Here is a 72,089-nt window from a genome sequence, read left to right on the forward strand (position 1 = left end):
AGGTGGTCTTGATAAGATTAAACCCTTGAAGAGCTGAACTTCTTAAAAATACAGCTGACACCCAGGAATATGCACCAGCTGCACCACGGAGGACGAAGTGAAGCCAGAGATCGAGCCATAGAAAAAGATTAGAAGAACAACAGAAACACACTATACACAGACGTGACAGGACCGGTTGGCGGTATCACTACAATAGCAGTCACCGACTCGGATGGAACCTCTGAATTAGCGCATTGATCAGGTGGAGAGGCCCAACCCAAGCAGGAGGAGGCAGCCATTGTACTCGCAGTACCAACAGGAAAAAAAGACGAGTATAATCACGGATTCGCGAAAAGCGTGCGGGAACTACAAAAGGGGTAGGACAGCGCAGACAGCGATTGGGATCCTGAAGAACATAAAGGAAGCGAAAAAAAAAACACGCGAGCACATATATAATCTAGTGTTCGATCACAGTTACTGTCCAGCTTACTGTCCGTTGCCTACATGGTGTCTACAAAGGTAATCGCCAATAGTCAGGACATCCCGAGACTTCAATCCGCCAAATGACCAGGCAGGCTTTCGTAAAGACATTCGACAATGGACCATACTCACACTATCAATCAGCTGATAGAGAAATGCGCAGAATATAATCGACCCATGGTATAGCCTTCATTGATTAGGAGAAAGCATTTGACTCAGTGCAAACCTCAGCAGCCATGCAGGCAGTGTGGGTACGCGGGTACAAGACTCTTATATGAAAACACTCGAACATATCTGTAACGACTGCACAGCTACTACCGTCCTCCATAAAGTCGGAAATAAAATTCCATTAAGGAAGGGTGTCAGCAAGGAAGACACGACGTTCACAAAATTTGGTGCATATTGGAAAAAAGGCCCAGCACGGAAGCAATCACGCCTGCGCGCACCGTAAACAAAACCAAAACAGCGGAGAAGAAACCCCGAAGTGCGCGTAACCTTGTGTGCGTTGCTGCCCTTTCCACTCTGCTCCCAGGCGCAGCGTCAAAGGGAACTTGGCCGCGTGCGCCGTCGATTGTTGGAGAATGTCCGAGTACTTTCTACTCATTGTCGACGGAGAGGGCATAGCCTTCACCGTGCTGTGTGATGCCCTCTCTCTATCGCTCTCGCGACGGCGGCGATGCAACGCTAGAAGGATCTGGGTGCTTCTGGAAACCTGTTTCCTCGCTGACCAATGCGGTCGCGCGCCAGTCACCAGAAAGAGAAGGAAATTGCGCAGTTGATGCTGCGTGTATGTTCGCGCCGGCCATGGCGCGAAGAAAGGGAGAGACGCGGACCGCGCCTATAAAATGAAGGGCGTTGACCGCTGTCTGTCAGCCCGAGCTGCCGTTTAAGCTACTTAGAAGCGCGCCCACTCGCCTCCCGGGAGAACACCACTCGCCCAGCCACGGACCAGCGAAGCAACGTGCGCCAGTCGGCCGGTCGGCTCCGTCGTACTCCTCATGTCGTCGGCTGTCGCAGTGCGCGGTGAATAAATTGTTTTGTTTCTTTCTCCCTGTCTGTGTTAGTGCACTTTAGGTGCAAAAAGTTTGTTGTATTGCAACCTTTATTTAGTGTTACTTTGCACTTGTTGCATTGTATTGCAAATTACTTTGTATGTGCTCGTAAGAGTGATTGCGAAACCCTCTGTATCGTCTTTTTGCTGTATAAACTTTGATTGTTATGTGAACCTTTGGATCCGACCCGTTCTCTGCCTTGCGACCGGCGAAAGCTGGTCACCAAACGACCAGCGCCTTGTCACTTGGTAGCTGGTCTCCGGCTGAGCTTGCCACCCTGAGTGGAGGGCATCTTTGTGACCGAGACCGTTACCCCCCCCCCCGCCCCCCCCCCATTATAATGGTCTCTGGGAGTGAACGCAAAAGTGAGCGAAGAGGTGGCAACGGTCTGGCCAAAAATATTCATCTCCTGCTTACAGGAGGTGTTTCCAAGGCCTGGTTTGGGAACGGTTGGGGATAAGAGTTAATGAAGAATAACTTAGTAATTTGCTCTTCGCTGATGACATTGCCTTGCTAAATCACTCAGAACACCAATTGCAAACCATGATCAAAGACTTAGACAGGCAAAGCAGAATGTGTAGGTTTTAAAAATTAACATGCACAAATTCAAAGTAATGTTCAACTGTCTCGCAAGGATACCGGAGTTCACAATTGGTAGCGAGGTGCTACAAATGGTAACAATATACGTGTGCTTAGGGCAGGTAGTGACCGCTGATTCGGATCATGAGGAGGAATTAACTAGAAGAATAAGACTGGAGTGGAGGGCATATGGCAGGCTTTCTGAGGTCATGAATAGCAGTTTACCAATGTCCCTCTCAAGAGAAAATCATGCAGCACCTGTATCTTACCGGTACTCACCTATGAGGCAGAAACGTGGAGGCTAACGAAAAGGGCTTTGCTTAAGATAAGGACAACGCAGTCAGCTATGCAAAGAAAAATGATCAGTTTAACGTTAAGATACCGCAAACCGGCAGAGTTAGTGAGGGAACAAAACGGGGGTTCGTGTCATCCTAGGCGAAATCGAGAGGAAGTAATGGTCTTGGGCAGGGTATGTAATGCGAAGGCCAAACAGATAGATAAATTTAATGAAACAAAGATAGAGAGGTTGGTCATAAAGATTGAGATCTGGCCTGCTTCTCTCCACTGGGGACGGGCAGGAGAGGAAAGAGGGTGTCGCAATGGGCGACGTCTGGTGGGAAGGGAGATGAGAGTATGTGTACGCACATTTAATGGCATCACAACCGCAAGCCTAGGCCTACGTGCCTTAAAGAACACGAAAACGCCCGCATTGCCTCAGCTGTTTGCCAACGCTGCAGCGAAGCGCCTAGCAGTGAGCCCTTAAAGAGTGGCCTGCTGTCCAAACGCTTCAAGGAAACAGCCCACGTTAGTCATTGGCGCGCATATACCGGCCAAACCACTAACACATGCCCCACTGTCACGCGAAGGCAAGATAACCGTTAAGGGTAACGGAATGGATTCCAATAGAAAGCAAACGTAGCAGGGTGTGGCAGAAAGTTAGGTGAGAGGATGGGATGAAGATGTTTACTGGGATACATTGCCCGCAGCTGGCAAAAAATAGGGTTAATTTAGGAGACATGGGAGAGCCCTTTGCCCTGCATTGGGCGTAGTCAGGCTCAGAACGATGACGATGATGACTTGAAAAATCCCGAGCAGGCTTGTTCACTCTAGGCCAATGAGACGCCGTCACCGACGTCGGTTTTTCAGCCACACGTGCACTTAATTCTGTGGAGTTAAACCTGCGCAATGCTGGACTCCCCAGCCTTTCTGGACGTTGTCGCTGCATGTTTTTTTTTTGTGAAGGTAATATAGGTAATGCACTCTATGCTTTCATGAATACAAACGCTTTTTAAGTTGCGCACCATGCGCGCGGATTTTTATTTTGTTGTCAGATAATGAAGACTACGAATAATGCAAAACAAAGGCAGCGTAGACAGTGCTAAACGCATTTGTGGCTGCCCACGCTCCGAACAGCTGTGTGTTGTATGCATAAAACTGGCATAGTCACGTGTGAACGTAAAGTCACAGAGGCACATGCACGACACCGCACGATATTTCGCCGGTGCAGTCACAGAGCGTAAAACAGCTAGAGACTTCTGGATAGCCAAAGACGGTCGAAAGAACAGCACGTTCATGGATCTTGAATGCGGAAACGAACAGCGCTTCCTTTTTATAAGGCAATGAGAGGTGTCCTTAGGAGAACGAGTGCTACGTTACTTTCTTTGTTGTCGTTTTGAAAAAAGAAAGCAAAACACAAGGGTTTCACATAGAAAAGGCGCTCAAATTATCAACGTACGTCATAAATTATTTTATTTAATTATATAAATAATTGGTAGATTGCTTTATGAAATCTTGACCGCATTTACATATGACATCAACAAAATGCAATAAACAGTGCAAATAGCGCTCAGTACCAGAAGATAATGGTTATTTATTCAGTTTTCACTAAGCGCCTACTGGCGTTCATTCATATCATATTTCGTTTCTGTATGTTTCTCAACCAACAGTGTACGCAGCAGATTTTTACCAGATAATGGAAGCTTTGTAAGTACTGATGTCGCGGAAAACAATATAGCGGCCATATACTCCTTGGAAGGTGTACGTCAAGTTCTTCCCCTTTCTCAGCAGTCCTTTAGATGTATCGTTGAGTTTTCCAACGTCGAGAGTTTGGTACTGCGTCTCATTTCTTGCACTTGACTTTGTTTCGTACGCGATGGAACCAGAGAACGTAACGTTCACTGTGAACTTGGTGTGCTAGAAGAAAAGCCACAAAATCGATTGGGTTAGAAAAATAGACATATACGTGTAACGGGTATTACAACTGAACAGATTTAAATATTTATAGAATTACTTTGGCTTGTTCTACCTTTCATAATACATCAGGCATTATAATTGCTATGCGACATCGGATCACCGTTTAGCTTTACCACTTACATACTAAGCCCCAGCTAATGTCCAACTGCTGGTGCCCGAGAATGAGTGAATGAATGAATGAATGAATGAATGAATGAAGCATTTCTTGCAAAGGAGACATGATACTCGGTCTCTGTGGAAAGAGGGGTGTAGGTGCATACTTCACTAGTGGTCTCTTGCCAGACACGACGCACCTATGCAAAACAGATGAACCCACTGCCAAGAACACTGTAGAGTAGATCTACAGCGTCGTCTTATATGAACTTGCCGATCTTTCTCGAGAGGAAAATACAAAGTTAAGCACATAACACGTTGTTTCCGAGCAAAGAACCATATTAACATCTTGTTAAGCCACTCAATGCACCGCGCCATAAAACAAGATACAAAACATTCTCACTGCTCGTACGAATACCTCGCACCGGCGTCAATGCTAAGCCAATAAGGCGTAAGCCAGAGGTACCGCTCGCAGTTTAAGTCGTCATGTGTGTTTGCAGAATGGCGGCAGCGTCCTACAAAAGGTTTGCATTCACTTTCCCATCAGGTGCTGCATTTCCCCTTAAACTTACTTGTAAGGAACAAAGAGCCTCTTATGGCCGAGGTGCACGTAAAAATGCCCTTTTTCAAATAAACGCCCGTAGGTGGCGAATGACAGTGGTCTTCGGCTGAGCAGCTTTAATTCAGGGCCTCAATCCCGGCGTCTTCCGCCTGAATTTTATTGATGAGCGATGAAATAGAGTTTCCAGTACACACTCAAAAGGATATGCGTAACTGCTGCCGGACCTATTCGCTATAATTGCCTTACGAAGATCTTTAATTCTAACGAGATTGCCTTCATCCACTGGCTTCTTTAACAGTCTTCTTCATTGGTCACTGCAATAGCATGGACATATTTACATTACCATTTACTTTGCACCACCTGGGCGTCCACATATGTAGTATACAGTATATGTGGCCATCCGTACTTGCAAACAAATATGTGGTTTGTATTGATATCCAAGTGAGCTTAGACTTCGGTTGCTATGCACGTGAGCTGTGCACTGCGGTGCGAATTGGAACTCGAGCAAAATAGCAGAAAGCAAATTCCGAGACAGCCACCAAGGCTCTAAGTAACGTGAAACTTTTTGCAAACTTCAGCCCGAAGAAGCCCCGTCGGTTGATATGCGATACCTCCGCCGTCAGATACCTCAGCACCAGAAGCTTGTTGAACCATCGGGTTAGATAAGCTGTAAATCCTTTAGGATTCAGGTCGCGGGCGCCTACGAAAGCAGCACACCGCTCCGTGCTTGAGCAGACGTATCTTAAAAGCCTGCAATCATCTCCCGGTGACTCACACTGACAACGAGAAAGACGAAGTGGCTGAGTATGTACTGCCCACTGACGCCAGGGGTAGACACAAGAGCCTCTTCGATTTACCGCGCTTGGGCAGAGCCACAAATTTCGGCCCTGACAGAAGAGCGAATCATGGCCACATGGGATGGCAGCCACTGGAACCTTCTCACCGGCAATCACGGCAGCAAGGTAGCCATGAATTACGGAGGGCAGATGTTCTCGTTAACTTTGCGTTCTGCTGCCTCTCGTTGCTGCGCGCGCGTACGGGAGAAATATGCTGCTTAAGATCGAAAACAACGACCCGAAGTTAACAAGGGCTGAGAGCTGCCGGAGGCTACAGAACAAAGAGCTGATCAGGTTCGCACCCGCATCCATCGGCGACGGCTACAGGAGCGTGTACCTTCTTCGGTGCAATCTATGCTGTGTAACCTTCGAGAAATGCTCAAAAGGATGCGACGAGCAATCGCTATCTCACGTCTTCCAGTCTACACGACATCGGACGTAAAAACTGCCCCGTGCTTTGCTCATGAAACGACACGCCGTACTCTCAGATTATCGCCTGTTTGTTTACTCCGCACTAAGTATGACCGGTATGACCGCAGACGATCAACCCTGCGTCGTGATTGACGCTGGTCTGGTCGTTGGGATTTGGGTTCGTCAACTGCTACCTGTGGGCTGTAATCAGAAAAGAATCGGGATACTTTCCGTTCAATTGTAGTCTGTCGGCCGCCGGCTTTTGCTGCCCGCAACGACTGCAGGTATAATATCAACAAAAGCGCATATAGGCTGGTTGAACGTTCATCTAGAGCAATCGGCTGTACTGCACAAATTTAGCTGCGAATCGTATCTGTAATGCTGCAGGTTTACCGTAGGGGGCTAGCACTCGAATGAAAGCCGTTACAAGACGGCCTTGCGTGTGGGCGGTACGTGTGCTTGCAGGATGATCCGCGCTTGTAAATACTTTTTTTTTATCCTTTCAATGAACCAAACGCGATGAGACAAATGCGTACGGTACTTCTCAGATATTTTAAGCATTTGTGCCAGAAGCCCTGATCATTAAACGACAGTTGGCGCCAGTACGCCAGTTGGCGATGACCAAATCAGCATTCCACTCGGCCGGCTGCCGTAAGCGACAACTGTGTGGCCGCATATATGCCCGCAAAGATCCTTCAAGCAATGTGCTCGTGAGGGCTTTTAATAAATGACATGTTTCAATCAACCACGCATTTCTCAATCGCAGTACTTACCATACACTTTCGTATCGTGCTCAACTAGCCCCTCGCCAAACCTTTAGCCGAACGCCATGTATGGGCGCGGCTGAGCGCATGTTCGCATGTTGAATCTGCGGCGAATCTCGGGAAAGGCCTCGAACACCATCACAATATCAGCCGGGTGCACGAAATTAACAGCCGAAATACTCTGTGATTCAGAACTACGCGACCGAAATATCAAGCGAGCATTTGTGCTGGGGGTTCGTTAAGCCATCGTACTGTGATCGCACACACGTACGCAAAAGAAAAGAACAAGGAGAACTAACGCAAAATGCGTCATTGGAGGCAACACAGACGATATGCACCGTGGCCTATAGTCGAACAAAGCGCCTCCATCGCTCGAAGAACCACTCGAAGAACCGCTGTTCTTCTAGTCCATAAAAATTTGCCGCATGCTTTCACCGCTCCCACGCCACCTCTCCGTCGTCTGCTAGTTGCCCGGGCGTTGGCGAGTGTGGCTGCCCGCTGGCAGCCCGAACCCGCCCAGCTAAAGAAAAACGAACGCGTTCTGGGCAACAAGCGAAAGTGCGTGTGGCAGCCCGAGAAAATCGAGCCACTGGTTCTGCGCTCTGGCAGCCCCCAGGCAGCCCGCAGTCAGCCAGAGGCGGATAATCGAAGAGGTCCACAGGTAAGCGCCAAAAAACCAGTGCGCCTTAATTGCTATCACGTATCATGCGCTGCACTATGTGTGGTTATGTATCACAAAGTACTGGCATACATGCCTGGAGGGGACAAAAGAGCAGTTAAGACAGTACTTTTAGGAAAGCAGCAAGGCGATATATGCTCATGACAGTAGTCATGGCCAAATTTTATCCTCTCTGCTTGAGTAGACGACCCGCCACGGTGGATCAGTGGTTAGGGCGCTCGAATACTGATCCGGAGTTCCCGGGTTCGAACCTGACCGCGGTGGCTGCGTTTGTAAGGAGGCAAAACGCTAAGGCGCCCGTGTGCTGTGCGATGTCAGTGCACGTTAAAGATCCCCAGGGGGTCGAAATTATCCCGGAGCCCTCCACTACACCACCTCTTTGTTTCTTTCTTTCTTTCTTTCTTTCTTTGTGTCTTTCTTTCTTTCTTTCTTTCTTTCTTTCTTTCTTTGTTTGTTTGTTTGTTTGTTTCTTTCTTTCTTTCTTTTTCTTCCTTTCTTTCTTTTTCTTCCTTTCTTTCTTTCTTCCTTTCTATCTTTCTTCCTTTATTTCTTTCTTTCTTTCTTTCACTCCTTCCTTTATCCATTCCCTTACGGCGCGGTTCAGGTGTCCGCCGATATATGAGACAGATACTGCGCCATTTCCTTTCACCAAGCACCAATTGTTATTACTATTATTATTGAGTAGACGGGCCTAGAGCGGCCTCAGCGTATCCGTGAATCGAAGCCTAGAATGGCCTCTAGAAAAGACATATGCTATATAAACATAAAACTACCAGTAGGCTCTGGTAACAGGGCACATATGTCGATATCTCGAAGCTACAGTTCAGGAATGCAAGACCTGCATACAAGTCAGTGAAATGCGTGTTGCGCTGACACCGGTTCCTTGAGCACAAGCGGCTTTAAAATTATCTACATTAAATGTCTTTAATGCAGGCGCTAACCATGAACACGCGTTTCTAGTTGTGGTAGTTGTCGAAACCAAGTATAGAGGCCGTAACCAATCGCTCCACATCCTACCAGGCCAGGAATGAGACGTCAGGAGCCGTATTCTATGGTTTTGATTCCCATATGTCTTTTTGGCGCGCGAGTTTAATAGAAGAGTTAAGACACTTGAGTCCGGCTATCGGAGTGCTCAGGAAAGAATCCGAAGCGCTCTGATTTAACAGCCAAGATCTACGTCGTCCCGAATAGCGATCTGCGGATTTTGGACGTTAAAACTCACATCACGTATCATACCACGTTTCCGATTTTTTTTACAAGTAATGTCAGGCATAAGACATCGCCCTAACACCCAAAGTGACATGGCGCTGCTGAAGCAACATCCCGCATATTATCAAACGAAATGGGGAGACACTTAAGCTCTGCCTTAAGGGTATGACGCGAAGCGTTAATCTGTTAATGGCCATATATGCGATAATGGTCATTTTCTACTTTAAATTAATACATCCGTAAGAGTCCCACCGCTCTTAGCGCAATCGTGCAGCGGTTAAACGTGGCCCACTGCCGTGCGATGGCAGATGCTGCCACTGGCGGGGCTTGTGAAACCCAGATTCCTCTTCTCGAGCTGTCTCTCGAGATCAAGCATTAATTTAACTGCCACCTGCCACGGTGGGCAGTTTTTTGAAAATACTGTGTGCAAATTTTGATAATGCTATATGGCCTCGTGACCTACACGACCCGTCTGTCACCTAGGTTGGCCAGCTAGTTTGCCTACTTAGGTTAATTCTGTGGGGATTTTGTCTTGCATTTTTAGCTCAATGGCAACAATACCTACGATGACAGCTGATTCTATGCGACACGGGCTCCTTAACGCTATTGCGTTAAAATGCATCCAGATGATACAAGGAAATAGCTTCAGAACTGTGTTGAGTCCACTGATGTGCTGCCTTATCAACGGACACCTGCGAAAGCACGAATGTTACCCACAGAGCTTGCGTTGGGTAACTAGCTTCAAGCACAGCTCAACTGCCGCTTAGTAAATATTAGCGGAGGAACGCGATCTCGATCGTTCTCTCCTACAGCCCTAATTTAAGTGAATACCTGTTGTAACTCAGCTAGATGGTTTTTAGTTAGCCGTCTCCATACTACTCCGTTATGAGCGTGATCTATGTGGCTTTGTGCGGAGGTCGCGTCGGGATAGATAGCTTACGGTTTAGGCATAGACGGCTGAGTTCCAACCAGGCCGCGTGACCAGGGAGTGCGCACCACACCCGCCCTCGGCTACTTCGACTGCTTTGCGGCTCAGGATACAGGCAGCGCGCGCGCCGCGTAGCTCATTCGCCATGGAAGACGTGCGATGGTCCGATCAGCCGCAATGAGCAGCCGAGATTCGGCGCGCTAGGTAGCGTGACAGGCGTCGACAACAGAAAAATTCAACCATACATGAGGTGGAACGCGAAGCTCCTTAAGTTTTGGCGTTCCGAGCGAACATACTCTCGACAAGAACACAGCATAAGTTTGTTATAGAGGGCAATCTTATTTAGTTACCCGCTGTCACTGCCCGGGATGTTGACGCAGCCGCCTCCAATAAACTTGTGACTACGAATAAAGAGCGTACTCGCCAGATCGGTCACCATCGGGAACGCAGCCACAGGAATAGCATTTTGTTGAACTTTTCGTGTTAATCAGCAGATCAGCCGCTTTAGTATAATGTCTTCTACGGTGAGCCGCTGTGGATCAGAAGCTTCTGCCCGGTCCCAGAACCCAGGTGGTAATTGGTTGTCTTTTCAGGTAGGCAAGCTCCAATGAAGAGAGCTATTTTTTACCCTTGGCTAAAAAAATCTTACAACAGCTTGACATGGCCTATGTGTGCACCTTGATGTGGCGTATGTGTGCAGTCACCTTGCAGGCTGAAGTACGACTCAATTAGTTTTGCCACACAGAAAAAGCGAAAGGCATTGCCTGTATCGGAATGACTGCTACAATTACAAGCATCATGCACAAGAAACAAGAAGATGCATGGCATTTTCAAACAAGTAAAATATTTTCCTATCGGAAAAAAATGAACGTTATATGAAATATAAAGAAAATTGTACAATAGGGTCCAAACGATTAAAACGCTTCTCTGAACGTCAATGGGAGTCGAGAACTCTAGTAGCAGTATATTTGATATTTACATCGTATCTTAATATTATTAGAATGAACTGACTCTCTTTCGTGGTGAGATTTTGGACCAGTTTATATCTGTCTTTCAACGTCTGAGTTTTGCTGGTATTGAGGAACCATGGAATCTACCAAGATTCGAAGCTTTGAGGACATAGGGTCTCGTCTGATGTAATAAATATGGAATACATTTTAGACATTTTAGACATGTGCAAGCAACAGTAGGAGGACCGTAGGGTTCGATAATTGTGCCAGTACTGCAGCTTAAGTGTATGAGTGCTTTTACACGTAACTGCGGTTATCGGTGTAGACTTGTAATCAATCTTTGCCGCCTGTCTCAATATCTTATTCTGCGATGGCTGTAATTTAATAATGCTGACTTCCATCGAAAGTGGCCAAACTAGACTTCAATAGCCTGTGCTTAACAAACAGCCCATTGCAGATTTACTTTTTATCTTTATGTGGTAATGAATATACCTAAGTGCACTGAGAGTGAGCTAAAACTACAAGGTGAGCCCACGATACTGCTCGCAAGTAGGCCGCCGCCGCCGCTTTGACAGGTTGTTCCGGGTAGCGCTGTCTGCCAGCCCCGCGCCAGGCTGTGTCAAGCGTGAGCACAAAGCGTAAATCTACAGGGGAACCCACATCTATTTCTCAAAACTGTGCCGACTTCAGTCTTCTCGGTAATAAGCCATGGCGAGTAGGGCCGCTGCATTGTCACCGTCGTCTACTCCACGCTACATGCCAAACTCTGACGTCGTCGACCGCAGGGTTGGCCATCAAAAACTCCTGTTGGGCAGCGCCAGTCGCGAAAACGTGGGACCATCTTAAAAATTTCTTTGTAAAAATATAAAGCGCTCTCATCTCTCCTCTCTCGCACACAATCTTGACACCAAAGAGAACTTGTGGCACAAATTTCGTTAACATCTGTGATCACTGAAAAATCGCCCGAGTTGCTTTCGAAAAGAAAGATGCATGTTTCTTACAATAATTGCAGTCTGCAATGTGCACCTAGGTGTCCAGAGATAAACCCAGCGATGTTCTTGTTGTGCTCCCTGAGCCCCTCATTTAAAGATGCGTAAGTTTCACGGATGTAGGCTCGGCCACACGGCAAGGGAATTGAACACGCCACCTTATCTGCGCACGCTACAAGCCACCGCTGGTGCTCAATGGCACACTCTGCATTTTCAGTGATAGTAGGTTTGGTTTTTTTTGTGTGACATGTTAAATATTTCGACGTCGGGAAAACCACTTCCGCAGTGGTTCTCTTACCTATTTTCCTGTCGTTGTGAGAGATAGCATGCACATGCATGCGTCTTTCTCTCCGTCCGTGGCCATTTTTGTTCTCTGTGGTCAATTGCAACTCCGGAAAGGGGTTGTTTCCTTTTGGATTAATATATTTTGCGCAGCACAGAATGTGTCCAATGATTGCCGCTAGCAGATAACATATCAACTTGATTTCCATAAAGCGTCATTCGACGGCATTACAAATGTTAAAATACAGTTTTACTCTCCCTTTGACACTCAAGGGCTCATTTTAACAACCTAAATATTTACGAGCGGATACACGGGGGTTCGCTTGTGAACTATCAATGAATGGAATATTATGATAGAGAAAGTGAAATAGTGGACAAAGGTAGAAACCCTGTAATGAAAAGTGGAGATATTAGCCTGCATACCAAATTCTCTGACATGCTACTCTGCGTCTGGAAGGGAATAGTCTTTATGCTATATTGCTTGAAGGTGTGACAACACAGCGCCTGCTAGCGTGGGATTGCCGTCTTAGTACGGTCGAGACAGTGCGTTGTTCGCTAGCTTACTTTCTTGATATGATTTATGGGGGTTTAGCGTCCGAAAGCAACTCAGGCTATGAGAGACGCCGTAGTGAAGGGCTCCGGAAATTTTGACCACCTGGGGTTCTTCAACGTGCACTGACATCGCACAATACACGGGCCTCTAGAATTTCGCCTCCATCGAAGTTCGACCGCGCGGCCAGGATCGAACCTCCGTCTTTCGGGCCAGCAGCTAAGCGCCGTAACCACTCTGCCACCGCGACGGCTCTTTCTTGATATTAAAGAAGCTGTCAAGAATGTAACGAGTAGAATTTCAAAATCAAAGCTTTAGACAGAGCGAAGTTTATACGGCTGACCTTTTATGAAATGTAGATCTTTTCTTGGCGTGTAGGCCCAGCCTGCATGCTTCTACCGCTTCATTTGCTTCGCTCGAAGTTTTGCGTTGAAGATTGCATCAGACCGGTAAGTGCGCTGAAAACTTACACTCCGAGCCGCTCTCGGTTTAGTGCGCGCATTTAGGCATCAGTGCGAGGCTTGCAGCCTACCACCATTGCTTCCTTTTTAAGTGTCCTAAAGTTCCTCTGGCCGGGTATCGACCGTTTATTTCGTGCATCTTGCACGCATTCGTTAGCCTGGACACACTTCTGTCGAACTGCGAACTTTCGTCCGTTCCGCCGTTAGCATCTGCACGCACAGCAGTGGAATAGGGACGGCACAGAGCCAGCTGAGTAATGTAGCTTCTTTAGCTGTATTGTTCGATGCGCGTCCGTGCTTCTGAGCAGCACCGTTACAGAGCCCGGTGCACTTGCCAGTGTTGATTTCGCTGTCCTAAACACCTCGCCCTACATTTCTAACGAGGCGGAAGATGTGCGTTAGTGGATATTATCAAAAGAAAAGCAAGCGTATATTGTGTGTGGAATGAAGAAGATGAACCAGCCCCGAAGCCAACGACGACGAAGCGCTCGCGCCGCCGACTGGATGCTCGTGCTGGATGGAACACTGCCGCTTGTGTCTGGTCTCTCGGCTCTCTACCTCGTAGGTTGCCTGTGCCAAGGTCTTCGTAGCCGGCGCTTCCATCGTGCCAATAAACCGCTCTACATTTGGTGGAGGTTGCTGTGTTCCCCTTTTCACCATCACCGTGAACCTTCGCAGCCGCACCATCCCGATGTCCACTACCAAGGCCAGTCAGCAGCCCGCCACCACGTCGCAGCCAGTCATCTGCTCCGGTGCCGTCCGGCAGCGCGACCCCGCTGTCTGAAGCGGCCATAGCGACCAGGACGTGGAAGATTGGCTGGAATCATACGAACGGGTGAGCCGCCACAACAACTGGGACGACCGCGTCAAGCTTACCAACGTCATCTTCTACCTCAGCGATGTCGCGAACCTCTGCTTCCGCAACCACGAGGCCGACATTCCCACTTGGGCCGTTCTAAAGAGCAACCTTGCGGAGGTTTTCGGCCGTCCTGCAGTGTGGAAACTGCGCGCTGAGCAAAGCCTGCGCGTTCGAGCTCAGCACACGGATGAGACTTTCGCCAGCTACATTGAAGACGTAGTAGACCTCTGCAAGCGTGTTGATCCGGCTATGTCCGAGGCTGACAAGATCAAACACATCATGAAGGGTATCGATGGCGATGCTTTTCAGCTGTTGTTAGCGAAGAGTCCCACCACCGTTACCTCGGTGTGTACCCTTTGCCAGAGTTTCGACGAGTTGCGCAAGCGACGTCTTTGCGCTCGTCGGCCTCCTCCGCCTGCCGACTCCATCTCCGGCCTCGCCATCAATCCAGATCTACTTGCTACCATCAAAGACTTTGTGCGGGACGAGGTCGGCTGGCAGCTCTCGCTCCTATCTCGCCAACATCAGACACCGACCCCCCTCAGCGCTGAGATCCGGCACGCCATCACGCAGGCGGTCGCTGACGCCCTCCCTCCTCTTCCACAACCAGCCCCTTTGGATCCCCAGGTCGGCCTTCCCCCGACCCCGCCACCGCCTGTTGCTGCTCCGTTGAGCTACGGTCCTCCAGTTGAAGTGCCGCCTGCCCCCACTCCCGTTCCTCTCACGTATGCCGAGGTTGTCGCGCGACCACCGCGACCGCAGGCTTATACGTACGTTCCTCAAGTGGTGCCTGCGCCTGCTGCTCCACGGACCCGCTTCACGCCCCCTACCTACAACTCTTGGCGCACGGCTGACAATCGACCGATATGCTACGCCTGCGGTCTTCCGGGCCACGTCGCGCGCCTCTGTCGACGTACTCTGCATGCGCCTGTCCACCCTCTGCCAGACTACCCTGATGCAGACCGTACCTTTCGCCCACGTTTCGGACCACAACCTCAGGAGACCTCTCCTGACCGCGAGCATGGTCGCCAGCCCTATGTTTCTCACCGCTCGCCTTCGCCTCGCCGCCGCTCATTGTCTCCCATGTGGCGTCGCAACGTCCGCGCCAATTCGGAAAACTAGCAGCCGCAGTTCCGGGGGCACGAACTGCGCACTCATCGCCCTGCTTAAGTCCTCGCCTTTCCCCGCCGAACCTTCTTGACGTTTTTGTCGACGGAGTCAAGACACTTGCGCTTGTGGACACTGGGGCCACCGTTTCTGTTATTCACGAAAACTTCTGCCGCTCGCTTCGCAAAGTTACAACCCCATCTTCTGGACTCTCACTCCTTACCGCCAGCGCCGATACCGTTCATCCCTCTGACGCTTGCACAGCACGCGTCGTCATCGCCGATGTTTTGTATGTTGTCGAATTTTTAGTCCTCCGTACCAGCTCCCATGACGTCATCCTTGGATGGGATTTTCTCTCCCTGCACAGTGCCGTGATTGACTGTGCCCGTGCGCACGTCGTCTTCTCTCCACTCTGCGATGCGCTCCTCGACGAGCCTCCGATTCGTTGTGCTGCTAAGCTTGTTGTCGCCGAGGACACTGACATTCCCCCTGACAGTGCCGTGCTTGTCCCTGTTTGCACCGCCTCAGTTTTTGACGCCACCGTTCTCTTCATGCCTTCCCCTGTACTTGTCTCTCGCCGACACCTATGTCTTCCCTTCGCCGTCATCGACATTCACCACGGTGCTGTCGCCATCCTCGTCTCTAACACCTTGTTCTCCGCGCTCTCCCTGCTCCGCGGCGAGTGCCTCGGCCATTTTGAAACAGCTGCTTTGATCTCTCCCTTCGACACTGATGTAACCTCCTCCAGTGCCGAAGTAGCTGCCCTCACCCCACGTGGTGCTACTCCAGCTTTGTCATCGAACATTTTCGACCGCTGCATTGACCGCGCTCTCGACACTGCTCACCGCGCGCAGCTCCTTGCCCTGCTCAACCAGTTTCGCTCATCGTTTGACCACCAGTCGACTTCTTTGGGCCGTGCGACCACTGTCGAGCACCACATTGACACCGGAACCCATTCTCCTCTCCGTCAGCGCCCCTACCGTGTGTCGCCTCCCGAGCGCCGCGTCATAACTGAGCAAGTTGACGACATGCTACAACGCGGCATTATTCAACCTTCCGCCAGTCCTTGGTCGTCCCCAGTCGTCCTGGTTAAAAAGAAGGATGGCTCGATACGATTTTGCGTGGACTATCGCCGGCTCAACAAAATTACGCGGAAAGACGTCTACCCGCTACCACGTATTGACGACGCCCTTGATTGCTTGCAAGGCGCCGAGTTCTTCTCCTCCCTGGATCTCCGTTCCGGCTATTGGCAAGTCCCGATGGCTGAGTCCGACCGTCCTAAAACGGCGTTCGTCACCCCTGACGGACTCTATGAGTTCAACGTGATGCCATTCGGCCTCTGTAACGCTCCCGCAACGTTTGAACGAATGATGGACAACATCTTGCGCGGCCTGAAGTGGACTGTTTGACTCTACTATTTAGATGATGTTGTCGTGTTTTCGCCCGATTTTCCGACGCATCTCAAGCGCTTGCGCCAGATATTGAGCTGCCTCACCAATGCTGGCCTTCAACTTAATCTCAAAAAATGTCACTTTGGTGCCCGGCAGCTGACAATACTCGGCCACCTCGTCTCCAAAGACGGCGTCCTGCCCGATCCTGACAAACTCCGTGCTGTCGCTGACTTCCCTAAACCGACTTCTACAAAACAAGTGCGCCGATTTGTGGGTCTCTGCTCCTATTTTCGGTGATTAGTTCCCAATTTCGCCTCCATCGTCGCGCCCCTGACGAAACTTCTTAATGGTCCCGCCGACCTGTCTACGTGGGACTCGGCCTGCGACGACGCTTTTGCTGCGCTTCGTCGTTTTCTCACCTCACCACCTATCCTTCGACACTACGACCCCAGTGCCCCTACTGAAGTGCACACCGACGCAAGCGGAATCGGCCTCGGGGCTGTCCTTGCCCAGCGCAAGCCCGAATTTCCTGAATACGTCGTTGCGTACGCCAGCCGTGCACTCACCAAGGCTGAGTCGAACTACACCGTGACGGAAAAGGAGTGTCTCGACGTAGTGTGGGCTCTAACAAAATTCCGCCCATACTTATATGGCCGCCCGTTCACCGTCGTCACCGATCATCACGCTTTGTGCTGGTTGGCTTCACTCAAAGATCCCTCAGGGCGCCTAGGCCGCTGGGCCCTCCGTCTTCAGGAATTCGATATCACCGTAGTTTACCGATGGGGCCGCAAGCACTCCGACGCCGACGCCTTGTCCCGCTCCCCACTGCCCTCTTCGCCAATATCTGCATCCCTACTCGCAGCGCTCACTACCATGGACATGCCCCATCAACAACGCCAAGATCCATGGATTTCATCGTTGCTCGACGTACTTAGTGCACCCTCTACGGCCTCCTTCCCTCGAGCACTTCGTCGCCAGGCTTCCCATTTTGCCCTTCGCGACGGTCTTCTGTACCGGCGCAACTATCGTCCAGATGGCCGCAAGTGGCTTCTCGTGATTCCCCGACATCTCCGCACTGAGATTTGTGAACACCACCATGCCGATCCTCAGAGCGCTCACGCTGGCTCGCTGAAAACGTACGAGCGACTACGCCAGAGGTACTATTGGCGGGGCATGTACAACTTCGTTCGTCGCTACGTTCGCTCCTGCACGGCCTGTCAGCAGCGGAAGTCGACACCTCGCCCTTCGACTGCCCCGTTACAGCCAATACCGTGTCCGGCTCGCCCTTTTGATCGTGTGGGCATCGACCTATATGGGCCACTTCCCTTCACGACCGCTGGGAATCGCTGGATCATAGTCGCCGTGGACCACCTCACTCGGTATGCTGAGACCGCTGCCCTACCTGCGGCTACTGCTCGCGATGTAGCCTTCTTCCTTCTTCATCACTTTGTCCTGCGTCACGGCGCTCCTCGCGAACTTCTCAGTGACCGCGGCCGTGTTTTCTTGTCTGAAGTTCTTCGCGAGCTTCTCGCTGCGTGCCACACAGTCCACCGCACCACTACTGCTTACCACCCTCAAACCAACGGCCTCACCGAACGCTTCAACCGTACTCTTGGGGACATGATCGCCATGTACATTCACTCCGACAGCTCCAATTGGGATCAGGTTCTTCCGTTCGTCACCTATGCACATAACACCGCCTCTCAAGCAACCACCGGCTTTTCCCCATTCTTTCTTTTATTCGGACGCGAACCTTCTTGTATGTTGGATACAATCCTTCCCTACAACCCCGACAGCTCGGAATATGCTTCCCTCTCTGACATCACCCGCCATGCTGAGCAGTGCCGCCAGTTGGCTCGCTCCTTCACCGCCGAACGTCAAGGTCTCCGTACCCATGCTTGCGATCAAGACACGCCCACGGTTCACTTCTCCACTGGCTCACTGGTCTGGCTCTTTGTTCCGAATACGTCCAAATTTTCGGCCAAGCACATCGGCCCTTACCGCATCTTGGAGCGTACGTCACTGGTCAACTACATTATCGAACCGGTGACACCTTCTTCGGACCATCGCCGCCGTGGCCGCAACGTCGTTCACGTCAGCCGCTTGAAGCCGCATTATAGCCCCCTCGTGGTCTCCTCTCCTTGAGTCGCCAGGATGGCTCCCTCTTTCCGCCGGGGCACTTGGAATGAAGAAGATGAACCAGCCCCGAAGACAACGACGACGAAGCGCTCGCGCCGCCGGTTGGATGCTCGTGCTGGATGGAACACTGCCGCTTGTGTCTGGTCTCTCGGCTCTCTGCCTCGTAGATTGTCTGTGCCAAGGTCTTCGTAGCCGGCGCTTCCATCGTGCCAATAAACCGCTCTACATGTGCAATGTTGCACTCAAGGACGCAGTTCTTTGCTTTTTTTTTTCCTACTTGCGATGTTGTAGCGGCGTTGCCTCCTACCATGAAAAGCGCGCTTGACTAAAGAAAGAGAGTCTATGTTTTTAGTTTGCATGACATGCATGTCGACTGCGAGAAGTTTGAAGAACTATACCGTTTGCGCACTAGTTTTTATACAATGCGTTTTTTATATCATGAGGTCGCACTAACGCCCATAACTGGCAGGTGATCCCACATTAGCAGAATGCAGTGTTGCGATGGTTTCACGGTTCATACAGTTTTGCTAGCGCTTCTGAAAGTAACTGAACATGCGAGAAACTTAACAATTGAGCACGTAGATAACAAATCTGTGATTGACGCGTGGCGGTTTGAGTGCACTGTACTATTAGTCACGGCTCGACTGATCGAGGTTTATTGCGCATGACCATGATTTCGCACAGAATGTATGAAATCTGTCCTTTGCGGCCGGTCTACATGCTTTAGCACTACTGGAATACGCCAGCTAAAAAAAATTGCCCCAGCTTATTCGTCGTTCAGGTTGGTGTCGATATGCTTAAGTCCGATTGATCGTGCATGCTCTGCTGGAGAATTAGCAAATGCACGAAACTGGTTCCTCCTCAGATAAGAGGAAAAAAATTGTCCATCCATGCCGTAATTTGAATTTAAATCGGCTAGAAATCTTGGCGAATGATCAACGCAGCATGCTAAAGCTGTACGCAGGTCGGCCCGCTTGCAGATGATACCTGGCATCGCGTTTCGGGTTATTAAAACGTTCCACAAGTAAGAAGATAGTAAAGGAGAAACTGAAGCATGTACGTGGCTCCCACACGCATCGAAGTATGTTAGCAGAATGCATGGTAGAGGGCAACAGTCGATCGGCATATCACCTTTCAATCGAAGTGCAGCCGTCTTTACCAACGTGGTGAAGCGGTTTCTTTTCTCTACGGAGCCAACATGTCAGGCCTGGTTTACGCAGTGTTAAGAGATGGCGCTGTGTTTTTCGCAAACCGTGTATTGGGGAGAAAAAGGCAGTAGGATAGATGCGCACGAAATTAAAGTAAAATACAAATATAAAGATAAAGGGGCAAAGAATTTGGATTGAGGTTATCCACGAATAATGCTACAAGACAATAAAGGATAAAGCGGTTTGTTCCTGAGAAGGCTGTCAAGGATCACAGAATGAAGAATGCACAATGGTGTAATGCAAGGAGGCATACGAATTTGTTGACTAGACCAACATTGTCTGAACAGGGAAATAAAATGTTGAGTGCGTGTCTCTGCTGCGTAAAGCAGGCTAAGAGACCTAATACAGAGTCCACTGTTAGAGGCACATGTGCGAGCGATTCCATACAAGGGTCATAGCACGCACACTGGTCGGTATACGCTGGGCATTCAAACACAATACGTTGTACTGTTTCTATTTGGCTGAAGTTGTCGCAATGCAGACTGTTCACGTGTCCTAAACGGTACCGTAAGCTGCTTGTAAACGCGGCATTAAAGCGGTGATGAGAATAAACTTTCCGGATGGCGTGCAAGACTGCGTTGTAGTCTAAATTTTAGATGTGGGTCGACTGAACGATGAAATCAGTTATTATATAAGACCACTCTCTCTGGACTCGTTGAAGCGAAGACCGCTACCTGCAAGAAGCGCGGTCCTTTGCGCATACTACGCTCGTGAACCGGAATCCGTTTATACGTAAATTGCTTCCAAGCATTGTCTTATAAACGTGATATCATAATAGTTGCACTCACCGAGAACCACTTCCGCAGGGAGCCGGTCCCCTTCTGCAACTGAAAAAGTTAATAAAATTCTGCAGCTGCATTTGCTTTTGACAGTTGATGCGTTATTTGTTTTTACTTGTCAATTTTTCATCCACACTGCTCAGTTTATAAGCTTTCTTATTGTGATTTCATTTTTGCCCCATGGTAGCGCCTCTAAAGTATTCCAGCAAGATAAATAAAATCTTATATTCATTCGTAATTGTTACCCTGGACAAGCAAAGACTTACGAGCCAGGTCATGATTCAGATTTTATAGAAAGCATTATTATGGGCAAATAGGGTTTTAAGTTGGTCTCTATATTTAGTAAGGAGCATTTTATATTTATTTATAATGCATTCATACATGCATTCATATTTCTCACGTATACTTTGCAAAATTAAAATGAACTTTTATGAAGGAAACATAACGTGCGTTTTTAAAAGCCGTCATCATCAATCATTCAAGCTTAAAGCACCAAGGTTAGAACTTAACATAACAGGGTAGCATACCATCCATAACCTATGTTTAGGTTACAATAATGAAAGTGTGGTGTCTTTAAACGGACCTAGTGTTTAATATCTGTGAAGCGCATTAATATCAAGGTGTTTCGTATACGCTTCATTGTGCTGACGAAAAGTTTTGAAACTCAAGAGGAAAAGAGTCCTGACGAACGCGCTCTGAGGACACTTAGCCACGTACCTCACTGTAGATTCTCCGTGCTTGGCCCTTCACTCGTACCGCTCTGGACACTCGGGTTAGTTTTTGTGCCAGAGCTCTGTTGTTCATATAGAAGGTCACATTCCTCTTCTTGAGGGTTCGATTTTTATACAGTTCAAGGGAGATATTTGTAGGCAGAAGAAAGGGACCGTAAAGTGATTTTGTTAAATTTATGAAGTATTCGATAATCTCGAATTGATAGTTTTGGGTTAAAGGAATTAAATCTTCAAGTGGAGATGTTAAATTGATGGCCCCTGCTGTTGCTGTTATCGGCTGCCTGCAAAGACATGCGAAAAATAGATCATTTCTTTTCTGTGTACAACAAACGGTCGTGCTCTTAAGACAGTGTTCACTCCAAAACAAAAGTCGGAAAGAGGAAAGCGTGAGGCTCAAATAATAAAATATTGGAGAACTCTCGACTAGTTCTTTTAGCAGTGCAGGCCAGAGAAAACAAAAAAAAATATGCGTTGAAAATTTAAGATGGGAGCTTGTATGCAGCATTTCGAAAGGAATTCGATGCAATGCTTTCAAGAACATACCACACTTCGCCTCGCTTGCAATTCGGGTAAATATTTCTTGTTGCCTAAACATTTAGCATTTATATAGAGCAGAAAGTCACCAAATTCACCACAGAAAGGCATTGCACGAACCTAGACATTTGTATAGCTGATTTGAAATTATTTAAGCTCAAGATGTCGACAGTATGAAGGACTCAAACCAAGAGTAGAGCTACATCCATGTGCGGAGACTTTGCTGCAGTTAATACATATTAGAAAATTTAAAAAAATTCGAAGGACGATGACGATACTTCCTAATTAGAAATTTGAGCCCAGCTCTGTCTGCATGGGCGGCTCGAACGGCACGGCCCTCTCGTGTGCGGCGCTAAGCCTCCGCTTCGGTGGCGCACCTCTGGATTTTGGCGTTGGCGGCTCTGAGCCTCTGCTCGGGCAGCAGCAGCAGACGAAGCATTTCCACGGTTGCGTCCGCCATTCTTTAGAATGAACTGCCTGAGACTACTTTTTGTTGTATTATATAAGCAGACGGTTTATACTAGGAAGACAACGCTATGGGTGGCGTGGCCAACGCGCACAATCTATCGCGTGCAGCACATTTCGCGGCACCGCCCGACAGCGGAGCAGAGCGTAGCGCAACTGCGCGGAGGCAGCGCTTGGGTGTACGTGGGTGCGTGCAACCGAAGTCAGACCCCCCCCCCCCCCCCCAGCCACCTTACATATGAGCGTGCAGTGGTGACAAACGATGGCGCACGCGGCGCGCACTACTCTGGCGTCATCTATGAGCGAGCGGCGGTATTCTCGCTCACTCGGTTGCACGGAAAGCGCGCTGTAAGGTTTCTGGCGACAGCCCGTCTGGTTCAGCTGGGTAGTCGGCCCGGGACGCCTGCAGCCGGGGTCACTGCACGGCGATAGGCATCTTGGTTCCCACGGCCGGTCCCCGCTTGGTTTATTGGATTCGAGACGGAGGACTATGCTGCCGTTTGTAAACAACATTGTTCCCGCAAGATCGACTGTGCGGTACGGAGGCAGTTAGCGACCGCCAAAACCGAGCAGGGGTGGCTCACCCCTTCAACTGTGCCTGCTCGCCGGCGCCTCGCCCATTCGGACTTCCCGGAAGACGTGTTCGGCTTGACAGCGTGAGAGCTGTCGTTCGGACGCGAAGACAACGTTCTCTCTGGTGTGGGCGATTGTCCAGCGGCACCCTCTCTCTCCGGCGAGGCATGTGACGGGGGCGTGTCCCTATGTGAAGTGGTGTGTGTGTGTGTGTGTGTGTGTGTGTGTGTGTGTGTGTGTGTGTGTGTGTGTGTGTGTGTGTGTGTGTGTGTGTGTGTGTGTGTGTGTGTGTGTGTGTGTGTGTGTGTGTGTGTGTGTGTGTGTGTGTGTGTGTGTGTGTGTGTGTGTGTGTGTGTGTGTGTGTGTGTGTACGACAGCGCAAGTTAGGCCACGCCCAACTTGGCGGAGACCTCCTCGAACATGGGGAATCCTAGGGACCGGACCCTTTTTAAACCGGACGACGAGTGCCATGGGAAGGAATCCTCGACCATCCTAAGATCTCAAATCCTCCGACCTTCCCCCATTACCCTCCAATGGGTTCCTAAATCTTGTAAATAATGTAAAATAAACCCCCTGTACAGTTTCCTTCATAACCAAGTCCGACAACGTCATTCGGAGAAGGGACCTGCGGCGCTGAGTCAGCTCACTCAAGGACCCCTCATCCCCAACAGCGCCAAAGGCAATGGCGACACGGCTCAACCGACGAGCGAGCGCTTAAAGCGACATTTAAGCACTTTTTTTGTAAATTGGTCTCGCAGCGGTATCCTACGGTTTTAAATGCTGCGCACTCGAATATCGAAGCAAATTAAGCAAAAACAAGCGCAAACTGTCTTTTTAGCACAAACATCCAGCCGGTGCAACGGGGCACACAGTGGGTGGTGCCGCCATATTCGATTGGTCAAGGGGTTGTGGCGTCACATCAAGGACGTCGCAACCTGCCAAAATGGGTCCAGCGCTGCGTTCTGTGCAGATAACAGGTATGCGCTGTGTTTGAGAGCGATAATGATGGCCACTTTTCGCTGACCTCTAAAGAAAAGCATACCCGACTTCGATCATTCCGTGTATCACGTCGAACAAAACAGACGGACCCGAAACAATTTAAAACTTAGCCCTAGCATACGACAGCGGGAAAGGCGTATGCATTCCACGCGTAAAAGGCACCTGGACAGCCACGTGTTTTATTTTCGGAGAAGGGGTGCGAACAATACGCAAGCCGATTACCACCACCGGATGTCTCCTTCCCCGCCCGTATGACCATTGTCCTAAGGAAATAGCCCAAATTGGTGCGTACAACATACCCTGTTCTGAGTGCCCGGTGTTGTTATTCCAGAATGAAGCAGCACAAAGCTGACGTCAAATTGACCGAAGCGCAGTGGCCGAGCACTGCGAAGAGACGCGTGTGACCACAGTATACACTCAGACTCAACTATTGTGCTGGAGTCCCGGCCGAATGCGCCCACAAAGCTGTTGTTTGCACTGACATCGCACAGCACACGGGCGCCTTTGCGTTTATCCTCCATCGAAACGCAAAGGCGCCCGTGTGCTGTGCGACGTCAGATCACGTTAAAGATCTTCAGGTGGTCGAAATTATTCCGGAGACCTCCACTAAGGCACCTCTTTAATTCTTTCTTCTTTCAGTACCACCTTTATTCCTTCCCTTACGGCGCGGTTCAGGTGTCCGCCGAGATGTGAGACAGATACTGCGCCATTTCCTTTCCCCAAAAACCAATTTTCTATTTTTTTTTCATGGGATGTTCAGCAGATGCCGGAAAATACTAAACTCCCGCACAACCATTCTTTCTTCCTAGATCCACAGTTTAAGTTCAGTGACCTAGCGGTCAACTATACCTGTGTTCAAAAGGAAACCTTTAACTCGCACGCAGTCACACCTTAACTACGAAACCGAGTAGGTTTCGAAGCGTTGTGTTTTTTCACAAGAACTTGGCTGGTGTTCATTTCCCTTTTAAATTGGCATCACAAACCAGAGATAACTCTGTCGAACGCTTTCATTTTAATTGCGTAGCTATTGTTACTGACGGTTGGGCTTCCAGGGCAGCTGGACGGAATCACAAATCTGCATTACACCATATATGCGGACGATTTCACGCTGTGGGTGAGCAGGGGTTGCAATGGACAGATTGAAAGCATACTTCAGAGAGCCATAGATGTAATAGAGAAATATCTCGAGCCGATACGGTTAAAATGCTCGGCAGAAAAATCACAGGTTCTTTTTCTCTCGTCTCAAAAATCGAAAAGAAAAAGTCCTCCTTGCAAGGGCTCTGATATTGCTTTACCAGTGAATGGAAATGTCATTCCGACGGTAGGCAGTATTCGAGTCCTAGGGCTGCACATACAAGCAAATGACAAACACACCGAAACTACCATGAGACTTGAAGCGAGTGCCAGCCAGACGGGCCGGCTACCTAAGCGCATTTCTAACAAGCTTGCGGGGATGAAGGAGGCCAATCTTTTGAGTTTGATTCAGGCTTTTGTCATAAGCCGAGTGTTATACGTTGCCCCCTACTCAAATTCCAATGCAGAAAAGGACAAAATTGAAATCATGAGCATAAAAGGGATCGAAACCGCACTATGTCTTCCTCTGAACACTTCGACGGTAAAACTTCTAAGGCTAGATGTCTCCAGCACTCTAAGCTCATAGCAGCCGTCACGGTGTCGCATCATCAAAGGCTTTTAAAAATTAAAACCGGAAGGAAAATCATGGAGCGCCTGGGGTTCGAACCCTCGGAGTGTTCAAAGCGGACAGGTAACATACCTAGAGCAACCAGGGATAGACCCAAAATCCCACCGCTGCCAAAGAACATGCATCCGGTATTTTACGAAGGTAGACGCAAAGATAGGGCTGTGGCTTACAGGGCAAATTTCGAGGTAGATCCGATGTGCTCTAAACGGACGCTGCCGAATACGATCGCAAGGCAGCACACACAGCGGTAGTGGTTCGTGAGAGTGAATACCCGGTCTCGTGCTGCACCGTTAAAAACCCAAGTGGAACTGAGGCAGAAGAATTTGCCATTGCTCTAGAAGAATACAAAAAGGTACAAGGGTGATAGTGAGCGACTCTAAGGCAGACATTAAAAATTATGATAAGGGCAGAATCTCTGCGGCAGCCGCCAAAATTCTGCGAGAAGGGCAAGTACCATCAGAGCTAATCTCACAGATCTGGTCCCCGGGTCATCAGGGCCTGTGGAGGAACGAGAAGGCGCACGAGACCACCCGAAGGCTTACTTTCCCGTCGATCGCCGTGGACGCGCCGCCTCCACGCGAGCAACACCTCCCATCGGGTGACAAACTCACATCATTCCATAAAATAATTTCTCATAATCTCGGTCGTAAGACCTATCTAGAAGCAGATAAACAGCTCAGTAGGAAAGAGGAAATCGTGTGGAAGAAATTGCAAACCGGGGTGTTTCCAAGCTCTCAACTATACAGTAACTTGCGTCCGGAAGCCTTTAATCCTAGATGTACGCACTGCAATAGAATTGTAGATCTAGTCCACATGGTATGGACCTGCCCTTCCTATAACGACTCGAATAGAAATGCACCATCCTGGGAGACCTTATTCCTCAACCACGAAGCTGAAGAACAAAGCAATGCCATCCGTTTCCCTCTGGCCGCCGCCGAGTCCGAAGGAATTCCGGCAGAAGGTTACGGGAATGAATGGGGGTTTAGGCTATAGCCTTCTCTCCCGTCATTTGTGACGGGTGCAAATTAAAGTTATTTCTCTCTCTCTCTGATGAGGCAGCAACGGGTGGAAAAACAAGATGCCGATATCAACAGCTTCGATGCCTGCCTGCTTGGACGCGTCAAACCGAACATTGCTCATCACGCGCAAGGAGGTCTGGCCGCGCCTATGCTGAGGAGAGAGAAACATGCCTGAGCATATATAAAGCTTCTGCAGGGACTCAATGCGCATGTCAGAGACATGCCTTCCGGGAATGCATCTCGCTGAGCCAGCACGACCTCCAACGCAGTGGGCTCTTCTGAATAGCCGGTCCGGGCGCGAGTAATCGTGCCGCTGATGTGTTACGCGACAATTAGCACAGAGGCCTGTAGTGTGTGCGCTTGCGTGAAAAAAGGAAACATGCAAATGCAACCAAGCGCTGAAGTTGTCTGTCTGTCCCATCGCGGGCTCAGTCTCCGAGGGCTGATCACTGTCAACACTTCACGCAGAGCTCCACACACAGAGAGACCTGAACTGTCATAAAGTAATGAAATTAGAGTCGGAACATGGAGCCTTTACCTCATGTTTTTTCTTTTAGCGGAAGATCTTCTTGGCAGTGGTGACACGCATCTATTACGCGAGAAAATCCCAAGGAGCAGTGTCGTGGTTCAACCGTGCCTCCTTGACAGAAAGCCCTAGAGATCGCATTAGGGACAAGCTCTACATGGAAGACTGAATGGTGGGCCAGTTGGTCGGCTTGAAATTCTCCCTCTTCAAAGCAGCGACACTATGCGCTGCGCGCTTTTGATCTTGCGGGAAACCGTGGAAGACGACTCCGTTGCGGCCGTAGTTTTTTGTGGACACAAACGCAAAGGAGTACAGAAACCATGTTATATTACGCTAAAACCCCAACACAATAGAGATCACATAACACACCAAGAGCGCAAACTATCAACTGGCTTATTCAGGGGCCGAGCCCCTAAATAGAGAAAAAAAAACCGCGCATGTGCGCAAGGTACATTCACGACAAGCACTGATACGCATGCGCACTCATCATACCCTAAAAGACAGATCTCCAAAATGCCAACTCTTTGTTGTACAAGCCCACTGACACATCACTTACACAATTTCTATCGTTCTTTATGAAAAACTCTTCCAAAATTTCTCGTGCACTCACACTACTGCCCCTGCCAAGAATCTTTATCTCTGAAGACATGGACGACAGTTGCAGTCTGCAATGTTCAGACAAATTTGTCTTGCTGTCCTTATCGCCCAATAAACGCGCGTGCTCACCTGCCCGATCATTTATGCAGCGCCCTGTCTGGCCTATATAGGCCTTTCCACATGTGGGTGGTATTTTGCAAACCACTCCTGTCGCGCATTTTACAAAGGGCTTCATGTGCTGTTTTCTACAGTCACTTTTCCGGTCTTCATGCTTTGCCCTGCGTGAGAACAGCTGGCCTAGCTTCTCTGGTGCGGAGAACACCATCGGTACTTCGTGCCTGCTAGCCACTTTCTTCAGGTTGCGCGTGACCTTATGCATGTAAAGCATCAAAACGGGTTTCGTTGCATAGTTTGTAGCCCTTTTTCGCGCTTTTCCTTCCAACTTCTGGAGAAGGGTTTCACTTACCGGTGCGATCGGGAGAGCTGTAAGCGAAACCCTGCTCCAGAAGCTGAAAGGAAAAGCGTGCAAAAGGGCTACAAACAATGCGACGAAGCCTGTTGTGATGCCTTACGTGCATATGATCACGCACTACCTGAAGAAAGTGGCTAGCAGGTACGAAGTACCGATGGTGTTCTCAGCACCACAGAAGCTAGGCCAGCTGTGCTCACGCAGGGCAAAGCATGAAGAGACGAAAAGTGGTTGTAGAAAAAGACACGTGAAGCCCTTTCTAAAATGCGCTACAGGAGTGGTTTACAAAATACCACTGACGTGGGATAATGGCTATATGGGACAGATAGGGCGCTGCTTAAGTGATCACGCAGTTGGGCATGAGCGTTCATTGGGCGATAAGGACAGCAGGACAAATTTTTCTGAACATTGCAGAGACTGAAAATGTGCATGTCTTCATGAGATCAAGATTCTTAGCAGGGGCAGTAGTGTCTTTGCACGAGAAATTTTGGAAGTGCTTATAATGAACGATAGGAATTGCGTAAGTTCTGTTTCAAAGGGCTTTTACAATAACGAGTTTGCATTTTTGAGATCTTTCGTTTAGGGTATGATGAGTGCACACGTGTATTATGGCTTGTCGTGTATGTACCTTGAGCGAATGCTCGTTTTTTTTCTTCTATATTTAGGAGCTCGGCCCCTGAATAAACCAGTTGATACTTTGCAGTCGTCCTGTGCTATGTGTTCTTCTTTGTGTTGTGGTTTTAGCGCAATATAACAGGGCTTCAGTAGACGATCACCAAGCTAGCCCGAAAACAGCTCTTGTTAAAGCAAAGCAGTACCTCGTTTTTAACCTGGTGCTCAAAGTCAGCTGACACGTTTTTCACGTTGTCACAAAATTTGGCGCATGTGCAAAAAAAAAAGGCGCAGTGCGGGACCAATTGCGCCCGCGCGCACCGCAGAGAAACAACACTGGAGAAGTAACCCTGGAGAGCGCGTAACCTTGTGTGTGCTGCTGCCCTTTGCACTGTGCTCGCCGGCGCGGCGCCAACGGGAACATGGCCGCGCGAGCTGTCGATTGTTCTATAACGTCTGAGCAATTTGTGCTCATTGTCGACGGGGATAGCGTAACCAGCATCGCCTTGACCGTGCTAAGTGATGCCCTCTCCCCTTCGCTCTCGCGCCGGCTTGTTCAAAAATCGAGAAGACCCTGGAATGTTCTGGAATTCGGTTTTCGAGCTTGGCCAATGGGGTCGCGTGCGCGGCGTGAGAAGGGAAGGGCACTGAAGAGCTGATACAGCGTGTATGTGCGCGCTTGCCTTGGCCCGTAGATTGAACAGACGCGGACCGCGCCTATAAAGGAGGGGCGCTGACTGCTGTCTGCCAGCTCGAGCCGCCGTTTAAGCTTCACAGATGCGCGCCCACTCATTTCCCGGGACAACACCACTAGCCCAGCCACGGAGCAGTGAGGCAGCGTGAGCGATCCAGTGGGACGGCTCCGTCGTGTTCCTCACGCCGTCTGACTGTCGCACTGCCCGGTGAACAAATTGTGTTTTGTTTGTTTTTCTCTCTCTCTGTGTTAGTGCACTTTAGGTGCAAAGCTTTTGTCGTATTGTAATCTCTCTCGATTGTTACTTTGCACGAGTTGCATTGTGTTTGTAAATCACTTCGTATGTGCTGGCACGGATAATTGTGAAATCCTGTGTATCGTCTCTTTGCTGTATAAACATTGTTTTTTTTTGTGAACCATTGGCTCCGACCCATTCTCTGGCTTGCGACCGGCTGGGCACCAAACGACCAACCCCCTTTGTCACTTGGTAGCTGGTCTCCGGCTGAGCTTGCCATGCTGAGTCGAGGGCATCTCATTTGTGACCGAGACCGCTACCCCCACACGCTCTTATTGTGTCTGGGAGTGCACGCATAAGGTGCGCGAAGAGGTGACATACCTCCACAACACACACAACGCGAGGAACAACGCACAGAGCGCAAAAAACAACGCTCGCTGAAAGATCGCTCGGGTGGCTCGAAGAATCCACGGCTCCTCAACGTGACGTCACGTAGGCCGTCATGGACGAGGTTTCGCTCTCAGCTGTTCTCTCCTGCGCTCGCGCGGGACGCGGGAGATTTGAGCGCCGCGTTTTCAATTCGCGGTTGCGCTAGTGTTTGAGCCAAAATCACAATAACAGACATGATCAACAACGTGCCTACTTCAGAACTTTAGAAGATAAGCGGATTCGAAAACCGCCTCAGTATGTAACTCTTTATGAGCTGCGGTCTAAAATACAGACATGGAAGCGAAACAATAAGAGTTAGAGAAAAAACCAGTAGTCTGGATGATGTAAATAAAGGTTGATTGATTGATTGATTGATTGATTGATTGATTGATTGATTGATTGATTGATGGATTGATTGATACTCCAATCAAAATCTCATGGGAGAACCGACGTTTAGGCGCCAACTTGGCAGCTTTCGTACGAAAGACTACCGAACAAGCAGGAGACGCACTTTCTGTAGCCGCTGGCACTGAGGGTCGCCGCCGTGTCACAATAGATCCCAATGCGCATCTCAATGAGATCGCGGGGGCGCCGTCGTGTAAGTAACCTGAGTTAGGGCACAAAGACTGGGTTTTTCGCGTTGTAATGAAGAAGAGCGCACGTTTTATAAAGCTCAAGGGAAATTAGCATTCTGGAGTGGAAGAATCACTCTAGGTTACTGGAAGAAAGACCAGATCGGCAGTTTTCACGAAAGCAAAAATGACCAAGCTTTCGATGCTATACGTACGTTTTGTTCGCTCCGGCAAACTCCGCCCAGTAGGAGTAGCTTTCAGTCATGCCCCAAGATGTAATATTCTGCATTGTGCTGTTCAGTTTCTGAATGTATTCATCCACATGTTTTGTAAAGTTCAAGTTCCCAGCAACTGCGTTGAAATGGATACGTTGAAATGCAGGTTTATCAGACCATGAATATTTCAGCATGACTCCTTCGTGTTGCCATTTTATTTGGACCATCACGTGAGTTGGTAGAGGGTGGTCGCTCAAATATCTTCGCGACGAGCAATGTTATCTGCTCTCGTACGAACTCGAGAGCTACTACTTAATGGTCCTTAGTGCATCCACTAACAAAATAATGAAGCGAAGGGTACTGGCCGTTGCGTGAAAAAAAGCCACGACACTGGTTATTAATGCGACGGTCACCTTTCCATGGGCTGTTTTCAAAGGATTGCTACTGGGGAAAGAAACGACAAGGAAGAACTAATTTAAATGCACAACACAGAAAAACGCGCCAAAGAAAGAAAACAATGTGGGAGAGCACTGTTGTCCACGATAATAATGTTATATGTCTGCTTATTGCTCCAAGGCCAGAAAAGGGTAATGCTTTATTTGGAATACGGATAAGCAAGCTCATTCAGTTGACCTACGTGAAGTCGCAAATAACACATTTCAGTTTGTAAAAGGTAGTTGAAGGCTTGCTCTCTTAATATCGAGGTCCCGGGTCGGAGGTTCCTCCTCTATTTACTCATAAGTGCATATGATATCAAAACTGGTGTCTCTGAACTGTTCTATTATTTGTGACATATAGAGAAATTTAAGCTTTTGGTCGGCACTTTTTGCGTTTTAATAACTACTGCAGGGCCCTGATTAGAGCTCCCGACGCGGCCTATTTGTCCCTTCGATGCAAGGGAGTTTAAGACACAAGGAGAAAGAAACTACCTTTGTTTCGACTCAAACTGCACTTTATTAACAAAAGTGGGATTGTAAACAACCGCCCTCCACCTTTGCGAAGTCTGTTTCAGTGAACGTAACGAATGCAATTAAATAGCAAATTTCAAATGAAAATTCACGATATATTGTTTATGTCATATTTTTTTTCGAAGCTGCAAGCTAGCAGCACCGCATAACTCCCTCATATAAATTCCTGCTGCCATAAACAAAGCTAGCAGCAAACTATTTTAGTAGCGCAGCTACGAGCCCAGCGACATGTATTGAAAGTTATTATGACCGGAATGATTTTTTTGGTCACACCCACAACCAAAACCTCTTTAAATTTGTAGCTTTTCGTAAAAATATCAGCCACAATATTTATGCTCGGAAAGCTACGCGCAAAAACAAGCACTAAGAGCTACAACACGATGACAATCGGACAAAAAATGTTCGACATTTAATTTATGTGCTTTCCTAAACGTCTCTTCCGCAGCGGTGCCGCAGCTTTTCAAGGCGAATAACAATGCGCGGACATTATTTCTGAATACCTGCGGCTGAATGCTGGGCTAACGCTGCAGTAAAACCTAGTTATTGATGTCACACAACCTATTCAGAATTTCAACAAATGTTACTAAGTAAAAAAGCATAAATCCTTACCTTTGAGAGGAGTGACCTATAAGGAGGCAGATGGAATTCAAAGTTAACGGACCAACTCTTTCATGGTGTTTCAACAAAAGTAGGATATCCTCTATTAGTTATACTCGAATAAAGAACGTGGCAGTAAGCGGGCGCATAATTTACTTTAGTTGTCAAATGTACGTGGTTATTCATCTTTTTCGTTTGTATATTAAAATCGAGTACCATAGAGGGCGTGTTCAAGCGCCAGGTGAAATATGGGTCGACGCAATTTTCATTTCATACTAAGATCATTCATCGAATTGTAAATTAAACTTCATCAACATCATTGTAAGGCTAACAATAAATGACACACTGCTTAGGTATCCTCGCTAGTTTGTTGAATGGCAGTAATAAGGAATCGATGAAAAAGGATAGCATATAATATACAGATTTTTTTTTGAAATCTATCTCAGTTATACTTACGCTGCTGCTCACTGGCTTTAGCTTGCTATAAATTATGGAATGTGAACATATATTTATTTGCTAGGCACGAAAATGAATCATAAAAATAGGTTACTATTTGTATCGTTTTGATGTGCCGTGTTACTAGGAGCTTCATGATGATAACGAAACATTTCCACAAACACTGCCTATCGTCTTTTTGTTCCTAAAACAACAAAGATGCAACACTAAAGGGCATTTAATAAAGTTGCAAGCATAGCCGTTAGTTTAGTATTCCTGTCCAGAGTAATATTTTTGCAGCGAACCTTAAGGATATCTGTCGGCTCATAAAGCATTCATACGTCCAGTTTTTTGGCATATAACTTTTAATTGCGAAGCAATTGTGGAATGTTATAGGATCCTGTTATGACCATATTGATTGAAGTGGTCGAACCTTCCGAAGTGTAGCAAATCCTTGCTGTTAAAGTCGCTTCTGCGCTCCCACTTAGTGTTAGAACTGTCATACAATACCGAACTTTGGCAATTTTTTGTGGAAACTGTAAAATACTGTAATACAATGTTAGTACATTTAATAGTAACGGGTTAACCTTCCGATGAGCCGAAAAATTTTGCAGTTTAAGTTTATCCTGTGCTCCACCGAAAAGTGAAGACTGCCATAAAAAGTTAATGGGGCGCGTTTCTCTCCGGAAATAGCAGGATGGTACAAGCGTCCCGAGGCGGATATGCTCAAATAATGCTTGTTATTAAGCATTGTAATGACATGTTAAAAAGTGCGCTCATAAAGAACTTCCGGATAAAAAATTATGCTTTTCTAGTCATGAAAATAGATTGGATGTCGGTAGGTTCATGTGCGTGAAGTCTTTTTAGTATATGATTCTAATATTGCTGACGTTTCTCTGTGGAATAATTTCTTAGTTTACCTGGCGCGAAAGCTGCGAATGTAATGTGTTACACCATACTTCTCTCCTGTCCCTGTGGGTCAACGTACGTACGTATGTCAATAAACAAAAAGGAATAAATGAAAACCATGACATGTTTTTAATGTCTCACTGTCTGAGCTAAAAAGTAAGTAGTGCACAGCCTACCGATGGTGACTTGCAGAGCCCTCCGAGCACTTACATGCGCCCGTGGAAAATAACTCGGCAAGCTGTGCACTAAGCAGTGTTATAGGAGTTAAATCGAAAAAGCAACTAAATACGCTACTCGTTACACACAAAAAAACGAACGCCTTACCGCCCAACGTTAGCTACGAAAAAAAATGGAACGCGTTAGCGTCACCGAAAAAAGTACCGCACGCTACTCTACCTTTACTCCATGACCATCAATTTCAATTAGTGTGTCTTCGCTGCAAGAACTCACGATAAAAATTTTACAAAGCTCATAGTTGGCATAAAACTTCAAGCCCAAATAACAAGATTACCCGAAATCCTGATTTAAAGAGAATACTTTGCCTGTAGTGTTACATGCGATGACGGCTAACGCTGTGGAATATGGCGAAGCCATTTTCTGAATGACATCAAACACAAATTGACACTTCAGCATCCATTCTAAAAACATAAAGAAATCATCACTAGACTCGGAACGAATTTACACTAATTCTGAAAAATGTGACGCTCAAAAATGCTCAGCATGCTTCCACTCTTTAGCATGTTTTGTGTGTGAGTGGTTTGAGAATGAATGGTAGATGAAGGCAAGTGTGTGAATGCGTGTTCGTGCACGTGTTTCGGGCTTCATGGATATTCGGTCTGTGTTTTTGTAGGGCGCGTCGTCAAAGACGGTTTCCTGGCTTGCAACAACGGTCGTCGAGAGCACCTGTGCGCTTTCTTATTTGTGACATCATTTTAGGCGTTCTGCGCTTTTTTTTCAAAAAAAGGGCGTGAGGGACAATTAGAATAAAAAGTAACTAGTAACGTGACACTTGAAAATTACCGAGAAATCGTAACGTAAGTACAATATTCATTACTGTACCGATATGGTAACGTGTACGTTACTAACACAGAAAAAAGTAACGTGTCATCTGTAATGCCGTAACTTTTAACGCGTTACCGCCAACACTGGCATCAAGTAAGAACTTATTGTCCTCTGACTCAAACGTGTTACTTGTTGTTAAAGCATAAAACTACTAATTTTTATCGGACGTGCAAGCGACACTTGCAACGGCATTCCACATATAAAAAAAATGCTTCAGTTAGTGGTAATCAATTTTCTGCTTTCCAGAGCTGCAGCAAAACTACAATGTTCTGGCACTTTGCAAGCCGGCGTCCAGTACGCGAGAAGCATACAGCCTACTTCAGGAGCTAACGCAAAACCACTGAAAAGTGCAACCGCTTTAGCAAAGGAAGTTTTAGTGCTGTTGCAAGCAGAACTTGTATTTCGGATGCTTTATATCATTGCGCTTTAAACCAGTCCAAGAGGCACAGATACGGTTAAACTCAGTGTGTCTTTAGCAACACCTAGCGCTTTACTGACTTCTATACTTCCCTTCACTAATACAGCCAGAATGGGGTTGTTTGGTAGCCGACCGTAAAAAGAAATCGCGCCAGATACATTGCGCAAAAATGACGGAAGGCACTAAGACCCTATAGAAGAAGCGTGTACTGAACTGAGTTTACTGCGCGCTTTAGAGCTATTTCTTCTACACACACTCACCACCCCCTTATTACACACTCACCACTTACACAAGCAACAGTGGGATTTTATGCACCAAGCAGATCATCCTCCCTCCAAAGTGCCCATGCCACTCACATCGCGACGCTAAAAAATGTCAGCGTCGCTTTAAGTACACCAAAACCTTATGTCGCACAAAGAGCAAAATTCGAAGGAGCTTCTTGGAGCCTGCGAGATGACAGCTACGGAAACAGGAAAGCGCCAGCCCTGAGTCTGTCACCGTCGGGGAGATTCCATTTCAAGTTTTACGGAGACCATGCTGATTCCCGCAAACTGGTTTTGTTGTGCTGTGTGTACTTTCTCGTGTTTTAGTAGCCTCATATATATGTACAGAGCGCTATTTTCTATATGAAAACGAACTTTTTCTGGAATAATGAAAACGCTTCTGACTACACGCTTCATTTATCTTGCCCTTTCTCTCTTCATTTTTTGCAAGCACGCTTTCACTGTTTTCATTTACATCTCTCACGGCTGCCTTCAATGTAAGCGATCATAAGCTTAAACTGATACGCTGCATAAAAATGTATCCTGCTACATATTATTTTTGTTGTGTGATAAATTGTGCCACTGTTTTGTGAAGAAGAGACTTAGAAAATTGAATAATTTGGCCTCCTGTAGATGAATAGCACACTGTCAGTAAGAGATCTGCTACTGTGCTGCCGTGAGCCTACGTGTTCTTATTTTGCGATGAATTATCGTCGATATTTTACCCAACTTAAAAGCAGTTAAATTCATGGTTATCAGCTATGCTGAGAAAAAGTGCACATTATATAAATTCACTCGCACAATACAACTAAAGTGGACAGAAATTTTTTGAGCTCTAAACCTTGTGGCTTTATTATCAGTTCGTGAAACCCAAAGAATTTAAGTTTTGCTGGCGCTAAACGCTTAGCGCCCGCAGTACGTTAAAATCCACTTCAATTTTCACTTTGCATCAAGCTTGCTATGTTTTGATATTTCTCTTTCAAGGGAGATGCTACTTCATTGGAAAGGATTTCCTCTTTGACAGCATACAAGTAATTTCCTGTACGAAGCCTGCGCCGTTTTCAAGCGCTCCATCGACAAAAACTCAGCGCTGGAGGTATCATTTTGCAATACATAGCCCATATTAAAAAGCAAGACGGTTGCACTAAGGCTCACCCACCCGACTTTGACATTAAATATATTCAAACCAATGGCCTTTCGTGCCTGACAGGGTTGTGAATTTGTAGAGGGGGCAATTTGGAGTGAGCAGAGCAAAATAAACACTAAAAATATGCGAGGATGGTGCTGAAATCTGCTATCATTCTGCTGGAAATCGAACGCTCTTAACACACTTCTATCCACGCTTAGAAGTGCGCCACTTAGAGAGCGCTGCTTTGTTGTCAATATTAAAACTTTAGTACTTTTCATAGAGTCTCTAGATATATGGCAGGCATTACCTACCATTACGTTTAAGCTGATATTGCAAATTTCAGGTCAAGCAATGGGTAAAACACTAGAGAAAAAAATTACCCGACTTTGATATTTCGACTAACGAGCAAATGCCGCTGCTATTGCTGCAAAAAGCTATGAATGTTCAGGGGGTTACAAGACTCAGTGATACTGCGCTCTTAGAGTTGTTAATGAGTAAACTTGACTTTTCAGCAATGTCAGCAACAAGGATGGTTATTACGAGTACAGAAAATTAGGTTCGTACCGAAAGTATAAGAACTCCGAGAAGTAGCATTCGATGCATGGTGTTCTCTGTTGGTCTGAAAAGCAAAAAAAAAATACTATTTATGAACTCTCGCAAAGCAACACTTCATGATGTTTTTTCTTGCATAACAGTGCCAGCTAACGTTGTCACAGAAAACGCTTGAAAATTCAAAAGGGCTCTTATAGTGTGGGCAGAAGAGTACCGGTCAGTACTCTTTATAACACTGTTCCATGTGGTCATGGCAAGACTGCCACCTTTCTTGACAACATCCCCCACGTCCATCATACCCTGTACGTGGACATCTGATTTTGGTCACAGTGGGTTCAGATGGCAACGTGCAACACGCTCTGCAAGAAGCTGTTAATACGGTTGAGAGTTTAGAAACTGCTGGCGGGCTCATCTGCGCGGCAGAGAAGTCGGAATTCTGGGTCGTCTGCAAGTCGGGCCGACGATGGGGCAGGACCCCGGTCCTTTCACCCCAACAGGAGCGACTGCCAATACTGCAAGTAAAACACATCCGCCTCCTGGGCCTCTACAGTCAGGCCAACAAGAAAGCAAGTCACACAATTCATAACTCCCCCGAAAACTGATCACGCAGATTACGCACATAATACGATGTGTATCCAGTGGTTGATGCTGCTTCAAAAAGACTACCAAGGTGCGCGTCGTGCAAGCACTTATCGTCAGTCGCTTACGTGCCACACATTTTAATACACATTCACCAATGCAGAACTGGTAGGCTGAACCATTCTCTTTTGATCACCTATCAAGACGGTTTAAATACTCCCCCGCACCCTCCCTCCCCCCAAATAAAAAAAAACAAAAAAAAAAACTCAAGCAATGCCTTCTCCAGCTAAGCACCAATATCTCAGTCGAAAAACTGTTCGGGGTGCAGCTCGGCGGCCAGGAACACAAGCACAGGAAGAGCCCTTGTCGACCGCCTAGTGTACCCTGCCTCCAATCCCCCTCCGCCACCATGCCCGCTGCCTCAATATGACGCCGGTGTGCGGATGAGGCATCGATCGCTCTCGCAATTATAACGCCGCAGCACGTACACATTGACGCGAGCACAATACAGGTCCTTACCTACTTCCAGGTCCGCTGCGCGGGCGTACGCATCTGGACTGTTCACTAACCTTGAGCAATACGTGCTCAAGATCATCCCGATCCCAGCACATACCTCATGGCAAGCATCATCTTCGTTCTACGACACCCGCCATCTTGCTGGCAATGGGCTCGCATAGGCGCTCCCCCGAGCCACCACGTGACGAGCGGTCATACATCAACGACGGCGTACCGGCATAGCCACTCACGTACTCGCACATCATCGAGTACTACAGATTCCAACAATGAACACTTCAACGACCCGAACCTCCCTCACCAGAGCGGACGCCACGGCGTCGTGCCAGCTCCAGACGAACTCTTTCCCGAGCCTTCAACCACAAGCACATCTTCTTTCCTTCACGCAGCAATGATGGGAAATTACACAGCCAACTCTATACCAGGCAGCACAACATTGGCCGATCGCCGGTTGATCATTTGAAAAAATTGGCATGAACAGAAGTCCTACATTTGCTTTTAGGCAAAGCGCTAACACATCGGCACAAAGGCCGCACTTTCGCACCGGTTTTGGGCCAACATTCGGCCGATCAAGTGGCCAACGCAGGCCTGGGTTCGTTTCGCAATATGGATTAGTAAGGGCCTGGAAGTGGCTTTCCAGCTTTTGAACACTGCAGGCGTGGGGTTAGTTTCGCAATATGGATTAGTAAGGGCCTGGAAGTGGCTTTCCAGCTTTTGAACACTGCAGGCCTGGGGTTCGTTTCGCAATATGGATTAGTAAGGGCCTGGAAGTGGCTTTCCAGCTTTTGAACACTGCAGGCGTGGGGTTAGTTTCGCAATATGGATTAGTAAGGGCCTGGAAGTGGCTTTCCAGCTTTTGAACACTGCAGGCGTGGGGTTAGTTTCGCAATATGGATAAGTAAGGGCCTGGAAGTGGCTTTCCAGCTTTTGAACACTGCAGGCCTGGGGTTCGTTTCGCAATATGGATTAGTAAGGGCCTGGAAGTGGCTTTCCAGCTTTTGAACACTGCAGGCGTGGGGTTAGTTTCGCAATATGGATTAGTAAGGGCCTGGAAGTGGCTTTCCAGCTTTTGAACACTGCAGGCCTGGGGTTAGTTTCGCAATATGGATTAGTAAGGGCCTGGAAGTGGCTTTCCAGCTTTTGAACACTGCAGGCGTGGGGTTAGTTTCGCAATATGGATTAGTAAGGGCCTGGAAGTGGCTTTCCAGCTTTTGAACACTGCAGGCGTGGGGTTAGTTTCGCAATATGGATAAGTAAGGGCCTGGAAGTGGCTTTCCAGCTTTTGAACACTGCAGGCGTGGGGTTAGTTTCGCAATATGGATTAGTAAGGGCCTGGAAGTGGCTTTCCAGCTTTTGAACACTGCAGGCGTGGGGTTAGTTTCGCAATATGGATTAGTAAGGGCCTCGAAGTGGCTTTCCAGCTTTTGAACACTGCAGGCCTGGGGTTCGTTTCGCAATATGGATTAGTAAGGGCCTGGAAGTGGCTTTCCAGCTTTTGAACACTGCAGGCGTGGGGTTAGTTTCGCAATATGGATTAGTAAGGGCCTGGAAGTGGCTTTCCAGCTTTTGAACACTGCAGGCCTGGGGTTCGTTTCGCAATATGGATTAGTAAGGGCCTGGAAGTGGCTTTCCAGCTTTTGAACACTGCAGGCGTGGGGTTAGTTTCGCAATATGGATTAGTAAGGGCCTGGAAGTGGCTTTCCAGCTTTTGAACACTGCAGGCGTGGGGTTAGTTTCGCAATATGGATAAGTAAGGGCCTGGAAGTGGCTTTCCAGCTTTTGAACACTGCAGGCCTGGGGTTCGTTTCGCAATATGGATTAGTAAGGGCCTGGAAGTGGCTTTCCAGCTTTTGAACACTGCAGGCGTGGGGTTAGTTTCGCAATATGGATTAGTAAGGGCCTGGAAGTGGCTTTCCAGCTTTTGAACACTGCAGGCCTGGGGTTCGTTTCGCAATATGGATTAGTAAGGGCCTGGAAGTGGCTTTCCAGATTTTGAACACTGCAGGCGTGGGGTTAGTTTCGCAATATGGATTAGTAAGGGCCTGGAAGTGGCTTTCCAGCCTTTGAACACTGCAGGCCTGGGGTTCGTTTCACAGTATGAATTAGTAAGGGCCTGGAAGTGGCTTTCCTGCTTTTGAACACTGCAGGCCTGGGGTTCGTTTCGCAATATGGATTAGTAAGGGCCTGGAAGTGGCTTTCCAGCTTTTGAACACTGCAGGCGTGGGGTTAGTTTCGCAATATTTATTAGTAAGGGCCTGGAAGTGGCCTTCCAGCTTTCGAACACTGACAATCAGCTTTCAAACATTGGTATCCATCTTTCGAACACTGGCGTATCAAGATTTCAAACATTGATATGCAGCTTTCAAACACAGGTATTCTGCTTTCGAAATTTTGCATATATAACAACATAACATAACATAACATAACAACCCACTGGCCAATGGCTGGCACTTTGTATGTACCATTCAACCTAGCAAATATTTATAAAGAGAGTGCCAAAGAATTGAGGAAAAAGAGCGGTTTATTGCATCGGTTACAAGTTTCACGCTTCTAGCGCATGCAGGATGGCTTGAGCTACTACTAACCATTATGGTACTTTAAATGCAAGGAGGACCCAAGAGTATGGTGGAAAAGGCTGTGGCAAAATCATTTATTTTTAAGTTGGCTGCGTGCCGATGACTCAGGTTGGACAACGGAGCTCGGCAAGCTGCTATGGCACGAGTAAGGCGTCCGTAGAATACTTAAAGGGGCCATGACAGACTTTTTGCACGCATACCCCGCGTATCGCATTTAATTCTCAACTTGTTAAAATAAGGTTCCCCAAGTTGCAATTGATTCTGTGCGGTAAATATTTTCAAAACGAATTTTTTCCGTTTCTTCTGCGAACTGCATGCTGGTCTGGCAACCTCTGATCGCTGACGTCAGAGGGGCATAACCGCCCCGCGTCGTCTGCTGCGCGCTGTTGAGCTGCTTGCATGCACACAGTAGATGGCGGTCGCTCTAAAAGTTTTCTTTTTTTAGCGTATCGAAATAAAATGAATTTTCAGTGTTTTCTTTTCGGAAGCCGTCTGCTTAGTACGCGACATGAGTGATCCTTAAGAAAGCGGACTTGCTCGTGGCCCCCCTATTCTGATTGTTGAGGAAACAGAAATCGATGGACCCCTGCTTTATTATTTACGCTCACAAACATGATATTTTTATGTTATGAGTGTGGTCTCTTTTGAGCAGTAAAGTGATTCCGTGTGTAAAAAGCGGCCCGTGCCGTGCTTGCCTTCGCCGATGTGCGCCGTGAAATCCGCGGCGTTTTGTAGCTGGCTACCAATTTCTTGTTCGCTATTCATCGGCTCGATAATTAAACTCAAATTATCCCAAGGTGGCACTAGAGTAACCTGGAGGCACGAAAGGAGCAGAGAAAAGTGCCGAATGAGACCACTTCCCCGCTGCATGTGTGCATTTGTAAGTCGAGCATACATTGCCTTCGGCTCGTAGAACCCTTTTGCAGGAACCAAGCCGCTTGCAAAACCCTACATGACTGGAATGGTTTCACTGCCAGCACCGATGAATAGTCGCCTCCGTCTTTATGAGTGCTTGAAAATATTAGTACATCATTTAGCCTTTACTGTGCGTGCGCATTGTGGCCTAGGAATGCGACAATCACGACAACTGCAGCCCCGCGCTGGGGTTGTTTACATAGCTGCGCGCAAACAATACTGCTCGTTTGCTTGGCATAAAACGCAAGGTTTGCCCTCCTTATGTTAAATATTACGTAGTATTGCTCATAACTTGTAGTTTTGCTCGTTTACACACTATGATAACACTGCAATAAGCGCCGTTGATGTTATATCGCCTGCTTGGGAAACGCTTCGCATAGGACCGGCGCTTCCCGCTGATTGTAACTGCTTCCTCTCATGCCACCAGTATTTGATTTTAAAGCGCATTAGCTAAAGATACGTTCGGATATTACTTGAATTAATGAAAACGACCCGATTTGTTTTACACAGTCGACGCCGATGGCTGCTGCCAGCTGCCTTCAGCACATGCTGTGCAGACCGGGTCACATATTGGCACTTCCCCCATATTGTACTCGTGCCCTGCGATGTAGGCAGTCGTCGTTTAAAGAGCACTGTGACCAAAACTACGCTCGACAGCTTTTTTAAGGCTCTAAATCTCTCGAATTCGCTCTCCGCGAACGCCGAAATCGCGTACACGAATCCTGCGTACTCGCTTGGCCTTGTCACGAAAGGGGCCGGCGGTCCACCGTCGACCGAAATTCAAGCATCTGGCAGGAGTTCCCCGCTGATTAGTAAGAAAGTGTGAAGATATGAAAAGTAGTTGCACGTTTTGCTTTTTTCGATCAGGATAAAGTACACAAGCGCAGTTTTTCCGGCCGTCGCCTCACCGGGCATGAAGCTTTCGCTTGGCCGCATAAGCCCAGGCGACGGCGACGAGCGGCACCGTCGTGCGGCGTTTTCTGCCCGTGTCGCTCAATTGCCTCGTTGATAGGTTCTATGCGCAGGCACCGAATGAAAGCACATTTTCGCTGGTGCACCCACATCGCGTATGTCGCCGTGGCTAGCATCAGGTACAATAAGTTTTAAAATTCTTAAGTTTATACAATGTCATACCAACTAGTCCCCCACCACACTTTGCCAGTTGCCACTAAGTTCACTCTTTACACTACTGAGATTCGGGGTCGTTGGTCGTGCTGGCATCGTCGTCGGTCTAGCTTGACAGACCAGTGTGTCAGCGATGCATTTGCATACCGACCAGCCAACCGACTGCCAAACGCCGTCCCATTTGGCCTAGTACAACCGGACCCTATACCTATACCGAAGAATAACTGCGTTACTATTATTAACGCTCTTGCCGCACCAGTCACTCATATATGGGGGACGATTGCTACTTCGATCGCCCGCGGAAAAACAGCGGACAAGAGACGTCGCTGCGCACATTTCAGCAACGAGAGCAGACGACGTTCCTCCGTGTATGCCCTGGTGATGTGACGATAGCAATCAATATGGCGGTCGCTACCGGTGGGAGGAGTTTCCCGTTCGCAATTTCGACCGCATTTTTTTTTAATATAGAGCGCATCCAGGGCATCCAAATTCCGGAAACTGAATCATAAGCTCCTGTATCAGTTACTGAAGCACAAAACTGCATTATGAAGAATGGCCATGTCATGGCCCCTTTAAAGGGCCACAGAAAGGGGTGTTTGAGCTTAGCTTTAAAATGCTTGCACTATAAGGTGGATTGTTGAGCTAGTTGGTGCATGATTGAATAAATGGCAGCGGAAAGTAAACGAAGACATCGAAGAAACACACAGACGAGGACGATGCTGCTCCTCATCGTCCTCGTCTGTGTGTTTCTTCGATGTCTTCGTTTACTTTCCGCTGCCATTTATTCGAGCTTGCACTATGTTGAGTACAGGCCACAGAGCGCCCATGCCGCGTACGAGACCTCAAAAGAGAGCGGGAAATTTACGGTACATTTTTAATAACTCCCGCTTTCGCACCTCGCGGCGACGCGCGGTGCCGGACGTTCGCACGAAAACCTGGCAGACGACGTCACATCTTACAAATGACGTCAGCAGCCGGGGCTATCATTGGTCCACAGCGCCAAATTCTTTCAGATGTCACGTGCTACCGCGGCCGCACCCAATGCGCGCGCGCCGCAGCCGGAGGAAATAGGGAAGCGGCTGAGTGAGTGGGGCCGGCGGAAGCAACGTTGGGCGGAAGAGCGCCGCCGTTTTGGCCTGCGAGAGGAGAGGGAAAGGCGCGAAGACGCGGAAGTTCAAATTTCGTCTGCATATAATTCAACTTCCACAAAACGCAATAAAATAATTCTTGCTGGGGGATAATTATGAACTGTCGTCTTTTAACATCCCAGACATATCGCACATTTTTGAGACCCCCTTTCTGGGTCTCTTTAACGGAGCTGTTCTCCAGTGAACTGATCAGTCATATCAGAAGTAATCGTTGCCCTCCTATTGCAAGAGCACTCTTGCTTTTTTTCACAGTTTCTGTAGTCGCGAGAAATAGTTTCCATGATACAGGTGGAGCAAGGGAGATCTTGTGGGGGGGGGGGGGGGGTACAGGGAAAAATCTAGAAGAAAGTGAGCATAGTCAGAAAGAAAAAAATGCGCTTCGCGGGGTAGGGCGATAGCTCGCAACATAGGAAAGGGCACCGCCAGACGAAAAGGTCGGGAGATATGAGGATGAAAAGAGAGACGGGACGTGGGGCGAAAACATGTGAAAGGGGATTGGATTCCAGGAGAATGAATCATGGGCAGTTCAGAAGGCAATATCTGTAAGAAACAAGGGTGTGTCAAACGCGGAAGCGTAAAAGTACTGTTGCAAAGCCGCAGAAAATGCATCATGTTCGGCGCCAGAAAACTTTAAAGCTAAAAACGTGGAGCTTTTAGATGGATTTCGCCAAAACGACTTCAGACACTAGCGTATTTTGTGGAGCCGTTTGTTAGTTCAAGATGGGTGAAAATATTTTACAAAAAATAACAAAATTATAAAAAACTAAAATATTATGAAAGAAAATTCGAGCTCTTGATAGTTTTGTATACGAGACATGTGGCAAACAAGCTAGATTAACATGCGTTTAACAGCAGTTGTCAGTAGATTTATTCGCTGGTCGTCGAGGAATTCTCAAATATTTTGTCGGTGTGGAAGTTTCACCCAATAAAACGAACAAAAACGTGTTGAATTGCGATTCGCAACTACTTCTGATGCTTTTCATCAGTATAGGTAATTTTAGAAAGCAAAAAAAAAGTTGCGAGCTAATAAGCGAAGACCTGAGCGAGAGCCCTCAATGCAAATTACGCAACAGAACAGCAAAATGAACCAAAAACGACATTTCGCTACATTACGCTTTGTTGACAAGAAAGAAAAAAGCAAAACCGAAAACACGGGACAAGGCCCGATCACAGGGCAGGACGTACGGCAGCAGAGGAATCTCTTAGCGCGTAACCACGTGCGTTTATGAAGCGGCGGCCTAATTTATCGCGCGTGCGCAACTTAAAAGTGCAAACTACGAGGCCACTGCTTCTTTTTTGGACGTTGCTTAAACTGCGCGAAAATTCGGCTATTAGGTTTGATTTCGAATCTCCATTAAGCAGACACCTGCTGCGTAGTGTGGCAGCGAATTATCGAGTGCAAAGCAAAAACATGCTTCTTGGTTAAAAATTTAATGAGAGGAAAGTTATTTTATTTTTTTTAGAAGGAAGCGCCTTTGGGCTGGTTTTCTGATACTGGCGCAAGTAAGGCGTGCAAAAAAACTTTCAAATGCATTAATTCCATAAAAAATAGGCGGGTTCCTATGCCCACAAATCATGCTAAGGAGACAGCGTGAGCTCTGCCTCTGCGCTTCTCAAAAAAGAATATATTTTTTTGATTAGCTGCTTGGCTAAACGATATATAGTTACACGAGTCATTATACCCCTAGGTCATTGCAGCGCGCATTTCTTAACTGCTAAATTTACGAGACCTTTTAAAAGATATTTTATTTGTTATTTGCAGCCGCTTCTATTTCCCATCCCAGTATTAACGATAGAATTCTATAGATCTGTAGTAGTTGGTTTGGATGGCGTCGTCTTCGGTTTATGCGACAGACCGGTTCCTCTGTGGCGGAACATGCACAATCCACTGACCGCTACTGATGTCGTCGCGCCGTCGTTGTACTACTCACAAAATAAGCGAACGGAAAAAAAAACAAAACTCGACGGTCGCAGCACTATTGCTATACAGCGAGCGAATTCATTTCTATTGCTTCCGAATGCGTTTGGAAATTGTTGTGAAGCACCTTAGAACTCCGTTGGGTCCGAATGCCATTGGAAGTGTCGAATACCATTTCACTCAAACGCCACATAAAAGTCCGTGTAGCATGAGTGCTATGATATAATTGAAGTAGTAATAGTAGTAGTAGTAGTAGTAGTAGCAGTAGTAGTAGTAGTAGTAGAGTAATAGCACAGAGCTACTACTTTAATACTGTTCGAATGATATAATCGCTACAGAAACATGCGTTTTGATCGCAGGCGTCAACGTAAAACATCTACTTTGGCCACGTATACATGACGCTTACAGTTAAACTGAGATGAGACAAGCCTATACAGGTCTCAACCTCTTATAGAGAGCTCAAGCCCGTGGTCGCCAGTTCGAAATTTTATAAACACTCTCTCTGTTGTAGTAATATTGAACGTTTCCATGTTGTTTTAGCACATGACACAAGGTTGACCAGCGTTTTCAAGTATACTTTCAACACTGGATGAGTGATGACAAAGCTAGGCCAGTATAGACGGCTTTCTAGAATGGCACAGCCATTTCTGGAAAACAGTGGGGGAACTCTGGCTAACACCGCCCGTGATAGCTACGATTCTAAGATGGCACAGAGAGCAATGCTAATATGATGCGCGGCGCAGCATTCCACATTTATTTCTATATTATTTAATTGTACATAGTGTATATTATTTCTACCCCTATCTTTTTTTACTATCGCCCCACACTTTCTTTCTTTCCACCTATCCTCTCCCTGTCCTTTTATTCGCGCTAGTCGCAGCTCAGGTGCTACAGGTTTCGATGGCAGATGCCACGGCTAGCAACATCTTTTCCTTCCATTGTTATTTTATTAGTAATTAGCCACTAAAAACAACAGCCAGGAACGGCAATGGGTGCAAAAATACTGGCTATAACCTGGCCCATGATAGCCATGATTTGATGACGGCACAGGCAGTACTGCGAAAGCGACGGATAACCAGCACTATCATTGGATGAATTAGTGAGTGGTCCAGCCAATATCAGATGCTCATTCGGAACTCTAGGCCTACTTAGGGCCATGAATTCCCAACTGGTTTGTAATATTAGCCCGCTGTCATGGGCTATCTTGGATGCCACCCCAATCTACGTTTTCTATAGTGATGAGAGAAAACAAGGTTTGCATATAAGCCTTAGCGTTTTTCCTCCATAAAAACGCAGCCGACCGCGGCGGCTGCGTTTTTATGGAGGAAAAACGCTAAGGCGCCCGTGTGCTGTGCGATGTCAGTGCACGTTAAAGATCCCCAGGTGGTCGAAATTATTCCGGAGCCCTCCACTACTGCACCTCTTCCTTCCTTTCTTCTTTCACTCCCTCCTTATCCCTTCCCTTACGGCGTGGTTCAGGTGTCCAACGATATATGAGACAGATACTGCGCCATTTCCTTTCCCCAAAAAAACCAATTATTATTATTATTATATAAGCCAGTCATCAGCGTACACATCAAAACAGCCGTGGGCCCGCGTTTGCGGGGTCTACAAAGAAAAGGCACATGGCGTTTTCGGAATCTTCGCTGTTCAAAAAAATTCGTCATGTTCTGACACCGATTGATAATTACTCCTTTTTGCAGAACGCATTATACCTTTACGTGCAAAGCAAACTTTTAGGCTTCAAACTACGCCGCACTGTAGAGGTGGGAATAATTAAGACTGTCAGGGCTTCTGTATGAAGCGCTGAAATATAACTGCGTACAGTAGCAAGCAATGCTAGAGGGCACAAAATTGGAGCACTCAATTTCTTATTACTCTGCAATAATTTTGGCAAGCACCCTTTTTTCTGTTTTATAAGTGGTTTTCCTCTTTTCTTTTCGAATGTCAATTTGAAATGTAATGAAGAAGTAACGAGAAAATTTAGTTTTGTGAAAAGACTTTGTACCCTCTCATATTGCTCACGACTTTACACTCTAAACAGAAAGGAGTACAAAGGGAGGAAGCTCTCCCCTGAGGCACTGCCTTCAAGAAAAAGAGTGCGCTAGTAGAGCGCTTTCTTTTTAATCCAAGATAGGTGAATGTAAGTTAAGAACATATACATGGCCATTCTTGCATTCCACTCATATCAAAATGGGAGCAACAATGCACCGCTGGCGTATGCAGCGATGCATATGCCATCAAATGTGCCATAATTGCTGCAAACAATTATTCAAGAGATGGCGTAGAGCTAGAGCATCCGCCTCACGTGCAAGGAGAACGGGACTCGATTCCCGGTGCCGCGAAATCCTCTACCAGGTTAAAAAAAAAAAACTCCGCGTGCCGATGGAATACCCTAACCAGGCCGGGGGTGTGGCCTGATCTCGGTCACCAGAACCGACAACGCATTCCCTCACCAAAAAAGGATTTCGCCACCTTGCTGTAGTATTTCGCCACTACCTTCTGCGAACAAACCAATTTACCCTCGGCCATCAGTCCCCAGTGGCTGCGGACTAATTTACGAAGGCGGCTGTAGGATCTGTGACGCAGCAGAGTGTGCTAAGAACCTCCGGCACCGGACAGGCCGCTATTGGTATCTGAACTTGGTAACATTTAGCGCTAGAACCTTATCTAGTGAGGCTAGTCTAGCAGTGCTTTTCGAGGAACTAGCCGGCATTAAATGAGATGTCATAGGGCTTAGTGAAGTTAGGAGGATAGGTGAGGCGTATACGGCACTAAAGGGCGGGTACGTGCTGGGCGGGTGCGCGGCAGGTACGTGGGCGGGTACGTGGCGGGTAAGTGGGCGGGCACGTGCTGCTGCCGCCGGCCTACTAGGCAACGAGGGTGATAGACTCTGTATGGATGGTTTCTAGGGCCTCTGGCTAAAACAGCCAAGGATGATCCCTACACCCTTGCCAATGTGAGGGTTTTGGAATTGCCTGAAATCTTAGCAGTTCTCCGCAAGTGGCAGTGAACTCGTTCCTGTTCGAGTGCACTCAACGGTTGAGGTTGTTTCTGCTGCAATCGTCACGCCCTTCGGGGTGAAGTCGAAATTTCGGCCTTTGGCCTTGGGTTGAGCTGTGCTCCCCTTGGCCGTGAAACTTCTATCACACTTCTATCTTTTTTTTCACAGTCCTTAGTAAAATTTCTTCCGCGATATTAAAAGCGATAAATAACAACTGGTTTTCTTTTGGGCTCTCTCTCAAGAAATGAAAGAAAGCAGCACGATTTTCATCCCTAATAGTCCACAAAGCAAGGGTCCCTCAGATTTCTGACAAATCTCAATCTCTGCGACCTTATATCGGCTGTTTTCCAAACTTCTCTTGTCCCGAATGCAACTTTCAAGTAACTTCAACTCTTTTCAGTCAGGTTTTGCGGACGAGCGGTCCACCTCCTCCAACCTGATCCTCTTTCAAGCTATAACGAAATTCCTTAAAACTACACACCGTCCTTTCTTTAATGTGAGTCTTTATCTGAAGGAGGCCTTTGATTTCGTCTCGCATCACACCATTTTTCCGCACCCGAGGCACACAAGGTACCCCTAAAAATTCAGCTTCTCCTACTCGAAATGTACACTAACTGCTGCATAAAGTTCACGCGCTTCGGCACCACGGACAATGTGAAGGTGCCCCTCAGAAGAGGCATCAAGCAAGGGGATCCCTTATCCCTTTTCCTTTTTAACTTTGTACTAGATGCGCTCCCATAGACAACCTGAATTTCTCGGGACCTTGGGCCCATCTTACAGATTCCTCCATCTCAGCTTTTGCTTTTGCCGACGACATTTTCTTGGTTTCATATACGTATGAGGGCTTGAAAAACCCCATTGATCGCACATCTGCATTTCTGGACAATGTAAACTTAAAAAAATAATCCGACAAAAACGCAATATTTTGGCTGGCGCTCGGACCACCAGTCAAAGATGTTCGAGTATGGCATACCATCCATCAGAATCAATTATGTCCATATTCACAGCAAACAGCCTAATCAATCCATTAAATACCTTGGCATTTCCTTTTTTGTCAATTAGCCTCCAAAAGTATTTTTCGAGAAGGCGGCTGCACTGCTTGAGCTGGTGGCCTAGGCTTCTCCGAAGCCATTCCAGAAATTTCACTGTTGGCGCCAGCTTGTGGTGCCGGCATATTTGTACGTAGCTTCCAATAGCCTCTTATTCGCAACAGAAGTATGACGTTTGGACCGTCTGGTTTGACTTAAAGTTAAGAATAATTGCTGATGGCCTAGCTTTGTTAGGCCAGGGTATACGCAGTGAAAGCGCGGCGACTTCTGGATCGGAACAGTGAATATATGAAGCCCATGTATTCAATAGATGAGCCGTAATTCACGATTTGACCTTGAGCCGTCGTGGCGGAGCCGTCGGCATTGTTCACTTATTCGTGCATCAGCTTGTCGCGCGTTTTTTTCTTTTCAAATCTTCAAACCACCTTTCTAGTAGCCGTGCTTATTAGGCTTCTTAGTGCTCATTTGCCTTTCCTATTCGTGCCGACGGGACACACAAGTGAGGCGCCTTTAAGGGGATTCCTTAAGGAAGTTGCAAACACCTTCAATTTCCTCACTGTGCGCATTTCTTTAGACTACCTGTATAGCCTCTCCAGAAGGCAGATGACACAGACACTTACAGAGTATTTGTTCCCTGTACCGTTGTATCGGCAACTGACGTTCTTTGGCACCACTGTTTTTAAATGTGTTAGGGGAATGTGCATTTCTTCTGCCGCGAAAACATTGTTTTTTAAGCTGCACATGTCAACGTTGCCTGTGAAGGCATGGCTTCATGCTAAGGAGTTGCTTGCGCCATGGACGGTGAATTGTCGCTTGTGCAATACACCAGAGACAATTGACCATTGTTTTGTTCTTTGTATTGATGCTATCTTCTTCTGGGACATTTTTCAACGAACAATTAAGAAGGACATTGGCATCACACCCTACAGCATTCGTTTTTTGCCCGCGGAGAAAAACAGTGCTGTGCCCTATGATCTATTTATGTTGCTGGAACTATTTAGTCTCTGGAAGAGCCGCATGATGGACCGCCACGCCGAATCACCATGGTCGTCGAAATCTTTGTTCCGTGAACAATGCGCTTTGGTGCGGGGAGTATATGCTGCCCTGCAAGAGCCGCCCAGCTGGCTCCCCTATCTGGATGCATGTGTGTGACTCCCAGACTTTTGATGTTTTGGAAGGAGGGTTCATGCAGGGGTAAGGTGGCCTGGTGTTTTGTGGCGTAAGCGTGCTTAGACTTTTTTTCCGGCACTATTTCCATGCAATAAAGAAAAAAAAGAAAAAAAGAGCCATCGTGGCAGAGTGGTAGCGTCTCCGCCTCAAACGCCAGAGGCCTTGGTTCGATTTCCAGTCTCGACACAGGTTTCTTTTTTATTCAGTAAGTGTGCGGGGGTTTCAGTGGCTCCCATAGGTGCCGCACCGAATACATTGGTTAGCGGTGAAGCGCTAAGGGCGGGTAAGGGCGGCTCCGCGGTGAGCAGCGCTGTGTGGATCATGCCAGATGGCGCGGCGAGCGTTCGCCGTCCGCCCAGCTGCGTCGGTTGCTAGGCAACGGCTCAAGGTCTGTCTCTCTGCCTCTTCGGAGCACCTCCACAGCGAAATCGCAGGTTCGTGGCCAGAGTAGCTTTCCCTACAGAACACTTCTTCCATTTCGCTTCCCCAACTCCCACATTTGGAGGGCATCCAAATGTTGGGGCTTCGGATTTCTCCACCTTGAGCGGGTTGCTGAAATAGTACTTCATGTCGCTAGCGGGACTCATCAAATTGAATGAACGTTTCATCTTTGAATTTTTTTACCTTGTTCTGATGCCCCACTATCGGCGCCTCGCGTCGAGATTCGAGGCTCTAGAAAACGTCCCCGATTAATAAAAATTCAGAGGGAACACTTTGCTGACCTTAAGTGCAGTGAGGCGAAACCCTTTAGCGCGGTGTTGATGCTTGTGTCAGTGATGTGTGGTTTAGATATTAAGTATAGAATTGGTTGTGAATCTTAAATGCTGGAGACAATGCAGGGCGTTTGGGAGGCATCCGTCTGATTCGACTCCTTTCTGGAAACACTCTATAGCGTCCAAGACAAAGAGACCTATATATGTGTTGGCAAGAATTAGCGTAGTTCACGTTGCGCGCAGTGTCTTAGAAACCTGTGATGACACAAATGGTCAGGTGGCTATTCTTCAGATCGATTTAGAAAAGGCTTTTGACTGCGTTGCCCATGAACTTTTGTTTGCAGTATTAAGCCATGTTAACGTTGGTTCTGTTATTCGCGAGGGTGTGGCCCTGGCGTACCGGAACTGCACGACGAAATTGATCGTTAACAAGAGTCTGGGGGCCCCCATTAGCGTGCAGCGTTCGGTGCGCCAGGGCTGTCCCCTCAGCCCCCTTTTATTTTGTATTTATGTGGAGACCCTTTGTTTGAAGCTACTGAAAAACAGAAGTATTACCGGATTCAGTTTACAAGCAGCCGAAGTAAAGGTTCTGGCGTACGCTGATGACATTGCTGTGTTTGCCGTTGACGAGGGAGGCATAAGCGAGGCCGTTCAATGTGTACGAGATTTCAGCCAAGCTACTGGAAGCGGGGTTAACTGGTCGAAGTGCCTCGGACTTTGGCACGGAAGGTGGGCATCTACGCCGGAGCGGTTTGCCAGCGTGCCTTGGACGACGACGCCAGATAAATACTTGGGCGTTCCACTCGCTGCTTACCGTGACAGTGAACAGTATTGGACAGGACAGATTAAAGAGATACGGGAAAGAGCTGATAAGTGGAAAGGAACGACCTTGTCCATTTTCGCCAGAGCCACTGTTTGCAACTTGTTCTTTATCAGCAGGCTCTGGTACGTCATGCAGGTGTTGCACTGTTCACGGTTAAGTATTCAAAAGCTACACCGAATTTTCGCCATTTTTGTCTGGTCGTCTGAATGGGAGCGCTGCAGCCGGACCAACCTGTTCCGACGGGTTCAAGACGGCGGGCTGGGACTGGGCCATTTGTTTTTGAGACAGCTGGTCAATCGTTTTTTGTTTCTTCGGGACACAAGAGACCCGTTTTTGCGTACCGTATGCCAAGTTAGGCTGCGGCATCTGCTTCCAGAGTACATAGTCGGAACTGCTGACGTTTACAGTAGGGTCACCGGTTTTTACCGGGAAATCGTAGCCAGTGCAAGGTTTCTTTCCGCGCGGTTTTCAAACGACTTTCTGTCGACTGTGAAACGAAAGAAACTGTACCGTGCTTTGTGCGATGTAGTTTTCCCGGTGCCCTTGTACAGGGCCTTGTACAGTGGAGGCCAAGGCAAAGATGTTTTAAAGAGAGTTAAAAACATGCAGGTGCCATCAGGAACCAAAACCTTCTTTTTTAAGCTGCACACCGGAACCTTACCGGTTAAAAAATTTTTAGAGGGAAAGGAATTATTTTTACCCTGGGGTTCTCACTGTTTAATTTGCAGAAAGCCTGAAACAATAGACCATGTATTTTTACACTGTTGGGAAGGGGTTTATTTTTGGGATGTATTACAGCGAACCTTAAAGAAAGAATTTCCACTAGACCCGTATGGCATTCGTTACTTATGTCTTGAAAATGAGGATGGGGTGTCTTATGATTTAATAATGCTGACAGGCCTCCACTGTATATGGCGCTCGAGAATGGCAGGCTTTCACTGTGACAGAGACGCAAGACCTGCCCAAATCTACTTTCGAGAAAGTATGGACATGTTTCTGGCCATTCAGAAGGCCGCAGCGGAGCCTCCGGAGTGGCTGTCAAGACTAGAGCCACTCTGTACACTGCGTGAATTTTAAGTTGACGAAGCCAGACTCATGCTGGCTGACTTCGAGTCGGGTGTACATAGCGTTTGTCTTTTGTTGATTTTTTGTTATGTGCAATTTTTTGTGTCAAAGCCAGGCAATAAAGAAAAAAAAAACAAAAAAATAGCGTAGTGTTTAGCACGCTCGGCTGCGGAACGGACGGATGGTGGTTCGAATCCCATCGTGCACGAATATTTTTTTTTCTTATGGAGTTGGAGAGCGTAACGGGTGGATGGACGTGTTCATGAGCCATTAAATGTTTTCGCCTTAAAAATGTGAGCATGGCGCTGAAGCGGGTAGCTGAGAAGTGGTGGCAGCCCTACTTCACGCGTTACGAAAATTTGCACTTGTTTGCTCATAAGCACCATTAATACGCAAACTCATGGCTCAGTACTATTTTTAATGTTCTGCGTGATGGAGACCGAGTTAAAGCCCAAAGGCTACAAATGAACCTCTATCCAACACGAACGCTTACTAACAAAAAAAGCAGTGAACCAAGTGCCCAGCTATGTCGTAGATGTGGTCTCTGTCGGGAGACGACGTTCTAAGAGTGTGAGCACCGGAACCTACCTCGGACTGAGCATCACAATCTTATCGCGAAGCAAGTCGTAAGACATGCGAAGGAGAGTGTCCCAGGGGTTGAGGTCCGTTAGGAGCCAGTCCTCACAACGACCAAGGGAAATCGATTGAAACCTGACTTATTTATCGAGTCAAGCTCGTAGGTGATTATTGCGGATGTGGTTTGGGATGAAAAAGAAGGGGTCCTCAGCAACAAAAGCACTGAAAAACCGACTAAATACAGCGTGTTCCTGTCAAACTTGGCGGTAAGAAAGGAATTCCTTGTTTTCGGAATGGCGTTCGGTGCCAAGAGCATGCTGTGCCGATCGATCATCAAGGTGGGCAAGCTATTTGGGCTTACATACTCAGGCTTGCCATGGCTTTCTTCCAAAGTCCTACTGGGAAGCCTTATTTGCTTAGGACGCTTCACCAAAAAGGATATCTTTAGTTTTAATTTTTTTGGGGGTGGGGGGAATGGTTCTCGCATGTGCCGTCGCGTTTGGTTATTACTTTTTCAGAGCTTTTATGAGGCTTGGCCGCTGCTTTTTACATCTTTAGGGTTGTATACACAACTTTGATTTTCACCTTTCCTCCCAAGTTAGCATGCAACCTGCAAGGTGGAAATGGGTTTGCGACCAAAGCTGGTGGTCTACGGCTCGCCCATTTTGAACCTAGCTGGCAATATTATTCGCCAGCAGAAGCCAATTTCACCCTGGTAGCGTTTGTGCTACGTAGAGAAATGTGCGTTTTCAGTGGAAAGAGAAATAGGTGTGGAATTCCTCATCAATCAGCATATAGCAGGCAACATAGAGCAGCTTCATAGTACTAAAGAGAGCACGGCAGCTATCGTAATATGGCCTAATAACAGGTACCGTCAAAATTTGGTGCAGGCCTACGCGCCTACATTCAGCCAAGATGACGAGATGGTTCAAAGATTCTATGGACACGTCGAAAGCCAATGAACAAAGTAAAATTACAGTATACTGTACAAATGGACGACTGCAATTAGAAGGTTGACAAGGAGCAGGCCGCAGAGCTGGCGGTAGGCGACTACGACAAAGACTCCAGGAACAGCAGGAGGGAGTTATTAGTAGAATTTGCAGAGAGAAATAATTTACAGATCACAAATACTTTCTTCCAGAAACGATAGAACAGAAAGTGGACGTGGAAGAGCCCCAATGGGCAGACTAAAAATGAAATAGACTTCATACTATTCAGCCGCCGCGGTGGCTTAGTGGTTATGGCGCTCGGCTGCTGGCCCGAAAGACGCGGGTTCAATCCCGGCTGCGGCGGTCGAATTTCGATGGAGGAGAAATTCTAGAGGCCCGTGTGCTGTGCGATGTCAGTGCACATTAAAGAACCCCAGGTGGTCGAAATTCCCGGAGCCCTTCACTACGGAGTCTCTCATAGCCTGAGCCGCTTTGGGATGTTAAACCCACATAAACCATAAACCATAAACTTCATGCTATTCGCTCACTCTGGTATCGTGCAGGATGTGGAGGTCCTCGGAAAGGTGCGTTGTAGCCACAACAAAATGGTAAGGCCCCTAATTAGCTTAGACTAGAAGACGGAACGGAAGAAGCTAGAGAACCTGACGCCCATTAACGAGTTGGCGTTAGGAGGGAAAGTAGAGAAATTCAGGATATCGCTGCAGAACAGATATTTGTCATTAGCTGAGGAGGGCGATTTTACTGTTATAAAAATGAACGATAATCTCACAGCTATCATTACGGAGTGGGCAGTACAAGAACGCGGTAGGATCGTTAGAAAGGATAGCGGCAAACTATCTCAGGAGACGAAAGCTCGGATTGAGAAATGTCAAAGCATAAACGCGTTTAATTCTACAGACAGAATGGAAATGGCAGAGCTACCAAAGCTAATCAATAAGCTGAAGGTATCTGAAATAAGGAACAAATATGGCGAGAATCGAGCATGCTCTAAATGATGGATGTCGCATTTAAATGGTGTAGAGGAACCTAGGCTTACATAAAAACCACATACATGCGACAACAGCCAAAGAGGGAAATGCCATTAGCAATAAGATAGTTAAAGTAGCTGAATAGTTCTACGCAAATCTATACGGTAGCAAAAGTAACCAGTACGTTAATGAGATTGCCAATGGAGCACAGCAATGAGACATCCTTCCAGGAGTCAAAAAGTAGGTAAAGAAGGCCTCAGGAGCAATGCAAAGGGGAAAGCAGCTTGTGTGGATTGAGTAACAGCAGATCTCTTAATGGACAGAGGAGAGAATATGCTAGAAAGATTAGCCACTGTGTACACGCAATCTCTTTTGACCTCGAGCGTACAAGATTATTGGAAAAACGCTCTCACTATCTTAATTCATAGGAAAGGAGAAGACAAGAACTTGAAAAATTACAGACCGTGCAGCTATACTGTCCGTTGCCTACTATGTATTTAGTAAGGTAATCGCAAATACAATCAGGACAACCCTAGAATTGCATCAATCAAATTATTAGGCATGTTTTCATGAAGGATACTCGAAAATAAGCCATATCCACAGTTTGAGTCAGGTTATAGAGAGGTGTCCAACCACTATATATAGAGCTCATTCATTACGAAAAAGCATTTGACTCGGTGTAAACCTCCGCAGTCATGAAGGCATTCCAGAATCAGGGTGTAGAAGTTTTATGTGAACATATTGGAAGACGAGTATGATGACTACAAAGCTACCATAGCCGTTCAAATTTAAGTACTAAAATTCCAATAAGGAAGGGTGTCAGGCAGAGAGACACTATCTTGTCAATGCTATTCACCGCCTGTTTTCTGGAGGTGTTCCGAGACCTGGCGTGGGGAGAGTTGGGGTTAATAGATGCAACCTTAGCAATTTGCGATTCGCTGATGACATTGCCTTGCTAAATCATTCAGGAATTGAGCTGCAAAGCGTGATAGATGAGGTAGACAGGCAGAGCAGAACGGTAGGTCTTAAAATTAACGTGCAGAAAACGAAAGTAATGTCAGTAATGTTTAAAAGTCTGGCAAGAGAACAGCAGTTCAGAATTTGCAGCGAGGTGCTGGAAGTGGTAAGAGAATACGTCTACATAGGGCTGGTAGTGGCCACTGGTACGGATTATGAGAGGGGAATAACTAGAAGAATAAGAATGGGGTGGAGCGCATAAGACATGTTCTCTCTGATCCTGAATAGATGTGTATCAATATCCCTCATGCGAGCAGTATAAAACATCTGTATTTTACCGGCACTTATCTAAGGGGCAGAAACGTGGAGGCTAACGAAAAGTCATCACTGGCTACAACAGAGAATCAAGTATGCTAATAAGGCTAGGAACTTTGTGGGAGAAGGTGGCTACAGACGACGCATGATAGGGGAAGTTGGGGATCAAAGGCAAAGGCATGAATCCGCAGTTCGAAGTATTTAGAATGATGGTGATGGTGACTACAAAAATGAAAAAAAGCCTGTACACTTTGGGAAGACTTGCCATTTCTGAACTGGGCCATGGTGTTTGTGGCTGCAATTTTTTGTGTCCCTTTCATCATCGCAAACGCTTCTCGTTGAGGTTTTATGAGAAGGTCGCCAACTGTAGATTTCCAACAAAAGCTATATTTCCTAGAACCCCCTGCTATTGGCGAAATTCACTGAGGAAGTTTTATTTTGTGTTCCTAGGCCTATTGGGCATAACGGTGGCCATTGCAACTCTCTTGGCACTTTTCTATTAAACAAGCAACAAATAACATAAGAATTTTTTTCAGATGTGCTCATTACCATCTCGTGCGCTTAGCTGAAGGACACGTTTATCCCATATACTTTTATCCTCTACCTGTCATTTTTACCCTTGAGGGAATGCGGCCTGAACTTAGCGTACTTACGATATAGAAGCAGTCCATTTTCCCACTGATGCGGTCCTGATTACGGCGAAGAAGGTTCAATACTTCTCAGAGTTCTCTGGTGCAGTCTGTTTTTGTGCAAGAAATTTTGCTTCGATTTGCAGCAAATTGCCACTAAACATTTTTTTCTCACGTGAGGATTTTTCTGAAGGCAATTTGTGAGGCTCACCCAACTGATTTCTCCAACAAAATTTTACCGACACTATACTTGATATCTTCCATGCCCTCACGTAACAGGTTGAAGCGAGATTAAGAACTGATGAAACGTTTCAGATGCAGCAAGGCGTGCGGAAGTCTCTTGTTGTGAGAGTCAGAGTACGTAGTGGCCGAAGGCATTCCTTCAGTGGTTTGTATTTTCGGACATGTTATATATGAACACTAGCTATTTCTCCTGAAAACAAAAAAACATAAATAGTGAAAGTGTGACTGGGGAAATGAGGCTGTTTTTTATCCCATTTACAATAAATGAAACCAGGGTGTGTTGAAGCAAATGGAAGCGAGCAAGAAAAATTTCCATTTTCTCCTGATAAAATTCGCTAAACAATTGCAAAAAATCCCGAAGCCCTTATCCTTAAAGTACAAGGAAGGCTGGTTAATAAGGCAGACAAGCGGCAGAGCTACTATCGTGGACAAGCGCCCAGGACGGGCGAATGACCGCGGAAAATATACCACTGGCGGCGACGTATTTTTTATCGTCGTACTCATTACTGCTAGAATAAGCGGTTGTCTGATAATGTCGCAGGCAAGGTGCTCCAATCATTCGGCTTGATAGGTGAAGGAGTGCTACGGACCCCGCAGTGGAGAGCAGTTGAAAAAATTCAAATAGAAATGCAGGCTGCCGACGTCTTATCAGAGTAGTGGCATAGCCCGGGAAGCGCGTCAGCTTGTCGATTCATCGTGCGGGCTGGCTCTCGCACCAAGCCCAAGATAAGCAAAGGAGACTATGCGTGTCCCAGCCACTTTTATCCCCTGTAGAATTTCGTAAATTATCTCGTGCCTCTGTGAATAGATTGTACACTGCAGCATTGAACGGAGCAGGAAAATATGAAGGATAACGAATTCAGTGAAAGTAAAACCAGTAGCAACTTACTTGGAGCGCATTACTGCGGCTGTGGCGCGAGTACTGCAGCGACATTTTTGAAAGGAATAGTTTTATACCCTGTGCAGCTGACATTTCGTTAGGACTTAAAGTTCTTATAGAATTCTTCAAATGCTTGTGCAGCTGTGAACGCACCTGCTGTTCACGTGGTCAGTTTTGTATGTGTGACTTTACTATTTCTTCTGAAGAAGCAGAGGCCTGAAGTGTTGTTTGTAAATGAGGCAAATGATGATGCTAACTTTTTGACGACCTCTGTATATTGAAGGATTTATCTCGACAAAGCAGAGGCAGAAATGGCAATCCATGACAGACGTATTCTGTAATCAAGAATCGTTGATGCTGGTTTGATGCCGTTTCACAGAAAGCAGATATGCGATTCCTTTTACGCAATTTCTCGGTCACCTAATACACTTCTCTTTCTTCTCCAGTGGGCTCCCTTTTTTAGACACCTGCACGCATGCTTGCACACGCACTGCTGCACCGATTTTGTAATGCAAAGTAAAGGCAAAATTAATGTTTATTGTGCCTTTTATTATAAAACTTGGTGAGTACTCGTTAGATACAAACAGAGCGATAGAAATAAGGCCGGTACAGAAATTATAATGTTATTACTTCGAGCACTACAAGCTCGGGTGTTTTCGAAACAAAGCACACTTTTGTAAAAACTTTTCTTTATCCTGAAATAAGTTTATGCTTTACGGGGGTTGAACATCCCAAAAGACAGAACCTATGAGGGGCGCCGCAGTTAAGGACTTCAGAAATTTTGACCACCTGCGGTTTTTAACGTCCACTGACATCGCACAGTACGCGGGAATGTAGAATTTCGCCTCCATCGAAATTCGACCGCCGCGGCCGGGATCGAACTCGCGTCTTTCGTGTCAGCAACCAAGCGTCATAACCATCGAGCCACGGCGGCGGCATTATCCTAAAATAAAGCCGATAAACAAGGAGTGAGTCCTTCAGAGGTGTGTGTCAAATTGGATACATTACTCATGAGGAAACGTTCCTGCGGCTCTAGTGAGCTGACACGGACAGGGAAATTAAGGGCTCCATAAGGCGTTCATACGAAGGAAGTAAACAGACTTTGAAGGCAAGGATACCATACAATGTTTTTATTTTTATTTTCTATTGCTGATTAATTGTGGATCAGCAGAGTGAGTCTTTTTTACCTTAAAGGCAATTCGCTACAAACTGGAAGAAAACACAAACACATGCCGCCTCTGAAATCTAAACCAACGACCTCCGCACGGCCTCTACTGTCCTACCAACTTAGCTGCGCCATCTTTTGTCCAGCCCTCTCTTTTGAAGTTTACTTGTGCTCCGTACACCCTATTATTCACAGTGTTCAAGAGCGCCCACGCCGAGCAAGCTAGTGGACGTGCAATGCCCTGTAACGCCGCAACTGGCGTGTGGAACGTAGTCGAACGGTGAGAGAGGCAGCTGTGCGAGAATCATATTACCCTGTTATGGTGCCTATGAAACCAAGACTACCGGAACCGATACGAGAGCTTACGATAATTTGTCAAAAGTTGCGATAAGCGTCAAAAGTTGTGATAATGAGTGCTTATTGTGAAAGCTGTGACTATCACTTCTTAGTGAATTGTGAAGGAAGCATGACGAAGTGCAGCCTGGAATCCCCCCGCTAGGGTATCCACATGTTTACTGAGGAAAAACAATCTGACGTGTTTTCAGTGCGCTCCGTCAAAATTGACCACTTGGCCAGCGATTGTCTGCAAAGCCATCGCCGCAGCTTTGCAGCGTGTGGTGGTTAGCCGTCATCTAATCACGGACTCGCCTTTGCCGTAGTCGGTGACCTTCGTCGAGGTCAGGGGTGGCCCCTCCCCTCCGCAGCTGAAGCAAGCTAGGGTTACAATGGAACGCTTTCCTCCTGCAGGCTTTACACCTCCTAGCAAACATGCTGCGTAAATGACAGGCCAGTCTGAAAGATCCTTAAAAAGAACCCCTCAGAATAGAGGCCGCCTTTCGTCTCAACCTGGCGTATTGCCGCTATACAAGGTGGTGATTAATCCCCGCGAATTGTCTCATGTGTCTACTTTATCGCGCCGTCTCTTTCAAGCGGTCCTCGACAAGTGCCTTGGAAGACGTGGATTTCAAGGCTTTGCAATTCACCGCCCCACCAACAACATCACCGTTTTGGTGCGCTTGTTCTCCGATGTCGACCGCCTTCGCGAACTGAAGATTTTGCCTGCCTCTGCTTCGACCACCATGTTGTTCAAACTAACCTGGAATCTGCTTCCGACCTTCGGCGTTATGTCGGGTTGGTCGTCGACCCAGACGTCGCATCCAAGGAAATTTTTTCTTCGTTGGATTGTTCTACACATAAGCTCGGTGCATGGGCACGGGGCGGACGTGTCTTGTCAATCTGCAGTACCCTCTGTCTGCTCCAACTCGCATCTCATTTTATGGGGGCATCTTCCAGCATCGCCTCTTCAAACCTGGAGTCGTTTATTGTTATCGTTGCTTCCGGCCACGACATATAAGAGCGTCTTGCCCGTATCCTGCAGGGACCTCTAAGGCGGCTTCTGAATCCGAGCAACATCGGTGTGGCCTTTTGTCGCAAGGATGATCACGATATTACTTCCAAAGACAGCCGAGTGAACCAAGCGCTATAGAGAAACGGCGTAAACATTTGAAGGTTGATCACCCGAAGTCAATACCGAAGGCGTCAATTGGAGCCTTGTCTACATCTAACCGCTTTGCCCTACTGGCGCTTAGCGAAGATGACACTATCCGCACAACGTGATGTTGATTCAGGTCTAATCGCCACCGAAACGTACGGTCAAGCATTGAAGCAGGGCAAAGCACTCTCGTCTAAACCACCCCAAAAACTCGGCTCTTGAAGGGCAACCTTTAGATGACATTGCCAAATTGGAAAAACAACTTGCAGTTCTGCAGGAGAAGGTGCAACTTCTCTCCCAAAAAACGGGTCTCACTTGTTCAACCGTCCAGTCGCCATGCTACTCACCCATAACCTGTGACGCAGTAAAATTCACACAAATCGCTTGCCCTTAGTGCAACACAACAGCCTGCTGAGCTGACATCTGTAGAGCTGCTCCACATCGTGGCCCGGCAACTGCAGCATCTGTCAAAGGTGTTGATAGCTAACCTGCCGTCGGTTTCCTAAATATGCATTCATCATTGAAAACCTACCAATATCTGTTCAATGGAACTGCCGGGGTTTCCTGAACAAGGCAGGCGATATCCGTCATCGGCTACGGTTAAGTAAACATCATGCGTGGGCATTACTTCTACAAAAAACAAAAGCTCTACACCCGCTTTCTGGCTATATTTCCTACTCCTGTCAAACTATCGCAGACAACTATTGGTGTACTGCCTTCAGAACGCCTCGAAAGGCTGCCGGATACGTAGCCACTTGTTACGCTCAGACTGAAGATCCACTGGCGTCTTGGTGCCACAATTTATAAGAAGTTGTGTGCTGTGGTGCTTCGCTTTCCCCGCGCTGGCGTATTTTTTTTGCCGTGCTACATACATCTCTAAAGTGGTAGAGCTCCTCGTCTACAGAGCTCCTCTCCAACGGCGGCGATTTTAATGCTCCGCATCACACCTGGTGTTATCCCTGCTCTAGTATGCGGGAAAATGTAGAGCGGGATAGTTTTTATGAGCTAGAGGTTTTGCTTCTCACTTCTCCAGGCACCGCAACCCGCCGGGGGGATTATCCTGTCTCATTATTCCTCTCCAGACGTAACATGCTGGTGCGCTGCACGCCCTGCATCCTAGGACCGAGAAATAGACTGTCGGGGCGACGATCACCATCCATAGCTTATCCTTGTGAATACTGATTCCCAGCGTAGCCGTAAGCACTGTTGCCACGTCACAGAGTGGGACTTGCTTCCGGACGGCACTCAACGGCTGGCTGCCATCAGCTCTGTCGGATCTGCAGAAGCTTTGTGTGCAGCACCTCAAAATGCTAGTCATTCAAGTTGGGTGGAGGAATGCGGACCGCCTCCGGATCTGCACCTCCTTCGGCTCTGGGCAGCCCGTCGCGTGCGGAAGTGGCGGTCTCTCGAGACCCATCTTCGTCGCAACGACGAGACACATTACACCGGCTAACTCCTGCGGCACATCGACATGCGAAGTGTCTTACACGCCACCGATAGCAGGACTGGTGCGCGTCTCTCGGCTCATCATCAACGACTGCATCGATATGGTGCACCTTCCCTCTCATGGAAATCGGTAACCATTGAAGAGATGCCGAAAGTTCAGCATGTCTTGCTTCGGTGGAAACACCAAAGCAGTTTGCTTCACAGGCCATCAGGATTTTATTTTCGGCTTCCGACAAAACACCAGCGTATTTTATCCAGCCGAATGCTCTGTCTTCAGATTCGGGCTCGCCTACAAGCAAATAGAATCTTAGAGGTATGCAGAGGCAGGTTACCATGGCTGAGTTTCTTGCAGTCATATATGTAAAAAACTGCCCGGCATTGATGTGATTACCTGAGGCCCTGAACACAATTTGGACATCCGGAGACGTCCCAACATGGTGGGAACATGCTGAGAGGATGCCGATACCTAAGCCCGGAAAGAATCCTAGCAAGTTAAGTAACCTTCTCCCGATAGCGCTTACGTCCACACTGTGTAAGCTACTAGAACCGATGATAGCTACCCGGCTCTCATGGCTGCTGGTATGGCATCACTGGTACCACCCAGCTCAGATGGGCTTTCGCCCTCACTTGGGCACTGAGCACGGATTGAACCACCTATCAAGCATTGTGCTGCTTGGAGTGAGGCCTCGCAAAATGCGCACGCTTCTAACCATGGACGTTCAGAAGGCATATGCATATTCAGCTTTCTCGAGCAAAAACTTTGAAAATTGAAAAATTGTCAGACGTTGTTATGGAAATATTGAAGGTTTTATATATCGAACAGTTACGACTGCGCTTTTGACGATAGGAAATACGTGAAAAAAAAATGAGACTGTCGGCGGGTGAGCTCCGGATATATTTATTTTTATAGTGAAATCTTTCATTATATGAAAAAAATGCATTCATCAACGGTTTCCCGCTCAAAAAAGTTTTGTCCAGATTTGCTGGGTTTGAACATCAGCTAGTCAACGATCTTGGCCATTCCACATTGAACATCACCTTCGTCGAGTACGCGACTTTGTGACTTCGATCTTAGAAGACCATTCAATCGCCATATTCAACGGCAAGGAACGTGTTGGCACCTTCACTACAAAGAGGGCTGCACCTCAAGAAACCGTGCTAGTCCCGGTATTGTTTAACATCACCCTCCTTCCTTTGGCATGGCCATTATCTACTACTGCGGATTTTTAAAAAAAATTTATGCATGCGGATGATGTAACGGTTTGGCCAGTACACACGTTCCTTAGCCGCCAAGATGTAGGCCTTCAGACAGCTCTGGACAAGAGCTCTCAGTGGTGAACCAAGATGGGCCGGGCACTGTTGGTTCTAAAGGCAAACTTTATGGCGATCACAAACCGAAGGGGTAGGCGCCTCTTTTTTCTCAAATCTTCACAGCTGTCTTTGAACGGCCAGCTCCCTGCTATAGCCTTGTCGATGCGGGTGCTACGGGTCATCCAGCACCGTAGGTTGGATCTGCCGGACAGAAGGCCATCTGTACGCTGAATCTATTTCGCCGAGTTGCCCAGAAACAAGTGGTTCATGCTTTAATATGGCACGAACGTTAGACCGCTTTTTGTTGCAGCCTCGGCTCTGTTATCAAGCGCAGTTCCACCGCCTCAATTTAGGAGATTCGGACCACTTGGAAACACTCAACCGAGAGTCCATGCGAGGTATCACTGGCCTTCCTCGCTTGACCCCTTTTCACACTACAAGCGGAAGCTCAGCTGAATACCATTGATAAGCTCGTGGAGAAGTTCTGCGATGTGCGCAGCCTAAAGTATCAGCAACCCTTGCAGCATCTGTTCTTGCAAATTACTTTCATCCTACTTGTCCAAATTACTTTCATCCTACTTGTCCGCTTCTTCATGCGCAACGCCTTGGGAACCCTCTCCTTGGCAGCATCCCCATGTCCCCGACAACCAACCCCTTAGGGTCATTCGCAACACTCTTCATTCTGTGAGAGAAACAGAGCCTCCTCTCCCAGCAAAGCCTATAGGCACATCGCAAGGTTTCGTGGACGCAAGCACAAAAAAATGCTATGTTGCACAGCAGTGTCCTCTGTCCAGCTGTACCTAATGGACGCGAGATATCTTCCTACGTCACAGAGGCTCCGCTTGCCTCTATGATAGCAGAACTCATTCCCATTCGTGACGGTTTGTCCACTTTAAAGGACCTCCTCTAACTTGCACCCCCAAATTCCTTTCTCCTATATACCGACTCAACACAAGCAGTAATGGCTCTACGGCGCGCAGCCTGCCCCCTGGGAATTATTGTCGATGTGTGCATTGTCGTTAAATCATATCCATGCCCTCTCCGCATTATGAGGGCTCGACGCAATACACACCATCTCAGGGAAGCGGACTGTGCGTAATATCCACTGCAAGTGCCATGCCAGCTTCACATACTAAAATTATCCGCAGGAGACGCCGTACTGCCTAAAATGGAATTTCTTCGCCGTTACACACGTGCTTCAATTCCGCCGCGGGGATCCAACCTTTCCGGCTATTTAACTCGCCCTGAGGAGTTGGCGTTCACGAGAATCCGGGTGGATGCAGCGCTGACGCCTGCGACCAGGGTCTCCTGGATATCACAGACCCAGCTTCTGAACTGCCCCTTCTGCCTCGCATCTGCTATAGAGGCGACGTTACCTCACTTTATGCTAACTTGCTCCGTACTTCGGGAGGCACGAAAGCGACACCTCGGCATTGCGGATTACCACCTCAGCCGACCACCAGACACTCGAATCTGGACCCATGCGCTTCAATACCGGGCCTTGTTGACATTTATAGCTGACACCAGCCTGCACGGGCACTTGTAAACCTCTTATGCCGAAGGGCATAATTGCGCAATAAAAAATCAAACACAAAGCTTCACGGCTATTTTTAGACGCCTTCACGCTAGAATCCTATGCACCGCAGTTAATTAGTATCTCTTATTAGACGCCCTTGGCAACTCAGATCTTACGGCACCCATTTTTCAGCATAGTTAAACCCCACGACTTGATTGAAAATGGTAAATTCAGCTCTAATTTCCACATTTTCTTGCGCCAGCAGTCATAGTGGCCATTCCCCGCATTTAGGCATTGTGTGCTTGTCGGTTTGCCTGGATAAAGCCTCACACGCAGTGTTGAAGAAAGGCTACTAAATTATCCTTGTTGGTTTGCTCAAGTTCAAAACTAAAAGACTGGCGCAACATGCTAATAAAATTTTCGCCATTGAAAAATGGCGAAATGGGTCTTGTAGGATGCTTTAGACATTTCTGTGTTAACAAGTAGGGATCTCTTGGTTTGGTGTATTCATTTACCATTTTCAAAATTAATGCATAGTAATACGCAGAATTTAAGTAGTAAGGTCGACAGCATGGAAAAGGCAAATTGTGATCGCTTATTTTTTCTTGGGCGAAAAAGTGCATGCTTCTAAAGGTTGTCATTTCTTATGGCAGTGATAAGTCATTTAGAGTTATGTGACCTCGGAAAGAGCATCGTCTTCTTCAAGGGACAGATGTCCACATAACAGTGCGAGTTTTGTCGATCACGCGGCGGCAAAGAAATGTTAATCTTCCTCTGCACTATCACCAAGTACAAGAGAGCCGAGTGTCTGGGCTCTGCGGTGAAATAAGGAATATGGCTTAGTCTACAGATGCAACATGTCCAGTGTGAGTGAGTGCGCTCTCCGAAATGTCGAAGTAACTTTTACACCACATTCAGCGTCTGAAAGTGATAAATTACGTTAAAGCGGCAGCCTAGCCGTTTGAGGATCCCGCCTCTTATGCGGGAGGTGGTGGGTTCTGTGCCCAGTGCCGCCGAGTATCCATTGCAAAAACAATGGATATAAGCTTTTACGTGACATGGTACTCACACCTGATATAAGGAAAAGTTATGCACCTTTATTTTGATTGTTATTCTGGACCATGGCAGTTCGATGAAAAAGGTGAAATTCTCTGAAAACAGGCCTCCGATTCCACCTTCAGTAGTCAAACATACCTTGTCTCATAAAATTCTTCGCCCAAAGCTGCGCTCGTGGCCATTAAAAAAAGAAAATCATTAGAAGATGCAAACTGAATATGACATTGCTAGGATTCACGCAAAGTTTCGAAATGTAATTTTTAAGTTTGGAATTGATGATTTTTCTGCGCATCTGTATAGCGTCTGCGGTAATTATAGTGTCCTTGTATAACATTCTGAATAATGGGTGGCAAAAGAACGAAAATGAGACATGTAATCAGTTAAAAAATTCTCAAGGTAGTTTGTGGCGACATACCGTATTGCACTGCTCTATGACCACGATCATCATCAGCCTGCAGGACGAAGGCCTCTCCCATACCTCTCCAATTATCCCTGTCCTGTGCTAGCTGCGGGCACCATATCTCTGCAATTTTCTTAATCTCATCCGCCGAAGTGACTTTCTGTTGTCCCCTCCTACACTTCCCTTTCCTTGATGTACATTCCGTTATCATTAATCACCATCGATTATCTTACCTTTCCATTACATGCCCTTCCCAAGCCCATTTCTTCCTCTCGATTTCGGCTAGGATCTCATTAACTCCAGTTTGATCACTGACCTGTTCTGCCGTCTTTATGTTCCTTATTGTTAAACCTATCATTTTTTTCGTGCATAGCTAGCCGCGCTGTCCTTAACATAATTTGAGCCCTTTTCGTTAGCCTCCACGTTTGTGCCTTACAGGTAAGCACCGGTATGAAGCAGCTGTTATATACTTTTCTCTTGAGGGACAGTAGTAAACTGTCATTCAAGATCTGAGAGAACATGCCGAATGTGCTCCACACCATTCTGATTCTTCGCTATTTCACTCTAGTGATCCTGATCTGCGGTCGCTACTTATCCTGAGTAGACCTATTCCCGCATCGGTCACAGCAGCTCGTTATCAGTTGTTAACTGCTGGTATTCCCGCATTGGTCACAGCAGCTCGTTATCAGTTGTTAACTGCTGGTACCTTCCGAGACTGTTAAAAATTACTTCGACTTCCTGCATATTAATTTCATGCTCCATCATTCTGCTCTCCATGTCTAACTCATTGGTCATGTTGTGCAGTTCATATCCTGAGTGATTTAACAAAGCAATTTCATCAGCTAATCGCAGGTTACTGAGATATTGTCCGTTAACTCTTACCCCAACTCTTCCCAATTAAGGCCTTTGATAACCAGCAAATGAAACAATCACTGATTTTCGGAAGGTGCAGAACAGTAACCGAAGGTTGTGATCATAATCTCAATAAACTCGAACAACGTAGAACCAGTTTCCAGCGGCTAAAACATTCCAAATAAATATCTTCGCATCTCTAGTCGCAAACGAAGCCCCAAGCCAGGGGTTTTTAGCATGAACAAACCATTTCTAAGATTAGCGGGATTACTTCTCCTCACCCCCACCCCTCCTAAAGGATCATTGGCCTGATTCTTTACAACCAAGGGCGGGGATGGTTTGGTATATGGTTTGTGGGGTTTAACGTCATAAAAAGACCCAAGCTACCAAGCTATGCAGGACGCCGTTTCGGAGGGCTCCGGATAATTTCGATCACCTGGGTTCTTTAACGTGCACTGGCATCGCACAGTAGACATGCCTCTAGCATTATGGCTGCATTGAGATGCCACGGAAGCGGCTAGGACAGGACCCTCATATTTCTGACCAGCAGACCTGCGCCATAACCACTGAACCACTGCAGCGGCGCATCAAAACAAAAGTAGGCCAAAATAAACAGTGCGCATACAGTCGAAAAGCATAAATTATCGCCCATAAAATGACTTTCCCTACACGACATCAGCAGTTCTGGTCGAGTGTGGTACTAGGACGCTGCCGCTTCGTCAGAGAACCTTCATAATTCTGTTCACCAGCACTGCTCGAAACCATCTACAGGCCAAAATTGAGTAGCAAAACTTCTTCTTGAATCCGCGGCCACGAATGAGCGTCTTAACCTAGGCTGTGCCACATTGCCTGTATTCCGTGTCGCGTGTTTGTCCTGCAGCGTCTGGCACGGGTGAGCTGCAGATATTGTATCCGTAACCGGGCGGACCTCCGGGCTTGTTCGTCGCGGTGAAATAAAGCCTAGACATTTAGGTTGCAATCTTAGTTGACGTTTGACACTATGGCGTAGACCGCAGTCTTGGCCTCCCTACAGTGGACGAGCGTAAATAATTCATATGCGACAGATTCTGCAGCAGGGTTGTATGCGAGGACAACGTGAGGAAGGACAACCTTCAGGATGTTCGTTCCGCGTCGCAAGCAAGCATGCCTGGTGGTCTTGTTTAAACGCTTGATAAGATAGTTGTTCCGTGAACGGTGTGTAGTTGTTTTCCTGTGGCTTGTGTGACTGTAGCGCAGAATGGCTTGGGAAAGCTGAGCTGTAAATGCTGTCCTTATATTAATTCTAAGAACTTGAGTGCGTCGTGGTGCAGAAGTGTCTGTTTGGCTAAAATTTTTGATTGCCTCAGCTGCAGTACACTGTACAGAAGCTCATCTTTAAACTCACGATTAAATGCAATATGCGCATTTAATCAGGCCTCGATGGCATTTTAAGTGCCATATTGCCAAGATTAGGTGGGATGTTTCGCAATCCAAAATGCTACCAGAACCTGTCCCTTTGATGTGCGCACTTCTTACGACAATATTAGCGTTACGAACAAAAAAAAAACAAAACCTAGATATTCGCTAGTACGCGGGGTGCTCTTCTCTATCACGCACCTACATATCCCAAAAATAAAATATTTCTGTCCTGCCACCGAAGGCATACTTTCGTATTCTATTATGTATATGCGCGACATGACCATTTTCTTGCTGTTAGTTGCTCTCTTAATTGTACAGTGAGCGCTGGAGTCACTTATGGCAGGAATGCAGTTGTAAAGGTAAAAAAATCTACGACCATTGCGCGAGCTTTCTTGTAGCGATAGACGGCGCATAAAGGTGCACTATAATGATTGAGCTTCCTTCAGAACAGACAGCTCCTTGTGCAGCAGTGAAATTGGAGCGGTCCTAGGGCACGAATTCCGCTACTTTATAATCTTCAGAGCCTCGATAATTTCTCTCGTGAATCTGTCACAATTACTCGCAACCACTTCGGTACCACTACACAGTGACACGCAATGTTTCTTTATGCTTTTCTAGTGATAGCTACACTACGGTAGCAATTCGAACCTTCAGCGTGGCGGCACCGGGGCGGTGGCGGCGCCACCACGCTGTCACGTGGTTGGCAACGTGGTGCGGAGCAGCTGCTGGCGGCGCGGCGCCGTGGCTGGTCACGTGATGCCCATGAGTTCTACTCGGCCAGCTGTAGCTATCGCGTCCCTCCAGGTTTAACCAGTGTTAAGCCACCACCAATTTTTGCTTGTTCACGCGTGCACAAACCAGAAAAGTCTTCTGATAGCCGGAATATATTTCATCAGATTGCGAAACCAGACAACCTTAATTTTCGAACTGTAAATCGTGTTACTATAGTACCGTATCCATTCCAGTCTGTCGGAAATATGTCGTTTGTGCTTGAATTGGGTGCACTGATATCCTCCCCGGTCTCGCTGATGGTCGTGTTCTGAAAAACCCTTATAGCAAAACCAATTTTATTAACAACATGGCCAACATGATTAAACTTTAAGTTCGAAGCAAAAACCATGCCTAGAAACGCGGAAATGTAGAAATGTGTTTGCGGTATGGCAAGATTAATTCTATATATTGATATTGATATGTCTGAAGTAATTTTTCTTTCAGGAGCGTGCAATACTACAAGAATGGCTTTAGATGGATTAATTTTATTATAGTTAATGCGACTCGAGTTTTCTAGGGATCCAATCAATCAGCCAAGGTTTGTAATTAATTCTGGAGATGTCTTACAAGAAGCAATTATGGTTGTGTTGTCGGGGCACAATAGACACCGAGTTGTATTTAAATAGGACTGGAGGTCTTCAATATATGCTTAAAAAAGGAGGGCACAAGATTTGAACCATAGGGCACTTCTTTATTTATTACTATTAAGGACAACAACATAACTTCAATGTACATACTGTGGTGCCTATCAGATAAGTAAATTTTGATGCGAGTTAACGCCTGACCGGTAATTCCTTGGCTTTATATACCAGAAAAAATACAATGATTGATATTAACGAACCCTTTGTAGTACTTTATGAAGGCAGCTCCGGCTATCATACCGTTCTCAAGTTGCGTCCTGATCCAGTCGGAAAAGAATAAGAGGGCACTTTCCGTTGAAAGCCTTCGTCTCGAACCTAACTACGAAGGTGATAAGATATTAAGCTTGGCGGCATGAATATGTATTTGCATTTCTAATAGTTTTTCTACATTGTTAAATAAGAAGGGCACAATATAAATAGTGCGGTAATTCTGAATTTGTGACCGTCCCCGTTTTTCAATATTGGAATCACCTTAGCCCGTTTAATTGACCAACGGAAACTCCTTTTTCAGAAAAGAGATTGATAACGTGACAGAGATGTTCGGAAGTAAGGTGCTGGACGCATTTAACGTAGGGCGAATGTATATTGTCCCATTTAGCTCTTTTGTAATTTTAGTTGCTTATTGCACCTAAGACTTCCTGGGCAGTGCATGCCATCAGAAGGACTGTGGCTTACGTGAT

General features: G+C 47.1%; 1 protein-coding gene across 3 annotated transcripts; it reads right to left on the reverse strand.

Annotated features, from left to right (window-relative positions):
• Positions 1-3,940: 3,940 nt before the first annotated feature.
• LOC144130304 (uncharacterized) lies at positions 3,941-59,401 on the reverse strand. Of its 3 annotated transcripts, none has more exons than XM_077664249.1 (7): positions 59,371-59,401; positions 37,258-37,312; positions 32,490-32,505; positions 30,913-31,048; positions 21,258-21,552; positions 20,550-20,588; positions 3,941-4,283 (listed from the first exon to the last, which is right to left on the reverse strand). In XM_077664249.1, the coding sequence occupies exons 1-7, from the start codon at positions 59,379-59,381 to the stop codon at positions 4,053-4,055; spliced, it is 783 nt and encodes a 260-aa protein (XP_077520375.1). In that variant the 5' UTR covers positions 59,382-59,401; the 3' UTR covers positions 3,941-4,052. The 3 variants fall into 3 exon arrangements, with proteins under 3 accessions (XP_077520375.1, XP_077520376.1, XP_077520377.1); XM_077664250.1 differs by lacking the exon at positions 59,371-59,401 and adding an exon at positions 58,263-58,670; XM_077664251.1 differs by lacking the exon at positions 21,258-21,552 and having other exon boundaries at positions 4,180-4,283.
• Between the last annotated feature and the right edge of the window lie 12,688 nt (positions 59,402-72,089).

The sequence above is a fragment of the Amblyomma americanum genome, chromosome 4 (genome assembly GCF_052857255.1).
Source record: "Amblyomma americanum isolate KBUSLIRL-KWMA chromosome 4, ASM5285725v1, whole genome shotgun sequence".
In the NCBI taxonomy this organism is placed as follows: domain Eukaryota; kingdom Metazoa; phylum Arthropoda; class Arachnida; order Ixodida; family Ixodidae; genus Amblyomma; species Amblyomma americanum.

Excerpts from the sequence above, each read along its gene's own strand:
- LOC144130304 (XM_077664249.1), bottom strand. Across the intron at positions 21,553-30,912 it reads TTTGCCGGAGCGAACAAAAC|GCAGCCGATAACAGCAACAG; the intron begins GTACGTATAGCA and ends ATGTCTTTGCAG. Across the intron at positions 20,589-21,257 it reads CACGGAGAATCTACAGTGAG|TTGCAGAAGGGGACCGGCTC; the intron begins GTACGTGGCTAA and ends TAACTTTTTCAG.